The sequence below is a fragment of the Ylistrum balloti genome, unplaced genomic scaffold (assembly GCF_031769215.1).
Source record: "Ylistrum balloti isolate Yb309-2 unplaced genomic scaffold, AGI_CSIRO_Ybal_v1 Utg370364, whole genome shotgun sequence".
Lineage (NCBI taxonomy): Eukaryota > Metazoa > Mollusca > Bivalvia > Pectinida > Pectinidae > Ylistrum > Ylistrum balloti.
In genome coordinates, this window is record NW_026782257.1 from 262605 (window position 1) to 334693 (window position 72089).

General features: G+C 33.4%; 3 protein-coding genes across 3 annotated transcripts; 2 read left to right on the forward strand and 1 right to left on the reverse strand.

Annotated features, from left to right (window-relative positions):
• The first annotated feature begins 5743 nt into the window (after positions 1–5743).
• On the forward strand, positions 5744–14886 carry LOC132553888 (G-patch domain and KOW motifs-containing protein-like). The gene is made up of 11 exons (XM_060218177.1): positions 5744–5893; positions 7104–7252; positions 8285–8424; positions 8819–8919; positions 9274–9469; positions 10505–10637; positions 10884–11229; positions 12382–12523; positions 13869–13938; positions 14228–14313; positions 14657–14886. The coding sequence occupies exons 1-11, from the start codon at positions 5745–5747 to the stop codon at positions 14795–14797; spliced, it is 1653 nt and encodes a 550-aa protein (XP_060074160.1). The 5' UTR covers position 5744; the 3' UTR covers positions 14798–14886.
• Positions 14887–20249: 5363 nt separating this feature from the next.
• LOC132553881 (ninein-like) lies at positions 20250–29082 on the reverse strand. The gene is made up of 12 exons (XM_060218167.1): positions 29033–29082; positions 28511–28637; positions 27686–27867; positions 26851–26899; positions 26291–26378; positions 25718–25821; positions 25088–25359; positions 23265–24650; positions 22967–23000; positions 22179–22272; positions 21621–21721; positions 20250–20366 (listed from the first exon to the last, which is right to left on the reverse strand). The coding sequence occupies exons 1-12, from the start codon at positions 29080–29082 to the stop codon at positions 20250–20252; spliced, it is 2604 nt and encodes an 867-aa protein (XP_060074150.1).
• A 680-nt stretch (positions 29083–29762) lies between these two features.
• LOC132553892 (uncharacterized) lies at positions 29763–46944 on the forward strand. Its single transcript, XM_060218180.1, has 4 exons — positions 29763–29792; positions 30808–30921; positions 43808–43885; positions 46267–46944. The coding sequence occupies exons 1-4, from the start codon at positions 29763–29765 to the stop codon at positions 46942–46944; spliced, it is 900 nt and encodes a 299-aa protein (XP_060074163.1).
• Positions 46945–72089: the final 25145 nt, after the last annotated feature.

The window sequence follows — 72089 nt, forward strand, 5'->3', positions numbered from 1 at the left end:
GAATGTTTCTTGAGCGAGCATCCTATGTGAAATAAGTTGGTTGCCTTTCTTTTAAGGAGACGAACCAGAGCCAGGAACAATGTCAGTGGTATTCGGTTGAAATGGACAGACAATATTTACTTGCATGTTTATTTGAATTTTAATGCAAGATATACTTATCTAATAAATATCATTTTTGTAAAATATATTTTATCATTTTTTATTCTTATTTTGTGAATTTCTAAAGGACTTGACAACCAACTGACACGGGATCAAACAAACTCTGTATTTCAGTATAGAATTATAGATTTTGCAATCACCTTGCTTCCGTCCGTCTTCTGTCCGTGAATAAGCTTCGGTGTTCTCGGGAGAAAATGAGAGCTCATTCTCATATTGTGCTGACAGTCTTCAAATTGGTCTTAGCTGTGAGACCAGTGTTGATTGTGGGTGTATTTTGTAATGTTCAATTCGTAATACCATTGACATATGTTAGTATGCTCCTCTCTTGTCCTGGTCAAAGAGTTGTTAAAAAGGACAGATACAGTGTAAGTGAAATCTACCAAGTGTACTCTTTTTGCATATTCGAAAATCTACACGCATCACTCTATTCTGTACTCATTTCTATGTCCATATGAAAACAACAATGGCATTTTGTACAGTTTAATAACAGGACATATCTAAATATCCTTCAAACTTCACGTGCATTAGTAGTACTCGTCTCCCCTAACGAATTCTGGCCGCCGATATGTAAAATACTAGTTCCGATGAAAAGTTGTAATAAAATCGTGTCTATTTTATTTTTATTTCACCAGACAACAACGCTCTCAATATGAGGGGAATCAGTTGCCAACATACTATACAAACAGTTACTAAAGTGGAAATGTTTGTATTAACGATATATATATTTGTTTGTTTACTAATTCGGCTTATCGCCCCGAGAACAGACATTTGGAGGCGGAGCCGCCTTGTAGTGACTGGTGGTTACCTCACTGATCATCATACGGGACTTGAAGGCCCACCACATGCTATCCATAGCAATTAGGCTAGACACAACCACGTCAGAACAGACGGGTTCATTTCCGAGATATAAATAAATTTGTGCCGCCGCGTGGTTTGCGTAGGTTGGGAGATTACCTCCCTTAGTGGAACTCGTGTGTGTTCATTTAGTTTACGTTTTGCCTGTGTGCGGTTGAGTGATAGGAAATCACAACTTATGCACAACTTGCAGCGACCACGGTGTAAGTACTGTAATTTTCGGAAATAATAATGACTATTAGCCTAGGCTCTATGATCTTATTTAGTTGTATTCTGATCACTGTCATTGAAAATAACTGTTAATTTTCGTTATTGTTTTACCGGAACACGTTGTTGGACAGGATGGATCATAATGACGTTATTATGAACTCTATAGATGGTGAATTCACAGTGAAATGAGTGTACAGACAGTATTTAGAAATAATTAAGGTGTAACTGTGGAGATTTAATTTATTCGGTATTTGCTTATCGGAGACTTTTAAGTTTGCGCGATTTTTCAATGTATGGAAGCCCTTACTTGTGATAGATTACATTGCGAGATACGATAGGGATAAGGTTAAGTTTGGTTTTCCACTAATTCTAATGTCCATTTTGTTTGTTTCTTGTTACAGACTTTTACCACATTGTTACCATATTCCCATGAATCACTGGCATGAAAGGGTTAACTGGCTGAACTTTGTATATATATATATGCAAAAATTTCGTTTGACCAAACATAACTTACAAGAATGCACAAGGAACCTATGGCTTCCATTTCTTATACTGGTTCATATGGCTGTAGCGGAATGGTCATGCCAAAGCCGCTGGGTTCAATGTTAAACATTTATTAGAAGAGAGACATTAACACGTATCGTGCATTAATGTTGCACACGACAGCACAGACGATACTACATGATCTAGTCAAGGAGTTCACATCACAGTAGCAGGTGCAAATGCCAGAAATAAACAGAGACAGTCTTACTGACTAAAGAATCCATCCGTTCACCCGGAGAGATATAATTCAAATTACCGGAGTACTAAGGACAATAAAAGAAATTCACAAGACAGAAACTTCAATCAATCTAACAACTACGTCAAAGTCTGTCAATTGTCACTTAATAAACTTCGGTGTTCTCGGGAGAAAATGAGAGCTCATTCTCATATTGTGCCGACAGTCTTCAAATTGGTCTTAGCTGTGAGACTTCAGTGTTGATTGTGGGTGTATTTTTTAATGTTCAATTCGTAATACTATTGACATATGTTAGTATGCTCCTCTCTTGTCCTGGTCAAAGAGTTGTACAAAGGACAGATAAGTGAAATCTATCTAGAATACTCTTTTCGCATGTTCGAAAATCTACACGCATCACTTTATTCTGTTCTTATCTTTATGTATTTATGAGAACAACAATGGCATTTTGTACAGGTTAATATCAGGACATGTCTTGATATCCTTCAAACTTCACGTATATTAATAGAACTCGTCTCCCCTACCGAATTTTGGCCGCCGATATGTAAAATACTAGTTCCGATGAAAAGTTGTAATAAAATCGTGTCTATTTTATTTTTATTTCACCAGACAACAACGCTCTCAATATGAGGTGAATCAGTTGCCAACATACTATACAAACAGTTACTAACGTGGAAATGTTTGTATTAACGATTTATATTTGTTTACTAATTCAGCTTATCGCCCCGTGAACAGACATTTGGAGGCGGGGGATTCCTTGTAGTGGCTGGTGGTTACCTCAATGATCATCATACGGGACTCGAAGGCCCACCACATGCTAACCATAGCAATAAGGGTAAAGGACACAACCACGTCAAAACAGACTGGTTAGTTTCTGAGATATGAATAAATTATATGTATAATTTTCATTCAAGCAAAATCTAATAGACAAAGAAAAATGGTATTCTTCGGTCTCAAAAATATATACCGTCGTTCTATGAACGGCATGTCTGTTAAAGACGTGTAACAGTATATCATAGCCTTACAACTTTAAGACTTCGAAAAGTGGTGTTTTTCATTTCGTCAAAAGATCAAATCACGTCATGACGAGATCATAATATAGCTTGTGACGTCACAATATATTATGTATCTACGTATGACGTCATAATTGACATCCTGAATATCAACAAACATTGGCACGATTTCTCAAAGACTTCAATAATGGGCTGTTTCGCTTTCCAGAAATGTCTGAAACGTCGTAGGAAACCAAAAATCCATCCTTACATGACCGAAGAAGAAATGGAAGGTATACCACCTCAAGTACCTTGTGGAAAGAAGTACTACCGCCTGAGACTTGCTCCACCGCCACGTGGACTGGAGATCTTATTCACCTTTCCCATCTGCACTAGAGACGTGAGAGGCACTTGCTGCAGCAGGGACATTGACCCAATCTACCCATGTCCACCACCGCCACCTCCAAGTCCTATTCCGGTTAAAGCCGACCCCGAGCAGCCAACTCTTCCGTCACCAGCTGAAGCAGATTCTTCTTCAAACTAAACGATCGCATACTCCGCCCTGGACATTCGACTGCTCTATTTGTACATTATCTGCCTTGAAGCTCAAGCTCTCTTTCTCTCACTGTCTAGCATGAAAATATTTGCTGAACAAAATGACGAAAACACCACAGAATTAATTTAAAACAAAACTTTCATGGACAGTCACTCTGTAAGCAACAAATGGTAAACTGCCAAAGACGAGATAGAGGAATGTTTCTTGAGGAGCATCCTATGTGAAATAGGTTGTCTTCCATTTAAGGAGACGAGCCAGAGCCCGGAGTAATGTCAGCAGTATTCAGTTGAAATGGACAGAGAATATTTATTTACATGCTTATTTGAATTTAAATGTAAGATATACTTATTTAATAAATCTTATTTACGTAAAATATATTTTATCGTTTTTCATTATTTTGTGTATTTCTTAACGACTTTACAACCAACTGACACGGGATCAAACAAACTCTGTATTTCAGTATAGAATTATAGATTTTGCAATCGCCTTTCTTCCTTCCGTCCGTCCTTCTGTCCTGGTATAAACTTCGGTGTTTCCGAGAGGAAAAGGAAAGAACATTTTCGTATTGTGTTGACAGTCTTCAAATTGGTCTTAGCTGTGAGACTTCAGTGATTATCTAAGATACGCTATTGCATGTTCGAAATTCTACACGCATCTCTCTATTCTGTACTCATTTCTCTGCCCATATGAAAACAACAATGGCATTTTGTACAGTTTTATGACAGGACAGATCTAAATATTCTTTAAACTTCACATATATCAGTAGAACTCGTCTCCCCTAACAAATTCTGTCAGGCTATATGTAAAATACAAGTTCCTACTCGAAAGGTTGGCTGGCAATATCTGTAGTTTGTAGGCATTTGTTCAAGCAAAACCTAATAGACAATGAAAAAGCGATTCTTCGGGTTCAGAAATATATATACCGTCGTTCTATGTGTCTATGATATACCATTATGTCTAGCTCATCCCACAACGATACAAACCTGAAAAGCTTTCCTCCAAGCGTTATGATTTCGATTATCCTATTATGGATTTTCCATTTCTTGATAACAGCATTCCTGCTTCTCCAACTTAGGACGAGTCGCAGTTGGTTTGACATCAATTTTCGTGTAAGATATCGATAGCTGACAGATACAATCACCAGGCATGATTTCGCCCTGAGATGCAGGTTGGTGTAGATTACAGAAAAGTTTTATGGTCGTCGCATTCGGACATATTATGACGTTGGACGTAATTGATGCTTTAATGCTGTTTTGTTTTCCAGAGAGTTTCATTGTTGTTTACCTTACTCTCATTTGGCACGTGACATTGGATTGTCCGAGATAAGATGGATGTCGCCTATGATGCAGATTTAGATGTTTGCCCTTCTGAAACACCTCGTAAAGTTTGAGACGTCACCATTGTAAATCTTTCTTTTGTTCAAAGTTTCATCGAATTTGAGATTGAATTAAAATTTCGTTAATATATCCACAATTTTCTTTTGATATAAATAGGTTTGATAAGAAATTGGTAATATCATCATCTGAACAGGCGATATCACTATGACAAAATTATATTTCGTGTATTCATAAAAGCGATCTCAATGGGGCGCCGTTTTTATATCGATCTGCAAAATGTGAAAATGTGATATTTTTGTTTAATGATACCAATATCTCCGTATATTTGGTGACGTCAATAGATTTAATAATTGGATAAATTGTATCGTTAATGTATTTAACGATCGATTTATTAATATCAATAATTCAAATTATGATACTAATGGTTTAAGTGATATCACATCGGTTTGAAGATAAATACTAAAACGGCAGCACATCGATATCACTAATTCATTTCAATAATTAGAATTAGGTAGTAATGTCCATATTTGGAGATAAATACTAAAACAGCGCCCAATAAATACCATCTATTCAACATGGTTGTATAACCTAATCGTTTTAGTGATTACACCATAATGATTTTTGACATCACTACAGTTAATGAATGGCATCACTTAATCACATGGATTTGGCACAAATTCCCGATCCAAGACACGTTTCTGGTACATCTGGCCTTATTTTCCTTGCACTCAAATAAGACTGTGTGTAAATCTTTCTTTTGACAACATCTTGTCATCGAGTTTGAATTAAGATTGCTTTCAATTTCTAGTTTCATTTTCATAGTAATACTACGTCCGGTTCAAAAATACGAAACTATCGTGCGTAAAAGCTGAACCAAAACAAACGTTTTCAGTACGGTCATGGCGGAAAGGAAAGCATTTTCGTTCGGCTTTTCAAAGAAAGTTAACAACCGACCACTGGAAAAATCTAGATTAGAAGAGGACGTCGGGAAGGCTAATGAACAACACACAGATTTTGTCACATCACTTGAAGATCGAGAAGTAAAAGGGTAATGAACCGATGATTACTGACTTATTGAATTGGTCATAGGTTCGTTTACAGGCACCTGTATCAGATGTGAAAAAATCGAGCAAGATGCAGTCCATTATATTATTGTGATTTTTTCGGCAGTTTTAAACAGTCAGTACAGTTGGGAATTGCAAACCTTTTTGGGGAGAAATACAAAGTTAAATACATTTGTAATGGGGGTCATTCATGGCATCTAGTTATACAGGCAGGTAAATCACTGTTAAATAAATAATTGCCCTTTTGTTTTGAATAAATGATTGCAATGTATTTGGGGTTTTGTTTTTAAACATCCTCATAAGATTCAAGAGTGACTTTTAGCAAATAGATTTTTATGCAAAGTAATGTATTTAATCAGTTTCACATGCCTATTATTATTAGCTATAATATCGACAAATCATTATGTGCATGACCTGACCAGAGGCAAACCCCCTTTAAAAGTTTTTTACATGCATATCGATAATAACATTGAAGACAGTTGAAATACACTTCAAAAATAATTTACTTACCATCTAACTGTTGAAGTATAAGGTTCTAACAGTTGATAGATATATGCTTAGTAGAGATGAGAATATACAGTCAATGTTATAAAGGAAAATCAGGGCGCGACTATTTACCTAAATATACCCCAATATACCCAAATCTTTCACAAATATACCCAAATAAAGCCAAGTCTTACCCAAATATACCCCAATATACCCAAATCTTTCACAAATATAGCCAAATCTTACCCAAATATACCCCAATATATCCAAATTAAGCCAAATCTTACCCAAATGTACCCCAATATTCTCAAATAAAGCCAAATTGATTTACAGGAACGTGTCGTAACGGGCTCTGTATTATCAGGGATGTATATCTGTTATATACGTTCCTGGTATTATATTTCATTACTAATAAACGATATACACATGATCAAATAGACTATCTTTGTCTAATTTTAGCTTCCATTTACTAAGGCAATTCATATAAATTGCGTAATATCATATAGGCTAACAGACAAAAATGAAGTGAGAACGAATTTGGGTATATTTTGGTAAGATTTTGGTATATTTGGGTACGATTTGGCTTTATTAAGGTATATTTGGGAAAGATTTGGGTGTATTTGGGTATATTTGGGTAAATTGTCACGCCGGTCACAATCAGGCTGGCAAGGATGAAGAAAAAGGATTGAATATGTCATTCTATTCCAGGTCTTCGAAACCGAAAGAACCAAAAGAGAAAGAGTATGTCATTCCTCTGATATCCAAAAACAAATGGCGGCATCCAGATAAAGAGAAGAGTGGATTAGCTTCAGAAAGGGATGGAATAGACGACCAGGCAGTACAGGAACTCCTACAAGGTCTGTGTAAATGGTGTCAGAATGTGGTAGAAAGTAGTTATACCTACATAGTGTCTACGTTTAGTAGGTATGATATATCAAATAACTGTATAAGCCAGATATTTTGATATCTGGTTTTCTATAAGTTGAATTTGTCAAAAACATTGTCTATCAATTAGAAATGTAATTCATAAAAGAATCAACATGGAGATTGAATTTGTGAAACATTTTCGAGTCGTGCATTGGCGATCTTTGGGGATTACTTTTATTGTCTAGATTACATCATTATGAGGTAATACCTGTACAATCATCATAAAGGGAGACAATAGAATTGATTTGCCATTTGTTAAGGTGTGATGACAATAAAGAATTAAAAAGCAGTGAGGACTGGTTTGAAGAGTTTGAAAAACAGGTACTCTTTGCATAGTCTTTTTGTGGTACTTGCATTACCATGTTATGGAAAGGATACACTCAAATATTCCCTTCACACAACTATCATGATGTGCACTTAACAGAATTTTTTCAGTCTCGGAGATACATATTTGTTACATATGCACCTGAATGTTGTTAGTGGTATGTATTGTTTATAACAAGTAGAACAGATGATGTAGTATCTTAGATTCTTGTGTTTACAAGCAAGGTCACTGTTTAGTTTAATTGTTTCACCACTTTTTAAGATTAAACAATGCCCTTGATACATGTATGCACAGGTTCCACATCTTGTGTCCTCGCATTTTGACTTTTTATAGCAGCATTTATATTTAGCCAGCAATAGAAAAAAAAGACAAAAATTGTTTTCCATTGTCTTGTTCAGCAGTTATTTCCCTTGATACAGTAGAAAACAAATGTTATTGTTTGTTGTTTGATTCAGAAGTTAAATTGTCAACACTATAAACACTGGTCAAATTATCATTGTTACTATATAGCATAGCCAAAACTGAGGAAACAACTTACTATCTTATCAGCAACATTTAAATTTCCCAAGTTGGCCATGGGTTTCAATTTGAAGTACACTCTTGAAATGACTGTAATATGGTATTGTGCCATTTTTAGATGCTGCCAAACAAAATGATGATTGGGAAGACAGAGGAAAGATTGATCCAAACGTGGCCATACCCTTGATAATGAGGAACAAGGTGCCAGAGGGATATGAGACAGACGACAAACTGGATGTAGCCCTGCGACCTGATGAGGTGTGTTTAAAGTCTGAAAGCTACAAACAGATTAGATGTCTTATTTTGAACATTGTACAAATGCCATCTTTTAAACCAGATTATCGTAATGTTTTGATAGAATTTTGAAACTGTTGTCAATGTTCAGAGTAGTAAACCCTTCAAAATATAATATCTTGCTTAAGATGCGAACTGTTTCAAATGCATGCTGATCTTGATTTATCAAGGTAAAGATATTACTCGAAAAAATCAATATGATTTCATATATTGGAGTTTTGTCTAGCCTCACTGATTTGGCAATCAGCAATTGTCATCTGAATATTGGGCAGGCTTGTACAGAAATAGGCGAAGCTGGAGGAGGCCTTCCTCTTTTGCATTAGGTGTGGATAGTTAAAAGTTTGCTCTTTAATTTCAGGTTGATGTTGACTATGAAGAGATTCCCATTGAACACTTTGGGGTTGCTATGTTAAGAGGAATGGGTTGGAAAGATGGTGAAGGTATAGGGAAAAGTAAACAGTAAGTACATTTGTATGGCTGATGTTACCAGTTATAAATTAGTTCTTCAAGATTTTGTTAGAAGTTATCAGTGACAGCTGAAAACATGTTTATTGTAACTATTGGTCAAAATACAATTTTAGCATTTCATTTGTTACTACAGACTATACACTATGTGAATTACATGTACTTAAGTTATCACTCTCTTGAAAGGGTCCTAATTGATGGAACTCTGTTCCTTGCAAAAGATATTTCATTCTTCACATGTATATTCAGATAAAAACATATAACAGGATGTATTCTCTGTCCATTTGAAAACTTCTTTTGAAATAGAATTTATTCTGAAGAAAAGTACTATTATTTGTTTGTGTAAAGGACCATTGTCCCTGTTGAGGCCAAGTTAAGACCAAAAGGCCTTGGCCTGGGAGCAGACAGGAGCAAGGCAGCACAGCTCAACAACGCTAAGGCAGGAGGGGGTGATAGTGGTGACCAGGATGAAGAGCAACTGACATTGAAGATTGGGGCATACTGTATGATACAAAAGGGGCCACACCAAGATCGCTACGGAATAGTAAGTATGCCGTACATATGGGACTTGATGAAGAATATGGCCAAACTATGCTGTTACCATGCTAATTACGATATACATAAATGCATCAAAAAAAGAAAGAAAAATTGGTGACAGCTTATCTGTGGTATTGTTTGTAGTGTTACGGCTGCTCAAGGTGAGGCTTTGTGTTGCAGTACAAGGACTGTATCATATCAAATATCAATATGTATAACTTAAATACAATATATACATAATATTATATACATATATATATTAATTATTGAGATAGTCTTTAAGAAAATACTCTAGCCTTTAGGAATTCTAGTGATTACAAGATGTATTTTAGCTCTGTTGTCTGTTTTATCAGCGCATACCGTCTTAGGAATATTCTAGATGCTGAGGATAATTATTAGTAGCATGGTATTATTAAGGGCTTTGAGATTTGATCAAATTAATGGCCTTGACAAACCCAGTGATAAAAAAAACATGCAAATCCTGAGTCCCTTACTTATAGAATTTTGATGACACTCATAGAATTTCTTGAATTAATTAATTTCTTCATTGTGGAATCCATTGGTTTTAGCAATAGTGTTTTCAGAAAGTGTACAATTGCAATTCTTGACATTGTAACACCTACCACTATAACACTTGATATTATAATGACGACATCTCAGGTGACCTATTGCGATCGCCTTTTGTCCGTCTTTGTGCGTCATAAACAATTTATATTTTTTATTTCTTCCCAGAGTTCATAGGCATCAAATATTTGTATTAATTTTTATTTGGAATTACAAAACAGGTTGGTAGTCAAGGAAGTTCAATGTTTTGAAAACTTCAGTGCAGGGCCCTAAGAGTTGGATTTGTTAAAAATTTCTGCAGATGACCTTAAAGTTCACATTTGCTACAACCAATACTTTACAGGCTTTAATCTTTATGCTAGATTTTGGATAAGGCAGCTTTGTTAGTTTGTGATTGTCAGTTGTTCAAAACAAAAATTCAACTCGGGGGACAGTTAAGGACTATGGGCAATTCACCATTACTGTCTTTGACTTTCAGATACAAGGTTTGGATGAGGACAATGCCCGGTGCATGGTCAAGTTGGCAGTCAGTGGTTTGATGATTACAAACAGCCAGTATTCCCTCAAACTTGTTGGCAAGAAAGAATACTCAAAATATTCCAAATACCTCAGTGAGTGATTTTTGTCTTGGTAACAATTGTTTTGCCTTTACATATCAGCATGATAAATGGCCTCCTTTTAAATCTCAATGCAAGAAAAACTCAATTATTTTGATAAAATTTTTTCTTGAAAACTGTTAATTGTAGAAAGATTTCCACAAAGTAAATTAAAGTAACATTTATTTACTGTTAGCAAATAGTGAAATAGAACAATATCAAGGAAAATTTAACAGAAAAATGAAATGTTTTTTATTACAGACAAAAGTAAAGTAGATAAATATAAGGAAGAAGAGGATAAAAAATTGAAGCGTGAATCAGACAGTCACAGACATAAAAAGAACAAACATGATAAGGAAGACAGACAGGAGAGGAAAGATAGAGAGAGACACCATCATCATGATGACCAAAGGAACAGAGATGATGGACGGAAAGACAGATTGAAGGAAGAAAGGGGATATAGAGACCGTGGATCAGATGTTGAGACAGATAAAGGGAATGAGAGACTACAGGAGGGAAATGATCGTCATGGTGACAGGAAACGAGAAAGAAACAAGGACCATCAGTATACATCGAGTAGCAAAAAGAGAAAACATAATGAAGAGAGGTAGTCTACATTTCCTTGTTAAGTATGAAGTGATAAAATAAGGATTGCAGCTGTATGGTTTATGTGTGGCAAATCTAGCCTCATTCTGCAAATATATAATGAAGATTTTCAAAATACTTTTCTTGAAATATATGAAGACTTTCTAGAATTTACTAACTTCATTACTTTCATTCGTGATGAAAGTTAGCATGAAAGTGTTCTTAGTAAATAAGTTTTAAATAATCAGGCAATAAAAAAGTCCATGACTAGTCATGTGCTAGTCCTTACATGTCTACTACAAGGTCATGATCTACTTGGAATCAGGGCATTTCAATTTGCCTATCTTCAACAAGATTACGTTTTATATTATGAGTCAAATTCATTGAATTCTTTTGTTTTCTCTGTCAGAATTTATGAGTATGTAATGTATATCTGAGGTTGTCACCCATATCTTCCAACAAAAACCATTCCACCACATTGAGAATGAAAGCCTGCTGCCATATAGGTCTTTATTTTGGAAATCTATCATAAACTTGTACAACTAACAAAACACAAAGAAGACTTGGATAATTTTCTTTTTGTTAGGAACATATTTCACCAGTAACAGGTAGTATGCTATAATGACAACAAAAAATTTAGAACAGTATGTTAGATTTTTTCCATTGTTGCTGCACTTTACCATATCTACAGGACATCAAATCTGTCAGTGTCACTAAATATAATTCCTATGATGTCATCACTTACCTGTAACTTTGAAAACCAAGTACTATCCCTCTTGTATTTTTGATTCCGTAGCTCATGGTTGATGTCAAGTGATGTCTGCCCCAATAGCGATTAAAAGAACTTTCATTCATTACATATAATTTACCTCAAACTTTAAGTTGAGTATACTGGTAATCAAAACTTAGTCACTACCTGAATACCTCTTTATTAATGAGAGCAGATTTAAACTACCAGGTTGTCATATGTGATCACTTACGACAAATCTAGATATTGATTTTATTTGAAGTAAGCCTCTATCATTTCAGGGAGGCAATTAATAGACTATTGAAATACCATTGGAATATTTTAATTCAATTATAAAGTCACAATATATTGTTACCCATATGATATATCCTTGTGTCGGAAAAAAATTTAAGATATTTTTTTCAGATAAATTTTCTGTTTTTCAAGTTCTAGGTCCTATCCTCAGGATCACTATGGAAATAGCAATGGCCACAAACAAAATTCCCCAGCCTCACTCTGGATATGTCCACAGCTGAGGGTTAGAGTGGTGGACGACAAATACAAAAAGGGGAAATACTTCAATACAAAGGTACAGTATTTTGGGATATTGATATAGAATTGTAGATATACCTTAGTAAAATTAGTGTAATTAGGTAATCTCATAATCTTTTACACCTTAGTTTGTACAATCACAGAGTATAAAAATATGCTTTTACTGATGACTTCCAAAACTATTGTATATTGGTAGTACTTGTCATATATTTTCTTATTAAAATCCAATTATAACTCTGACACCCAATTTTGACCTTTGTTTTCCAAAGGTCAGTTATTTAGTGGATTGATTATCATGAAATATGTTTTGAGTCAAAATTTGTTAACTTGAATTCTGATAACTCAGAGGCCCTTTTTGACTTGAAGCACTTTTCTGGTCCAAACCAAATCTCTTCTTTATCTTATTGATAAGTAATTTGAAATTGAAAAACACGAAGAACTGATATCTTGAAGTAAAATAAGAGCTCGAATTGCAGAAGCCCTTGGTAAAGGTATCCCATTATTCTTTTTAATCTGAATCCAGTCAACTATAAATGCATCCTATTTATTTATAATACAATTTTCATATTATAAATACCAGCTTCATCAATGTTGATTGGCAGTACATACAGCACTTGCTTGAATCTGATCAACAACATTAGTTTGATAATAACACATAAGTCAATGAATATATGAAGTAAATTAATATGCTCAGCAGTCAAAATTGAAAATAATGACTAGTTTTACTGATTTAGGAGTATTCAACAGTTTCAAATTTATTGAATTCATTTAAATATTATAGCACTGTTTATTGAAAATAAAAAATCGTGCTGGTAGGGAAGCAACACTTTTTATGGGCATGCTCAATATTCCAACTCATAGACTTTGTGGTAGATACTTTCGAAAAAGCACTTTGTCATTTTTGACGTTGACTCTTTGAGTAAAATGAGTCGGAGACCTCCTGGTATATCATAATATCCACATCTGTATAATGTTGGGTTAATCTCATACTGATGAAATAACATGTTAAATTTTACATCAACCATGAGACCACACTGAGCACAATTTTCAGATATGCAATATTTTAAGACCTTAAGCTAACAAAATTCAACTACCGGTATATAAATATGAACAAAGTAGCAAAGAATCTCACACATATAATGGGACATTTTTTTCTGGGATTTTTATGCAAGTGGAAATTAAGTTAAACTGATTAACATATTTCTTTTGTGATTACTGGTATAGTCAGTGATGGATGGTTATGTCCCTTTGACAGTCTTTCAGAACTTCTTCACAAGCATGTTCTTAAAACTGAAATATGTAAAGTTTTGTCAGATAACTTCCAGATTAATGTTTTGTTGCCAAACAATAGATACACTGATAGATGTTATTTATTGTTACAGGTTGAGGTTATTGACGTTCTTAGTCCAGATAATTGTGTATGTAGGACAGACAATGGCCGTGTTCTAGAAGGTATTTACATATCTGTATTTTCTCTATTTCTTTACTAATTTATTGATAATATATACAATTTATGTCTATTTCACAAGTGCAAAGACTGAAAATTTTTGAAATTCTATAAATATATTTCCAGCTGATGAGATATCATGACCTTGACAGTTAATTACAGCCAATGTTAGACATTAATTTTTGACTATCAATAGCCAAAATCTTACTGTATATGAATATTGATTTCTGTATTGATACATGCATATTCCATTCTAGAGTCAGTGATAATGAACTTTTTGTTCTGATGTTGTAGGTCTTTCACAGGAAATGCTAGAAACTGTAATACCCAAATCAGAACCATCATTTGTTCAGTTGGTCACAGGAAAATGGAAAGGACAGGTTGGTTTTAATAGTTACATGAATGGTTTGACAGTCTCTGGCATTTGCATATTTTCTTCAGGATTGTATAGTGATAATTCATATTTAAAAAAAAAAAGTAAATAAATACTTATGATTTGAAATAACAAGCACTTTTACAATTGATCACACTTCATCTTTTTGGGGACTTCCTTAGTCATTCAAATTTGCAATCATACATAGAGAATAAATTTCTGGCATTGGGCTTATTTCAGGGGGCACAATCATTGATAATTATATATATTTGGCATTTAATTCATAGAAACACTTAGATATTGATAGCAGATTGATTTATTTAAGTCTTGCAATTATTGTCTTTTTTCAGTTGGCTGAATTGATGAAACGTGACAAGTCAAACTGTATGGCAGTTGTCCAGCTGCTGCAAAACAGAGATGAAGTCCTGAAGATATCCTATGACAGTATATGTGAATTTGTTGGAGATATAAATGCTGAATTTGACTATTAATGAACATTTGAACAGACCAGAATAGTTTCTCAACACAGGATAAATCAGTGTCAGTTTTTGATTGATAATAAAGGCAGGTGCAAACAAAACCGTGTTTTGTAAACTGTGAAAAGCACTGGAGTTTTAAGATATAGAACAGATTTTGAGCTTTAACTTATTAAATGGTTTTTTTTTTTTTAAGAAATTTATATTTATTATGTGATATCCATGGCAATTCAAAATCAAAATTTTTCAGTTTTGTCTGGTTCATTATGAAATATTTCTGCAGGTCATTAAAGACATTGGGAACCAATTTTACATTTCTATCCCCCACCAGGCAAAGGTTGGAAGGGGTTGTATATGATACTCTAGTGCCTGTTCAGGGGGGAGGGGTCTGGTTTGTATTGGTGTTTTTTAACTGAGCTGTTTACTGTCAATATTTTTATAGCTTTCACGTAAACAATATTCTAATTTCAGTGTTTCCGAAAATGTATCTCACCAAAACCATACAAGATAATTTCATCAAACGTTTAAGACACATTGCTTCAGTGGTCAGTTAGTATGTTTTGCTATTTAGGAGTTTCCAGTTTGGATATTTTGTTGGTTATCACGGGAAGAAGTTATCAAAATCACTGATTTACACTTTTCCAGAGCTTATCTCCGTGACCTTTTTCTTAAAAACTTCCTACACACATCATTTGAGTGGTCTGGTAGCGTCTTCTGCAGAAGATCTAGAGCTTTCAGTTTTGATATTATTTTAGTTACCATGAAAACTGATTCCAGTGTTTCTGGAACATATCTGCAAAACTGTTTAAAATAACTTCATTTATAAGGCTTTATTCCATCCTTCATATTGACCATTACCTGTAAGCATCCTATTAAATGATCTTGGTAAAGTCTCGCATGGCGAGGGGTTCTGAACAATTATTTCTTTCTTTTCATTCTTTAAATTTTCCTTTTGGCAAGTAAAAATTGTTTCACAAACACTTGATGCTGATGGAAATAGATAGAAATAAATGATGTTCAAACTAGATGTCTTGATAATGATATGGCAGGTTATGTATGGTATGGTATATACCTGAACTGAAACTAAAATATTCATTTGAAATAGACATTTTGATGCAGTGCTGTTGTCGTTTTCATAGTATCTTTTTTCCTGATTTGTTTATAAAGTGGCAATGCCTTCCAAATATGCATAAAGATACAGGTATTGGATGAATTTTTCACAAATTTCATTTGTTCGATCCTAATTGTGCCCTTTCAATTTTGGACAGCAAAATAGCTGACGAGTGCCCATTTTTATTTTGACAATGAAAGTTTATCACTACTTTTAGGTTAATCGACCCATTGCTGTTTAACTAAAACAACAGACAGTGTTACGAGTTCAGTTTAATTGAAAATTAAGCTTCAAACTCAGAAACAATCAAAACTTTGTAAGTATGCACACATCAGTTCTGTTCTGTTTGCCCCAATTCTGGGACTGTGAGGACAGGTTCTAAAACTCCCAAGGCCTGAAAACTCTGTTAAGGCCAATGGGCCTCTTGTTTCTATAGTTGTGCTTTTGCGATTTTAGGATTGATTAGAACAAGAGGCCCATGGGCCTTAACGGTCATCTGACAAAAAGCAAGCCAAACCTAGAAAGTGGGTTGAGGTCATTCATTTGAACAAACTTGGTAGCCTCTCCTCCAAGCATCTTACAGGCCCAATATCAGCAATCATGGACTTTTGCTTGTTGAGAAGAAGTCGTTTGTATATTTTAACATATTTGACCCCTGTGACCTTGAAAGTGGGTTGAGGTCATTCATTTGAATAAACTTGGTAGCCTTTCCTCCCAGCATGCTACAGACCCAATATCGGCACTCATAGACTTTTGCTTATTGAGATGAAGTCCTTTGTATATTTTAACATATTTGACCCCTGTGACCTTGAAAGTGGGCCAAGGTCATTCATTTGAACAAACTTTGTAGGGCTCCATGCCAGCATGCTATGGGCCAAGTATTAGCCCCCTAGGCCTTCTAGTATTTGAGAAGAAGTTATTTAAAGATTTTGACATATTTGACCCCTGCGACCTTGAAAGTTGTTCAAGGTCATTCATTTAAATAAACTTGGTAGCCTTTCCTCCCAGCATGCTACAGACCCAATATCGGCACTCATAGACTTTTGCTTATTGAGATGAAGTCCTTTGTATATTTTAACATATTTGACCCCTGTGACCTTGAAAGTGGGCCAAGGTCATTCATTTGAACAAACTTTGTAGGGCTCCATGCCAGCATGCTATGGGCCAAGTATTAGCCCCCTAGGCCTTCTAGTATTTGAGAAGAAGTTATTTAAAGATTTTGACATATTTGACCCCTGTGACCTTGAAAGTTGTTCAAGGTCATTCATTTAAACAAACTTGATAGCCCTTCATCCCAGCATGCCACAGGCACAATATCAGCAATCTGAGCCTTTTGGTTATTGAGAAGAAGTTGTTTAAAGATTTTAACATATTTGACCCCTGTGACCTTTAAAGTGGGTCAAGGTCATTCATTTGAACAAACTTGGTAGTCCTTCATCCCAGCATGCTACAGGGCTTATTTTAGTTGCCTGGGCCTTTTGATTACTGAGAAGAAGTCCTTTGAAGATTTAAAGACATTTGACCCCTGTGACCTTGAATGAAGGTCAAGGTCATTCATTTGAACAAACTTGGTAGGGTTTCATCAAAGCAAGCTACAGGCTAAATATTAGTTGCCTGGGCCCTCCAGTTATTGAGAAGAAGTCGTTTGAAGATTTTAAGACATTTGACCCCTGTGACCTTGAATGAATGTCAAGGTCATTCTTTTTAACAAACTTGGTAGGGCTTCATCAAAGCAAGCTACAGGCCAAATATTAGTTGCCTGGGCCTTCCAATTATTGAGAAGAAGTCGTTTGAATGAAAAGTTTACGGACGGCGCACGGCGGACGGCGCACGGCGGACGACGACGGACGAAGCATGATGACTATAGGTCATCGGACCCTTCGGGTCAGATGACCTAACAACAAAATGGCTGACAGGAAGCCATCTTGGATTATTCTCAATAGTTCACATGGTAAGAGCTTCCCCCTTATTTTGTCGTTTCATTTTGAGGCTGATCAGAAAAGCAAGAAAGCTGACAGGCCGTCTCTGATTTTGACAATGACAGTTTGGGACTGGATTGATCTTTCTCACACAGATGACCATCTTGAATCACATTCATTATTTTTTTGAGAGAGATTTTCAAATTCCAAGTAAATAACAGCAGCGACAGGAAAGGAGAGTTAAGAAAGAAAAAGATGAGAACTTTTAATGAACAAATAAAGATCAAAACAAGGTGGGTGTCAAGGTCCCTTTAGGATCTCTTATTTACTTCTCCATGCACTCTGATAATTAAATAAAGAGGTGTTTCTCACTGTCCCCTGTCTCTTCTGCTATCACACTTCCTTGTTATCATGTCAGAAGCTGACTGTAGGGAGGGACATATTTGTTACTACTTCATGTCTGTCTTTGAGGTCCATACTGTGTATGATTATTTAAGACAGACGTTTTATTTCGTTTAATACACATTAGGTCAAAATTAAAGTCTGAAAGAAAGGCTGGAAGAAACTAAGGTACTATTAAAGGTGATTTGAAAATTCTCAGTAAATATTGGCTTCACCTTTACTGTGATCACTAGGACTATTGACTCTCTGTCTTGGTCGTTTTGGATGGGATCTCCTTGAGAAGCTGAAGGCTACCAATACAACCACTTCAACACAGACCAGTCAGTTTATAGGCAATCTGACCTAAAGGCAAATAATTGTGAAATTCAGAAAGTTGATATGACCACTACAGAGTTAGGGATGGGGCCCTAAATGGGGAAGTTAGTCAAATATTTTGCTCCAAAATGCTACTCTTTCTTAATGCTTGAATAAGTTCAACCAAGTCCAAAACATTAAGTAGGGTGGAGAAATAATAAATTAAAAAAAATGATTCAACCCCTAGGGACTTCAGGACGGGGCCCTAAGTGGGGAAGTTAGACAATAGTGGGACACCTGGACTGGTGTGCTAGATTAAGGAGGTTGTTAGACAAGGAGCTGGTGGTGACTAGATTTTGGGACACCTTGACAGATGTGTAAGATGAATGAGGCTGATAGATGAGGAACTGGTGGCGACTAGATATTGGGGCACTTAGACTGGTGTGTTAGATTAATGAGGTTGTTAGATTTGGAACTGGTGTTGACTAGATATTGAGACATCCTGACTGTTGTGTTAATTTGATCAGGCTGTACATTAGGAAACTGGTGGTGACATGATAGGTGGACATCCAGACTGGTATGTTAGATTAATGAGGCTGTTAGATTGGGAACTAGTGGTGACTAGATATTGGGGCACTTAGACTGGTGTGAAATTAATGAGGTCGTTAGTCAAGGACCTGGTGGCAGCTGGATATTTGCACACCTGGGTGTTTGATAGAAATTAATGAGACATGGTTACATATCATTTCCATATTTATTATGCAATAGACCAATGGCTACCCATTTCCATTGATTTTCACTATAATCTTCCATCAATCTACGATAGAAATGAAGGATTACCTTTTTTAGCCCAAAAAGATTAGTGAACTTAGGCCATACTGTCCATCCATCCATTTTATTAAAGTTTTCTGCATCATTACCAGTCATGAACGACTGAGCAGATTTTGATCAAATTTGGTCAGATGCATCTCTAGGGAAGGCAGAAGATTCTGTCATAAATGATAGGTCTTTGCCCTTTGGGGCCTAAATGGCAGTGCCAAATTGAGGAAACTGAGCAAATTCTTCAAAAACCTACCTTATTATTGGATTTTACCCATATTTGATTTGAAGCATGCTTGGGTGGAGAGGAATGAATTTTGTATAAACATTTAGCGCTCAATAGGAGAAACTGGATAAACCATGAAAAAGAAACTTTAATGAAAAGTGATTCTGATTTCTGTTTGACTGCAAGGCCAAGGCCCAATGGGGAAATTATTTCAGAATTTTTTTGTCATATTTGAAACTCTTTGTAAAATGACTGAATAGCTGAATAAGCCAGGTGAGCAATGCAGAACCTTGGCCTCTTGTTCTGTTATACTTAAAAAGTACAAACAAGTATCAATTGTAATGATCAAATAACTAATTCTATATTTTTAGAGTATCCATTTGCAATGGATCTTTTTCAAATAAATCTGATAAAAGTACAATAAAACCAACAAACAGCTAACATGTAACATCAATACTTAAGTAATTGATAAAAAGGTCTGATGAGATTAATCAAAGGAGCTTATAATTAAGGATTAAGTACATGGTAGCCTCATTACAATGTAATGAAACATATCTTAAGAATTTTCTCTAAGGATTTGATCCAATATCTAAAGAATGTTTATATGTCTCTTATGAACAGATTCTGTTGCTTGAATCAAATCATAACCAAGTATATCTCTGATAATAAATTTTCCCTGAGGATTCTATCCAATATCTAAAGAATGTTTTTGCGTCTCTTATGAATAGATTCTGTAGTTTGAGCATAGGTTTTACCAAAATTGTAGTCAGCTATAGGACGTTTGTTTCCCGTTTGGTGGTGACTTTTCATTGGCTGAAAAAAAAGGTGATCATCATTTGTTTTAAAGTGCAAGACCTAGTCACACTGAAACTGCATGTTACATGTTGTCTAATAGTTTACTCTCTGTATTTCAATACACATACTTTGAACAAAATTGAAAGATGGTTACCAGAAAAGGATTGCAACTCCTCAACAGAATACAAAAATAAATATCAAATACGCAGCTTTCCAAGATAGCAATGTTTGTACCAATTTAGTTTGAGACTGTGAAAGAAACTGTGACAGTACAATGGAACTTGGAAAGAAGAATTACCCAAACTTGAGGAAAATTGTAAACAATTTGCCAAATCTACCCATCAAAAACCACAAATGTTCAAGAGCCTAACGGTCTACTAACTACATCTATAGTTATTCAGAACTGGTCATAGTGGGCAGGTTCAACAAAAACAGGTGGAGGAGGTACAAGCAGTGTGGTTTTCAAATAAATGTTTAGAGTTAAGATTGATTTGATAGCCAAAGTATGTAATTAAAATGTACCTAGGCATTAGTCTTTGACTTGTTCCCAATATGAGAATATGACACTGCTGAATGATATTCACAGTAGAAACCCTTCATCCAGTGACAAGGAGCAAGGCCAAAAATATAGGAAGTTGGCAGCAAGTGACTGGGATTCAAAATTGTATCTCAAATATGGAGTTAACTCCATAGACCAACAAACTGTCCCACACCTTGGAACTTTAGTCTCCAGGTCATATCACAGGTCCCTTCTCTACATATCAATTTGTAGATAGCAAAAGAATACACTAATTCTCAATGACTCTTGTGATGTTACTTTGTTGCTATGCCTTAATTCAAGCATGTTACAGGTCCAGTACCACAACCTCCAGCCCCTTGATTTTTTAAAATAAGTCATTGACAGATTACACCCATTTAATTCCTGTGACCTTGCACGTGGGTCAAGGTCGTTACATGTACATATTTACTAGCCCTTCATCCCTGCATGCTACAGGCTTAATATCACAATTCCAGGCTACTTGGTTATTATCAAAACCAAGCAAGTGAGTTTGTTTTAACAAACTTGATAGTCTATATTTGCTGCTGGTAAATTACCCTAATGCTGAACCCCATGTGCTGCACCTTGGCATAAACTCACATGCCTTTCAGGATGAGATGTCTAATTAATAGAATATGATTAGATCGGATCAGGTAACAAAAGTTACATTTCAGTTACAAAACAATGTTTCTATGTATGTATCAAAATGATCTAGAATTAAGGATCATGCTGACCTTGTCGCTGTATTTTTCTCCCTCTTTGATAGATCCAACAATGCTGAGAAGGTCATCATCATATTCCTTATAATGATGAGTGTTATTCTGGTTCTTTGCAGCTGAAAAAATATTTCAAGATCAGCAACCTTAACTCTTAAAAAACAAAATGGATTGAAATGACTGAAACATTGAGATATCATGAAATGAAGTGCTTTGAAGACAAACTACTTCCAAGTCACAGCTTGTAAAAAAATAATTATATGGAAATTCTTGGTTGGAAACAAAAACACTGAATAGCAAATTGCTCATCTCGGACTTTGTGCCAGGCAGGTTAAAAATGAGAGGAGCTGATTTGGAGAATGAACGAAATGCTACCACTACAAAACAAAACAAAGTATTTTGGGTTTCCTGCCAAAATTGCCATTGTAAGTGACATTAGTGAAATGGTCTAACGTATTGTATAACAAATACTTGATGTCTACAATCTACAGTTTCATTCTTAGCATAGGAAGGCATGAAAGCAGATCATATCCAATATATGGTCTAGAATGTCACACACTGTCAACGAATACATACCTGAATTGAATATCCCATTTCTGTCTCGTTTTACTTTCCGCTGAATAACAATTTTTGTAACAGAGAGTGACGGGGAGGACTCTCTACTGCTTGACTGAAATGTGATTTGTTGAAATAAATATTTATTTGTGTATCAGTGTATCATTACAGCTGTTTCAATATTATTTCATTGTTTTGGTTATTTTTGAAAATCAAAGACAATTGTCAATAACTCAAGATTTTAAATTCCATTTTACTTATAACAAACAAGTGAGATCTTTTGATCTTTAATATTTACATGACTCATTAATATGTCTACTCTTGAAGATACTGTGAAGTAATTTTACTTAATCTTTATGTTTGGATTGTATGGAATAACTGGTGAAATAAGTTTTTTTTTTAATTCTAACACACAACTTGTTAATGAGTAGTACAATGGTATGGAATATGTCTAAGTTAACAGTTGCTTATCATTGCTTTATTGGGCTTATAAAACCTTATAAATGTTGATATTTTGTAAAAGTAGGTCTTGTTCAGTGTTGTACAAGAAACCACATGAAAAAGGTCACTAGGTTAAATGTCAAGGCTGCAGAGATCAACTTTTGTTTTTCTTAGCAGAAAGATATTTTGCAATGACATTTGGAAGCAAAATAGTCCAAACTATTCCATATAATACATTCTGTACCTGAATTTTATCAAAAAGCAAGATGTTTCTCCTTATTTCACAAAAAAAAACAAAAAAAAAACACCCTATTTGGTTCTCCTCAAAAAAGATATGTAGACAAATCATGGTAAGGATGACAACTTACCGTATTTTGACTGTTGCTTTGTCCATATAACTCTCTGTGACAGAGGTGAAAATAAAAAAAGTTAAAATATCACATGGTGTTAATCAGAATATCTTTCATACCATTACCATGAATGGCAGGACTACAGATACATAAACCTACCAGTTCATCACATTATAGATCACAGCTATAGATTTTGTTTTAAAAGATAGAGTTTTCACCAATGACCTTTTTCTGATGTTGATGTTTTGCTTAAAAGTCCAATGTTTAATATCAAACTAAGTAGCATTGGCAAGAAGATTGAAAACATGAGTATTACCGTGAACTGATATAGCTGCTTGATCTAGTAGTTGAGTAGGTTGAATGTGGCTTCTGATGACATCTTTCAACTGAGACTTTATCACTGAAATCATACACTGAAGCTTTTTGAGATACAGTTGGATGAGAATAGGGCTGTGGATCTAATGCTCTACTCACTGGAGCATTTGGTCTTGGAGATCTGTTGAATTTGTTTGTCTTTAGAAGGTTGCTAGTGTTTTTTCTGTTGTAGCTTTGTCCAGGGTTACATTGCCAAACAAAAGGCTTGTTAGACATAGCCTCATTGCATTCTTGCTGAGGTTCCTGTCTCATGTCATGTCTCGGATCTTGTCTATTTTCTGGTGTTGCTTCTGTCTGTGGTGTCTGCCTTGCCTGCTGCAGAGGTATCCTTGGTGGATTATTTTGTCTTCTTTGTTGGTAGGACATGCTGTTGCTGAAACTAACATTCCCTTGTCTTCCATCTTCTTGGGAATCATTCTGCGTTGATGAAATTCTCTGGGATTTTTTATGTTCATTGTTGTTATTGGGAGGATTCTGTACTGTTTCTTCAATAGAATTTCCCCTGGTTTCCATTAGCCGTTGTGACCTTCTTTGTGGCTGAGCACTTCCTCTTGGTTTGGGCTTTGCTACTTGCTTCTGTTCATCAGATGAGAGAGTTTGTTTGTCATTAACAAACACTTTATGAGATAAATCCTGATCTTTTTGCTGTGGATAAACCGTAGCAACTGGAGAAGGGTTTGATTTACTGAACAGCTGCTTTGCTGTCCAATTTGATAGTCTAATATTACCAGGTGATATTAATGGATGTTTAAATTCTACAGAATTGACATCTTTGTCTTGCTTACTATTCTCCTTTTCTTGAGACTCTAAGAATTGAGAGTGCAACATATTGGATCTTCTGATTGGCATTTCACAATTTTTCTTATTCTGACACTCTTCGTTTCTTTGGTTTATTTCCTTTCTGATTCTTTCAATTTCTTTAATATGGTTGATATGCATCTTATCCAACTGATCCTGAAATTTTTTTGGTACAGATTCATGATAGTCAGAAAATCTCCTTTTCCCAATCCATAAAGGTTCATCATGCCCAGAATTTAACGACGCAACATTTTCAGAAGACTTTTCCTCAAACTTCTGATCAATAAAGCCCTTTAAGTTGTCCTGTTGTATGTTGATATTCTCTTTCATTTGCTGGCAATGGTTGTCATATAGTTTTTTAGAATAATTGATAGACTCCTGTACGTTATCCTCCAAACCAGCTTGAATAAATTTCTTCAAGTCCTCAGTTTGTCTCTGTGTTGTGCAAACCTTGTCCTTAAAGATATTCTCTAGTTCATACTTTTGATTTTCTAAGTCCTGACGTAGCATCATCAACTCATCTAAAATGCTGAAGAAATGTTAAAAAGAAAGTTGACTGGTACTTGATAAAACAATGTGCTTCAATGAAAGCTTACTTTTAAGAAATTCAATCAAAACCAACATAAAGGTATCACTATCATTTTTTCTTTTTTGGAAGTTTGAATGTTCCTTATAAATTGCAACACAGAATTTTTCCTCATGCAAAAAGATTAAAATATATCTCTTTTGTCTTTGCTATCACTATTTACTGTCATAAAAAGAAAACAGGTCTAGGCAATCCATTAACTTAACTTAAAACATTTTGAAATTGTTTCTTCTATTTCTAAAATACCTTCATTTTACAATTTGTTTTCATTCACATATAGGCTGCGCTGGTATATAAGCCGCACGACCAATTCATGAGGAAAAAAGTTGCGGCTTATTATCAGGAGAATATGGTAGTAAAATTGTGTCATCAATATTTACCATTTATCGTTAGTGCCTGTTTGTGCTCTTACAGCATCTTGAACATCTAGGAGCAGTCGGTGCTGCTGATCCTGGCCGTTTCTCTGCTGGTAAATCGCCTCCTTCTGATGATCCAGTAACTCAGTAGTGATGGCTGAAAGCCTTTCAAGCTTCTCTTTTGTCACTGCCTGATGTTGGTCTACAACTTCCTTCACTGACTGAACAACACTCCTAAATCCTCTTTCATGTGCATCCTTTAATTGCTGTTCCAGTTCTTGGATTCTTTCTTCTTTCTAAAAAAATATTCAACAACTGGGAGTGGTATCATTATGCTTATAAGGATCTTGTTGACAAGCATTACATAAGAATATTATATATCAATGGTAAAACTGGCAAAAAGATATAAAATATTGCAAAGTGCCAAACTATAAAATTTTCAAGCTGTATTGCAGGTATTCTTGATTCAAATCTACTCTGTTGTTTTAATTTAAACACTCCTATATGGAATTAGTTTCTTCTATGCGAATTATTCTGAATTCTGTGAATTTTAGCCTTTGATTAGATAGTAAAACTTCAGTACATGTAATAGCAATTGAATATTTACAAATATGAATTATCTTTCAAACTTACCAAACAAATGAAAGAACCTACCTGTTTTATTTCTTGTTCCAAGATGTTTTGTTGATTCCTTTTCTGATCTCGTTCCTGTACAGCGGCAATCATTTTCTCATAGTTCTTTTGTATGTTTTGAGAAACTGTAAGACATACTTTTTTGAATATAAAACGAAATATTTTGACTATATTTTTACATGTGGTGCTGTTAGTTAAACCATGAGTAGTTTAAATTGTGTATTCCTCAAAACTATTTTATTCCATAGTAAACAGAGAAGTGGTTGACACATACAAAACCTGAGTTATGACTATCTGGTAAATGTTATAAGTTCATGATATTAATAATGATAACATATCTCCACTTAGAGTGATAAACTTCAAGTTACTTTACATTCATATGAATACTGCTGTGACACAATTTATGACATATAAATATGTTGTTTTTTTTTTTACAAACATGGCAAAAAATTAATTGACAAGAATAATAAATTCATCATAGCTGAGAATTTCAAATTCCCCAAGAGGTACCCAGCCAAATCTAAGTTTTCAATGAGAGGCAATGTCATGCCAAAGTTAGAACTGTATACAGTGATTATGGAGTTTCCAGCTTACTTGAGGACATAATATCAGACAGTTTGTCATCTGTGGTGTCAGCAGTTCTGCCTAGAATATCTTGCAGGTCAACTATACCATACTTTACCTGTAAAATACAAAAAATGTTTAACTGAATTAACAATGACATGGTCAAAGATCAACTATAATATGAAGACATTATTAAAGAAAAATACACTGTATCCATAGTCACGACAGCAAAGGCATTGCCCTTTTATGTTTGTTTGCTATGTTTTTACATGTACTAAATAACAGCCAGTGTAACTTTGTATTGGAATCTCTTTGTGCTTGTATATAATGGCTATTGGCTCTCTCATTATATATCATGAAAGTAAGCAAAATGTTTTGCCAAAGGTCACAACCAAGACTTCTTCAGCTTCTTAAGAAACATAACTACTTTCAAAGTTGCATGATTTTATGTTCTAGTGACCAAGATACCATGACAAATCATAATTATTCCAAATTATATACCTGTTCATTATATCAAGCTGAATTTTAGAATAATACAACAAATGTGAATCAACACATACATTTTTTCTTACAAAAATTGAATTGCTTACTTCTTCTGAACATTCTTTTACAGTCTTTAAAATCACATTCAATAGGTCTCTGCAAATGAAATAAAAAAATTTCAAACATTTTTATAATAAGTCCAACATTACATTTCATTTTAAACTATCTATTGGGAGCTTTTATAAATCTATTCCATAACTACATTAATTTCTTTCTTTTTCATACTTTAGATATCATTACCTGAGATACTTATGCTAACGGTTAAATTTAGAATCTCCTTTGATCCTCTGGCAACATGAAAATGTTTCCATATTAAAAGTAAAAATAAACTTTATGCTGATGATTTATCCTAACCTTATAATTAGGAGAAGATAGATATATACTAGTTTTTAATTTCTAATAATCAGCATGAATAAAAAGACATTCAATATCACAATGCTATCATAATAATCCCCAAAAAGATGTGAAGTTTAGTTTTCTTCCATATGCAAAATTCAAGTACATGTATTTCAAAGCAAATGCTTTTCCTTCTTAATTCAATTTTATAACCATTACCTGCGGGGAAATAATATGACTCCTATGAAGCTCCCCTACATCTGTCTCTTCAATGGGCCCGTTTTTAAAAGTGTACCAAATAGGTGATTGAATTATGATACTTAAAATGTATCAAGTAGCTCTGCTTGAGGACTTTTTTCAACAGATTCATATTTGCTAAATTAGACCATGCAGAACAGAGAGTGACCCATTATGGCAGAAACTCATTTATTATTTCACTAAACAAACAGATAATGAAAGGTCTTTATGTTCCATTTCTGTTATTTTGTCATTTAATATTTGTCTTTCAATTTTTAAAATATGAAATTGTCTTTCAGGTATATGTACCTCTCATCTCGTTCTTTGGCTCTGGCTTTGTTAAGCTGGAGCTGCTGTTGGAAATTAGACTTTGTTGGAACAGTGGAACGGAGGTGATCATTTTTCAAAGTTTTTGGGTGGATATTTCCTCTTGACTGCTGGTTTCCATTCCCAGACATGTAATTATCTAGAAATCTTCTGCGACCTTGTGACTGTAAAATAAATTGAAATTTCTTTCTTTTTAACACTTCAATTTCTCCTTTACATAACAATTTTAGTTCCAATTCAGTCAAAGTGGCATCTATCACCGAGATGAAACCATCCTTTACTATACAAAACTTTTTCACCCTATACATTTGGGTCCAATTCCAAACAGTTTACATGTATATTGTTAAGTTTCCATAAAGAAATCTGGAAGAAGTTCAAAATTTTAAATCTTGATTCTTTTTTTTTGCGTGAGGACACTGAACCAGCAATTTATGTCACTTTACAGTTTTCCATTTCCTTTCCTTAATTCTTCCGGAATGTGACAATTTCCCAAATGAACCGGAAAATACATGTTGCTTATCATTACTTGTTCCAAATGGTTGTGACTATTCATTTGGTATTTTATTTTCTCTTGGTTGTGGTCTTCCATGACAAAGACAAAAAATAAAATGGCTGCTGGCAATAGTCAAAACCTTTTGGACTAATTTAAACTGTGCTAGTCATCACATGATCAGACTATTTATAAGATGACAATGAATTACAAAACATTAGTTACCACAACATGAAAGTACAGACTTTATCATATAATCATTTAATGAAGTTTCACATATTTGACTTTAATGATATCAGAGTTTTCATAAACTGTACTTCTGATCCACTGGAAAACTGTTGAGAATTGACTGCTTCCTGGGAATTTTGGGTCATCATATCATTGTATTGGGAGCTTTGTAGTTGAGAAAAACTTTCATTATCGTCAGGATATTCATGTCTTTCACTGAAATATACATACAAATCCAGAGTATAATTCAATGTGATCATTGATGGGCTAGTTAGTAGACCAATATCATTATATCTTTAGATTACTTAATTCTTGGACCTGATGTTGATTATAATGGTTATTTACTTATTTAAATGAAACTTCAAAACTTGGAAATACACACAAAAATGAATAAAACAAAACAAAAACTGAAAAAAAACCCTGATTGTTCGGACCTTTGTACATTCTGACAGCTATGGCATCTGTTATCTAAGCATATTTACCAAGATTCCATCTTTTCGGTTACTTCAAGATGTATAAAAACCAAACATTGGAAGTTCAGACTTTTTTGTCTGCAATAATTCATCCAGATAAAATTCAATTACCTGGGATTTTTGTTACCAAAACCTTACCTTGGATTAGTTGAAAAGAGCTCCCTTGTTGTAAGCTGATTCATATACATGGCAGCATCTCCTAAAATATAACTCATGAGAACATCGATTTTTAAAGAATATATATACATATAATTCAATAAGATTTACATTAATTCTAAACATGATATAAGAAAGCAGTTCCCCTACCTCCCCTCTTCCCACCAAAAAAAAATCCAGCAGACGTTACCTATATGATTGCTCCAAACACAAAAATTAGTTACTGTTTGTGTGCTAAACGTGATGTTTCTTTTGAGAAACAATATTTAAACATAATCACTTTCAAAACCGATAAGAAAATATGGTCATAGCAGTAGTAGCATTTGTTGAAATACCGAAGAAATATTTTTTGAATTATTCTTTGCAAACCTGCGAGAGCAGACGACAACAGGAAGTTTTCCTTTTGACTTTATATACTAACCGTCGTAAAAATCAGAAACCTTCCGATGGAGTTCCGCGCACCTTGCTCAGATAAGACAGTGTTGTTGATTGGCTTAGCGTAATCATCACTAGCTACGATTTGTTTACACCGCCATTAACACTCGCATTGAAACCGGGCTTCTTGGTAACTCGAGTTCAGACCGACACGAGATCATCTGATAACACTATAAGTCAAAAGCCCGGATGCTTTTATTCATATACACCAATATTAACTGAGTTTTATTGGTGTGACAAACAGGATTTTAATTGCCTGTCCTCGGAGGCTGGCAAAATGAAGACGGACCAAATCGTAGGAACATGGGTGAGCTAACAGTAGATTTCTGAAGTTATCTGTTCTGCTACTGTTCGCCAATTTGGAACTTAAAATCGTGGTTATTTGTTATCAAAGTTAAGGAGAGAAATTATGAATTAATTTTATTATCATCATATGCATACATGGCTGTTGTCAACAATTATATTTTGAACACAATAAGCAATAAGCACATCAATATGAAAATTGTTGAATTAATTTTGAACTTCCGGCGAAGGTCTGCCATACTTTCTCTCCTTTCTTACTGTCTTTCATATACCAGTCCTTTAAGTACCATATATACATATTTCGCAGACTTAGACAAATAAATTTATTATTTATCACGGCTTTATGATATACAGTGCAGGAGTTAAATAGCATCTGCAAATAAAATTTAAGAAGTAATTCAATAATTTGCTTGTGCTTTCAAACACATGATCAACACCTATACATGTATAGTATGTATCATATACATGGTACTTAGCATACTAGTACGAAGGGTACTGACTATCTATATTTTTGTCTTTTTCATAGTTGATATGGATCACGAACAAGACAAAAATAAAATCATGGATAGATAGTCAGAACTTTATGGACAACTAACATACATAGGCATCTGCCTGGATGATAACAGAGAATACATATATCATATATGAATAATCACATATCACATCAAATTTGCAGATATATGTTCTTGGTTTTCATCAAAAGGGATGTTCATGCATTATACATGTATGTGTTTTTGTTTGTTGTATACAAGTATAAAGATGTGTACAGATGGAAGTAGTATAATCCAAGTTTTACTTTACTTTACACTGCAAGATACCATCTCAGCAAGTGGGAATTTCCTTTTAGCCTTGTACATTACTCTAGCTTCATTGAGGGCAGGACATTTTTCATTATCCCTTCCAATTACAGATTTGCTTCTTTTAAATATCTCTCAATATTCAAGTCCTTCATCATATTTCAGCAGTATATTGTATAAAGTTCACTAATAATTTTGTTATGTATCTCTTAATGGTTTCAGTTTCCATCTGGATACTATGGTCATTTCCGAAGCAAATCAAGGAATGATTTTTGCAATGAATATCGCAACCTTGCAAGACCTCAGCCACCCAAGAAATTTTTCAACAGGTCAAAGGTAAACTACAGCTTAATATTTTTTATCAGAACAATTCTTTTAATGTTGGTATTGTTTTAATGAAATGTGTTGATGAATAACTATCCCATAAAAAAATCCCTATAATAAATTGTTTTCTTGGACTTTGTCTGAGAGTGTTAAAACATCTTCTAAGAGTTGTTACGTTTTTTGTTTGAAACCTACTGGGGTGCAGGTCTTGTTGCATGTTTTCTCTTCCATTTACATTAACCTTTGTTTTAGCACAGTATATGCTATCAGAAAGTTGATATTCAAATATAAATATAAAGGCAACTGCAATTGTGCCTATCTGTTTTTAAAATGCTTATTAAATATTAATATTTTAGAAATTGATCCTAAAAACATTTCGCATTTAGGTATGTTTTATTAACTGATAATAGAAATATAAGAACTCCTTAAAAAATGTCAGAGAAGAAAAAAACAATTTTCCTGTTTATTGGCACGTAACAAAATATGCTTCATTGAATGTATTTTACGATTTTATATATACTGCTATCATAATTAGAAAACAAATGATAGTTACAAAATATATGTAACCAAACCCTAGCTTATGGTAATAGAATACTTGTGAATTGTATTTTTCTTGTGACCACCTTGTTTCAAAATTGTCTTGTTTAGATGTGTGTTATTGTATATATATATATGTCACAGGGTACATGTTCGATCAAAACACAAAATATTTTGCGATAAAAGACACTCATTTTATTGAATCATTGTGAACATCGATATGAATCTTACAGAAAGGGCCAATGGTCCACGGCTAATATTTCTTTAAATACAAAATGGTGATTTAGCCTTTATGGTATCAAGCCTTATAATCTGATCTTGATCCATATAGTGTGTACATAAATGATAAAATTGGAATATATTAATATCAAACAATACTTCTGGGATTTTCAAAAAATGTTTTTAGTTATCCTATGATAACAAAAAGAAAAAAGTCCGACAATTTTAAAATTAAACATGAAACAGATATTTTATTTTCATATTTTCATAAATACTGTTATTGATGAAATTTTTATTTGGTTTGGTATGAAAAAAACAATTAAGCTTGATATAATTCTTATTAAAAGAATGTCATAAAAAAAGTAAACTACATCAAGCTGACTAATCGTAAATATTGGACATCTTGTTGTTGAGATAGATAAGTTATTGTATTCTGAGTGTTAGAGTGGATTCTATAGATACACATCATTTTAACAATACCTTAGAAGTGGATTGTTTACAATTCAGTCTTACCTGTACAGGTAATAAAACACAGGTAAGATTTACAGATGTTGGTATTTGTGTATCACAGGTTAAATGGCTCTTGTATCAGACCAGTATATAAGGACAACAGTAAACAATCTCATCAGTGAATAGTAACGCCTTCAATGTTAATGTATAGTCATTCAATCAAAGGGATTATTGTATTGCATTGCAGGTGCTTTAAATCTTAATATTTTCCCAAATAAAGATTTAAATGGGTTTTTTAACGAGATAACAAAACATAATGGTTCAACATGGAGGGGTATGACTAGTACTTTATACAGTATTAACAATATGTCTTCTTTATGAAGGTGTCATATTTAAAAAAAAAAGAATGTCTATTTTATGGATATTCTGTAAAATACTAATTCTGTATAGAGAAATATATAGGTAATCAATGTTCAATATAGAAAGGTTTAAACAAATGAAACATGTCCATGTTTATGTCACTATTCTTTATTATGAAGCTGCAGGATTTCTAGAAGATCATTGTTAAAAAAAACAATATAATGCTTAAAATTACAAACAATTATTTTCTGAGAGTACTACTGGTACTCATCATATTTATTAAAATCGGAGAAATTTTCTTACACATGGACAATATAAGAGAAATTAGTGAGAATACTGGATGTAGAATGATGTTTGTCAGGTTTCCCTAGTTTAAAACACTGACATCAGTAGTATACATTGACTTTAGCTTTGAATTCCTGCTTCACCACTCTGTGTTACTGTTGGTTTTAGTTCTGTTATATCTACAAAGTTAGGATGTAGAATACTGACAAATCTGTTATAGATGAGGTTTTTGTCAGCGATTCTTTACAAAATGATGATAGTAGTTCCCACAAAAGCAGTAGTAAATCATTTGGACTGTTGTCCGTAAACACACATAGTTCATTATCTATTGACCTAGTGGTAGTTGTCAGAGTTTTATTGGTGGGACTTGTGTGTTCACTATGTCAATGCTAGCCCTGGCAACAACACAAAGAATGACTATACTCTCAAACCCTTCTGTGTAAACTGTGTTTACCAAAACAGAAAGCAAATTTGTATTTTAAAACCATTAATTGTCGTTCTTTAGTTGGATTTCCTGACGAAGTAAATAAGGCCATTGAAATGCTGATCAAAGGTGCTATAATCTATGCACATATCTTGAGTGTATCGAGCCCTATTAATGGCATTGACAATTAAGTCACATCATGTATTCCTGTAAACTTTAAATCAGCAAATTTTTCATGAGTATGAAACAAAAAAATAAAAATATACATCCTTGGATTTCAAATTAAATCATAAAAATATATAAAAAAAAGAATCGTCTTCCTGCTGACAACGTAAATGTCTCTGATGTATGGCCATTTTTAATTTGAAATATAAACAGATTGTAGCTCTTTATTCAGTCATATACAAAATACATGAATCATTCACTATAAACGATCTTCTCTGTCAGATTCTGTGTTAATTCCCTACTTTTTAAAAATTTAAATATACTTTCTTAACTTCTTTTGATTACAATTTCATGTTATTTGCTAACAAAAGACTTCTCCAGTTCACACCTATATATATTATTTTAATACGTACCTTCTGATAAGAAATTGAGATATCATTTCTCTTCTGCTGAAAATAGAAGAATAATCATCATGGAACAGGATGATTAACTTTGATGTCAGATTGTTTTTCATGATCTACATGCATTCATCGTATTTAAAAATCAGAAAGAAATGCGAGCACTGGATAAATTATAAAGTTGTTTTGTTATTATTCATCAAAATGAGACAAAAATCAAACCAGATAAACATCATTTAAAATCAGGACATTTTCAAGAAAGTTCAAGGTGCTTATGACATAGACTAGAAATGTTCACAGTGGGGATTTTGTTGTAGAATATGTTTTGTTTATACGGGTCTCTGGATTATATACAGCTTCAAAGAAACATTTACAGCAGACAAGACTTGATAGTTGAATGTTTTGTTTATACAAGGGTCCAGATAATACAGTGTTTCAGAGAAATTTGTTTACAGTGGTACCTTGTTGAATGTCTGGTTTAAACAGGTGTCCAGATTATGCAGTGTTTCAGAGAAATTTGTTTACAGTGGGACCTTGTTGAATGTCTGGTTTAAACAGGAGTCCAGATTATACAGTGTTTCAGAGAAATTTGTTTACAGTGGTACCTTGTTGAATGTCTGGTTTAAACAGGAGTCCAGATTATACAGTGTTTCAGAGAAATTTGTTTACAGTGGTACCTTGTTGAATGTCTGGTTTAAACAGGAGTCCAGATTATGCAGTGTTATATGTAGATATATACAGCAGGACCTTATTATAAGTCTGGTTTCTACAGGTGTACATATTACACAGGGTTATATAGAAATGTATAAAGTAGGACCTAGTTATACCTCTAGCTTATACAGATGTCCATATTATACAGGGTTATATAGAAATTATTACAGCAGAACCTCATTATAGATCTGGTTTATACAAGTGTCTAGATTATACAGTGTTATATGTAGATGTATACAGCAGGACCTCATTATAGATCTGGTTTATACAAGTGTCTAGATTATACAGTGTTATATGTAGATGTATACAGCAGGACCTCATTATAGATCTGGTTTATACAAGTGTCTAGATTATACAGTGTTATATGTAGATGTATACAGCAGGACCTCATTATAGATCTGGTTTATACAAGTGTCTAGATTATACAGTGTTATATGTAGATGTATACAGCAGGACCTCATTATAGATCTGGTTTATACAAGTGTCTAGATTATACAGTGTTATATGTAGATGTATACAAGTGTCTAGATTATACAGTGTTATATGTAGATATATACAGCAGGACCTCATTATAAATCTGGTTTATACAAGTGTCTAGATTATACAGTGTTATATGTAGATATATACAGCAGGACCTCATTATAAATCTGGTTTATACAAGTGTCCAGATTATACAAAATTTCAACTTTGATTGGTTGCTGAAGCATTTGAAATAATTCTCAGTTTAATTTTTGTTTCCAAAAACTTATATACTCCACTAAAACAAATATTGTTCTGAAAACCTTTTAGGGATACATGTATTTTAAATAATTGTTCAGGATAAATACGGTATGCATACATAATGAGTTGACAAGTACCCTTCCTTTTAGAAAATATAAACTTATTAAGCAATCAGCATGTAGCTTTGAACCTTAAATGCTCGAGCAGTCAGAATAATGGTGATTGAAATGGAAAGAGTAGATAATTATTTGAGTTTGAACACCATTAGAATTTTACAAAGGCATAATTGTAATGTAATTCTACTGACACTGGAGAGTAATTCTGATAATTGACTACCAACATGCTATTAGGTGCTTATGATATGAAACTCCCTGGGCAAACAATGCCTTTTCATGAAATTTGAACTTTGTAGGTCTAGTTTACATATCTGTCATTTTTCACTGACAAACATAATGTGCAATTTTTTTAAAGTATTTATTGTGTAATTCTCTGGATTTTTTCATCGGTTTCTCTTTTTGTCAGATTGGCTATATCACAATAGTGAATGGTGAAAACAGCTGTACATTCCTTCCTATGGAACAGTCATTTGTACTGTGTACTGTTGTCATGACAACATTGTATACATACTCTACTTATAAGTCTAATAAGAAGTCCACCCTTATATATTGCTGTATGTCTGGTAATAAGCCCACTCTCTGTCTTGGAGTAAGGTTTAATGTGTTGGCTTCCTGAGGTCCTGTTATGAGCACATCCCCTGACTTGAAGTAAGTGATAATGTGTTAGCTTCCTGAGGTCTTGTAATAAGCCCACCGCTGACTTGGAATAAGAGTTAATATGTTGGCTACATAAGAACCAGTAATAAGCCCACCCCCTGACTTGGAGTGAGAGTTAATGTATTGGCTACATAAGAACCAGTAATAAGCCCACCCCCTGACTTGGAGTGAGAGTTAATATGTTGGCTACTTGAGGTCCTGTAATATGCCCATGCCCTGACTTTGAGTCAGAAATAAGTTTCCTTGGCTTATTGTAAGATAAATAATACCTATAATGTATTTATCATCATTTCTAAAATTTTTAATTTTGAATTCACATTATAACATACAAAACAATTCAATTCACTGTACCAGCCATTTGGTGATTTATAGCTGTATAGTGGTTCACATACTAACACAACAAACACATTCAATACCAACATGCCCACATAAATACTCATACAGATACATACTTACACACAGTAAACATATTCAATATATTGAATAATGCAAAAACATGCTTCATTTACGTACTTGTATATCACTGAATTTAATATGTAGAAAAATGAAAGTAAAGACATATATTTATATCTATTACAACAATTGTGCGACAAGTTCAATTCCAACATTATACTAATCACACTTGTTGGCCTAGATTGAAGTGTGAGAGGTGACTTTCTTTGGGAGAAAACCAGAGCATTCTTGGAAAACTAATATGGTCAGGCAGGTGACCCGTTACTTTTTCCTCTCTGGGAATGGACCCCCAGATGTCTTGGTGAGAGGAGACTGTGTTACCACTGCACCACCTGACCACCTAATGATGATACAGCAATGTACTTATAAATATGAAAACTTAGCCTCACTAAATATTTTACAAAAATGCAGAAAACGCTATTTTTTGTCAAAAGAGAGACCATCTGTTCTCCAAAGACCAAAATTATTATTCACCAAAAAAGAAACATTATATTGTTGATTTCTTTAATGAATTCTAGTCATATTTCTTTTGTAGATTGAATTATTTTCATATCTGTTCACTGAGTTTTATGGACAGGTGTAAATTCAAAACAATTTTCTCACTCATTGTACACTTGTATCTCAAAATTACAGAAACATGAGTATTTAAACAAGTGTTTTATTGTAACGTATGAAAAATAACTGACAAAAGAGGGAGACACACAATACATGTGTTTGCTTAACCTGTTTCTACCGTATAACAAACAGCTATTCTGTTGATGAATTGATTCATTATGTAATGATATACCACACATGTAAACTGATATGCAAAACTGACAATTTCAGAATTGAATCTGTATGTGGTACAAATGTTAAAAAAAGTTGTGATGATTAAGTACTGCCTTAAGAAATGAAGATAACTCTTAAGGTATTACTCAATCATCCCATGCAGATTAAACTGTGAAAATGTGTGATTGGCTGGTACAGTGAACTTTGACTGTGAGGAAGTATGACTCAAACACTTGGGAAATTCAAATTGTGCAATAGGTTTATATTGCTTAGTGATCACTATATTCCAAGTGTATTCATTAATCATGACATGTATTTATATATATAGATATAGATATGTAGTGAAAAATCATTCAGTCACGTTTAGTGGGTGTGATATAGAAAATATAACTTACTTTGATGACTAAGTTGCTAGAATTTGCGAGTTTCTTTGAAAAGTTTAAAACCTGTAACTTCTACCTATGTTAATTTGAAATTCAACAATGAACACTTAAATGCTCTTATCTATATAACTATCTTTAAGTACACGTAACACTTGATCAGATCTCATAAACTTGTCATTATGACGTTTTAATGGGGAAATTGAATTACGACCTAAAAACGCCAGACAGCTATATTAAGAAGTTTTGACAAAAGGTAATATGATGAACTGTCTGCTTTTGCTTTCTACACTTTTTGCCATCTTCTGAAAGAATGACATGGTTTTATAACCCACGAGCCAAGTCCTTTGCAAAAACTCTCATATTCAGCAATTTCCATACGTATTTATTGCTGCAGTTTGATTGGATAATTCTTGACATGCAATATTATTGCTGGAGTTGTCTGGTTTCAACAAAGCTTGCTCAGTTATAACCAAAATACCCCATAACTTTATGGAATTTGTCAAACATACAGTCATTGGTAAGGATCACGCATTCTGCAAGTTTCATCCTTATGTAATGAATTGCTTCCATCTGATTGGATGATTTCTTACCACAAACCGTCCATTTGAAGGAAATATGATCTAATTTTATCCAGAAAGTTTGTTGATATCTACAGTTTTATGTTATTCGAGTTCTGTTTTAATCTGATAATTTAATTCCACTCAATATCTTTTAAATGAATGATCCAATTTTCATAAAACATTTGCTTTATCTTATCTTTAAATGATTTGTATGGCGTATATATGTCTTGATGGCTCTGACTGCTTCTTGTACGCTAATGTATTTCTGTTTTTTCATGGAAATTGTTAAGCTCTAGACTATGTACTCATTACCAAAATGTCTTGTACTTGTTCTTTTGGAATTCAATAGAAATGTGTTTCAGTTGATTATAGTAAGGTGGCTGATATCAGCCTTTTCTAAATTCATCAAGGCAAATTGTTTTTGTCATTGATTTATGTGCATAGTGTTGCCAACAAGTAGAAAAGCAGCTGGATTTTGGTCAAGTGTGTGACAAATTTTATGCTCCCTGAAGGCAGAGCATATAGTTGTCCCTTTGTCTGTCCTTTTGTTAGCTTGGTTGTCCATCCGTCTGTCTGGCTGTCTGTCTATCAGTCATAATTTTGTCCAGACTATATCACAAAAACTATAAGAGGTATCAATATGTAACTTTATAGGTAGATAGATCTCGATAAGTGTAGTGTACAAGAACCATAACTCTCTATTGTGTAATTTTGGAGTTATTGAAACTTTGTGTATACATTGGTCATACCAAGAGAATGTGCAATGTACCAGATTCAGGGCCTGCAACTTCTTAATACAGAGTTGTTACCCTTTGATTAAATTCTGTGACAAAGTTGTTTTTGGGAAGCATTTATCAATTTCATTAATACTCTTGTTTAATCTTTCCTGAAAAATCTTTGACTGGTATTGACCTTGATACTTTTCAAATTTTTAACATAAGTAGTTAATACTTGTTTTGATAAAGACTTACAGGACCACATTCATTATGGGAAGCTCACCTTCCCTTTAACTATCACAGAATTAATTATTACACATATGTGTATGGATGGTCACGATACAATCAATATTTCCAGTAAAGAAAACCTTGATGTCTTTGTGTCTAATACAAATAGATCGCAGAAATAATATACTGACATTTTGAATGCTGGTCACATGCACTTTCTAAGTGCCTTCAGTATAGTAATGAAATGCCATTAAGTATTCATAAGTATATACAAGTCTAAGTATTTGATCACCTCTATTCCACCAGGCAGCCCAGAATGGCTGATATGGACCAACACTGCATTGTCAATAAACAACTGAAGTAAAGCAGAATATGATAAAAAAGAATCGCAATACACCTGACAAAATCAAACTGCTTTTGTTTAATGTTGAATCCTTGATCGACCCATCCCTAGTTATATTGGTATTTAGCATACATTTTAAAAGCTACAACAGTAAGAGTTGTTTCCCTTGATTACCAGCTTTGATACAATACTGACCATACTTACATTATATGTATATTTACATCAAATGCATGAATGAGGATTTGTGATTTTTTCACTTTTTTTGCACGATTATTGATGAAACTCGTAAGTAAAGTGTTTTTTACTGCAGTAGATGGGTGTTATTCAACTTTCAATCCATAAATTAATCATTACAATATCGATTAGAAAACACAAATAAACTACATTTGGATTAAACTCTAAAGACATTTTGATTGGCTGCCATGTTGAACTTTGACCTTTGTGGAGGGTGAATATCTGATACTTAAGGAAATCAGAATGCACAAATTAGTATAAGTTGATAACAGTTTTTGTAAGAACTAAATTTTATATTGATTTCTTTCAATTTATTGCTATGGAGATAATGAGATTGTCTTACTTTGTAAGAAATTATAATATTTCAGTTTTGTATGATACTCAGCAGCTCTGCAGTTCATTTATTTTTTGCTGTCAATGATATCATAAACATATAACACATGTGGTATTGGGACAGGTCATTGCCAGAATACAATAAAAGTTTGGTCAGTTTGAACAAAATCGATTCAATATTGTTGAACCTGTTCGAATTATATGAAATCTTACTTGTGAAAATAAATAAGAGTTTGAACCAGCAGGGTCGACATTATCCAACATCATGACAAAGTGTCTGAAAGCATCATAGGAAGACAGGAAACTGTCAGTCGGTCATGGCATTTAAAAAAAATTAAGTTAAACAGGTTGTACACGCTTGTGGGTGTTATGTATGATGCTTCTTTCATCATGTCAATTATTTTTATATATTTAAAAAAAACAGCCAGTTCATGTGACAGAAATACATTATATAACAAACACATATATTGTTAAACTTCCAAATTATTAATTTGTTGTTTGCTAATCATAATACCTGACCATGCATTTATGATATTGAAATACCATGAATGTTTGAAAAGCTTCTGATGTAGCAGTAAAGTCATGTCTTATTGGTAGATAAATATTGCTGTTAAAAATTCTAACCTAGTGAATTTATTAACAATATTTGACTCATGCCTCTTACCCATAAGCATTTTGTTACGTAACAGACATGTAGGAGTAACCTCCCTTGATATACACACGGCCCTATTTCTGTAGGGTGATTGACAGATTTGGGTTTTACTAGGTTGCAAATTTTTACAGCTCTTTAAATATGCATTAAAAATATTACACCAGCTTATTCATTTCAAAATTTATTTTGAAGTTGTTGATGTCATTTAGATAATTTAAATTCAAATCTTAACAAATTATGCCGATGGTTGAGTAGATCTGAAAGGGTTCATATAAAGGCTTCTCCAGGAGGCCATCTATGTCAAGAAAATTTCCTTTTTCTGTCAAATAATGTATTACAAAATATGTAATATTGTTTATATATCTGATATGAAATGTCAACTCTTTCTCTTACATTAGGCAAACAAACATACATATAAATTTTATGCATGTTTTACGACATTATACATCAAGTTAAATGGGGAAAATGGACTGACAAACATGACATAAATCAAAGTAAATGGGACATTACATAAACCAAAAAAGCAAATGGATATTCAAGGTTTCAACATGTAAAAGCAATATCATTATTTTTTGAAAGTTTTTTAGATGCTAAATATTTATCTCTTTCTCTCTTAAGTTTGTGTTCGAGTTTCTGACAAACCTCAACTCAAAATATTTTATTTATGGAAGAATATTTTTTCATGGAATATCCAATGCTTAGAACAAGATATAAACCTCATTCAGCTTCAGGAAACATGTCAGTTTTGATGGTTCTATAAGTACTTGTTTTATGACTTTTATCTAACATTTCATTGGTGTGATATTTTGCGATGATTTTATAAGTTCTTGCTGTTAAAAACTTTGCAAAACAACTTTAATTCATTTGTCCTAGAACATTTGACCCTTTGAAAGATAAGATTTGACTTCAACACATTATGGAAAAAAAACCTTTTAATGCAGGTACATATGTAAAAAATATTGAAAGATTTTGTCAATTTAGAGATACACATGAAAAAAAAATCTAAATTTATGACCATAATTTGACATTTTTAGATCACCTGACCCAAAAACAAATTCTTTAAAATCTTCCTTTTGTCAGAATGCTAGATACTGACTTAATTTCATCTGAAAAGATTCCTTGTGAGAGAAGGAATTAATTTTGTATAAACAGTGGCTATTGGCCCCTGAGAGTGGGCGGGGCAGGAAGGGAGGGCCCAGAAGGGTAAATAAAGCAAATACTTCAAAAATTCTTCTGTAGGAATGTTTGGATTTAGTCCCAATTTGGTCATAAGCATTCTTTGGTGACCAGGAAATTCATCTTGTGAAAACAGTGCATCTCACCGCCAGGGGTAAAAAGGGCAAGGTCCATTAGAGGAAAAAGAGTAAATTCTTCTTCTTCTATAAATGCCTGGCCTGCATTATCCTTGTGGAGAAAGGAAATCATTTTTGTATAAATGGTGGACCTCTGCCTCCTTGAATGGGAGGGGAAAAGGCCCAGAAGGGGAAATAAAACAAATTCTTTGAAATCCCTCTTCTATTCAGACAAAGGTACTGTAATGGGATGAAGGTGAAGATATTTTATCCATATTTGGTCTGAAGCATTCTAGGGTAAGGGAGAATCTAGAGGAGGGGGTGTGGTATGGATGGGGTCTTGGCCCCCAGAAGACTTGTTGGGGACCTGAATTGAATTTTGTCTACATTTGATCTGAAACATCCTTGGAATCATAGTTTTGTATAAACAGTGCTGCAAAGAGGAAGGGCCTGATAGAGAAAATAGATATAAAATTTTAAAACAACTTTCCTTTAGCATAAATATAGCAGCTTCAGCTTAACTCAATCAGGTGAATTATATAAGCCCATTGGGCATCTTTTTTTCAACTGTTGATATTCAACATACAATTAAACATTTTCACATTATCAGGATCCAAAAGGTGTATGTCTAAAACTAACCGGAAAACAGTTTGATAGGGCTCCTGACTTGAAATTTCAATTCTAAATAGTCGTTAGGATAACTATACAGATAAAATATGAAAACATAAATGGTAATGGCTGTGGTGTCACATCGTATTTGTATCCTCTATTATAAAAGTACATTTTTGCCCATCATAAAATATCTCCCTTTCAGTATTGGTATACCCACTGACATGGTATTGTTTTTTTTACAAAATTTGCTGTCCTATATGATTAGTATCCGGTTAGCAACATGTCACTTAGCCATAGGTGGTTGGTTGGTTTTTCGTCTCCGCAACTCCTTCCTTGTTCAGGTATCGTCTAACCGACGAATGTCACCGTTCTGGCGATGTGAGGCAATAGATTCACCTGGGGTACTTTTTATACATGTCAAGGTAACTAATTACACCTGGTCAGGTAGGATTGCATAAAACCTACAATCAGTGTTGGTGGAGCAGGCTCAGGTGTCAGTATAGGTGTATGTAGCCAGTAGGTACGAGGCAATTAGCTGATGATTGGAAACTGTCATTTGTATGAAAATTCCTGTAGTTATAGACATTACCTACTGTAACAAAATGTCCCCAGAACGCTGACGTTCATCGGTGAGATGATACCTGGCAATGGGACGAGTCAAGGAGAGGGAAAACCTGTTATTATTTAACTAACTGTAATAATTGATTATAAATTGGTATTTGCACATATAAAGTTCTCTTAATAAATATCTATATTGTTTCAGAACTTATTTATAGTAAACAGTATATCAAAATAAATTTTCGAATGTCACAATGTGGATTTCAAACACCAGTATATCCATATCCATATACAATATTGTTTATGATATTGAAAAAGGCTGTTGATTATAAACACAACAATATGTTTTAATTATAACTCAACTGTCAAGTCTGAAAGAGTAATATAAAAGTTGCTTTTTTTTTCATTAATGAAGTTTAATCATAGAAATTCTACACTGTATCTTATACAGAGATAAACAATATGAAATATATTGTAGGTACTAATTCATTCTGTAATATATATGAGAGTTATTTCCCTTATTTATTATAAGTGTTAGTGGTTCATATAAAATATTATCTGCAAGAATTTATAACTATTCAGATCACCATCAGAAAAATTAAGGAAGCCTTTTGAAAAAGAAAGTGTTAAAGGTGAGGTGGGTTCCCATACATTTAAACTTGTAGCTTTCTAATAACTACTTGAATCATAGAAAAAAAATTCATAATTTTTTTTTGCTTTTCAGCAACCAACACCAAGACATGTGTTCTCTCACCATGATAACAGGGAATCCTTCTTGAATGATGCTCTTTACTTTGAGCAGGTAAAAATTTCATTCTCTTCCTTATCTTTCATAGTATTAATCAGAGCATATATAAGAAACTTCCTTCCCATTCATTTGCAAAATATTATCGATTAAGTATATAGGGAAAGCATATTGTCACTGCTTTGTCCATCTGTCCGTCAGTCCATCATATTTTAAGATACTAGCCCTTTTGGAAGTCGTTTTTATTCAGAGAGCATCCATTGTTCCACCAATTTTTTTGTTTTGTTATTTATGTTTTAAAAAGAATTAACTAAGGTAACTTAAAAAGTTTTTTGATGCAAAACAGTGTAATTAGTTAGTGAAACACTTAACTTTACCACCCTAAACTTCCCCACTGTTGTCATACTTTTGATTATTTATATGTTTACCTGTATGAATCAGGATGATTTAAAAAAAAAAAAGGGAAGAAAAACAGTCAAGTACTACATAGTAAGGAAATAGTGAAATAATTCACTGTATCATAATGGTAAAGTAAAGCCCCTGCTCCATCCTGAATTTCTCCACCCTAGACATATTTTGGGATTATTTTTGTGTTTAAATGAATATATCAGGAAAATTAGAGATTAGAATTATGAAAAAAGTTAATCCGTTAGAAAATGAAGAAAGGCTTCACTTTACTGGGCACTGCCCCACCCTAAATTTCTCTATCCTTGTTAAGTTTTTAGCTCACCTGATGTGAAGGACCAAGTGAGCTAATGCCACCATGCAGTGGCCATTGTCCGTCTGTCATCTGTCATCCATCTGGTATCAATTTTTCTTTTAAACAGCTTCTTCTCACAAGGTCACAGAGGTTAAATTTGTGAAAACTTATGAAAGACTTCTTCTTCTTAACAAAAAGGCCAAGAGTCATGATATTTGGCTGATAAGTTGCTAGAGTTGAAGCCCAACAAAAATGTGAAAAAGAAATGACCTTGACCCATATTCAAAGTCACAGAGATCAAATTTGTTAAAACATTCAAACAACTTCTAATTAATTGAAAGGTATAGATGCATGATATTTGACTGGTAGGTTCCTTGGAGGAAGCCCAGCATAGCTTGCATAAACAAATGACCTTGACCCATATTCAAAGACACATGGGTCAAATTTTTAAAAACAATTAGACTTATCCTGACTTACTAAATGCCATAGAAGCAAGGTAATTAGTGGATAGGTTCCAAGGATTAAGACAACAAAGTTTGCAAAAAGAAATGACTTTGAACCTTATTTAAGGATACAAGGGTAAAACTTTATAACATTTCAATGGCTTTCTCTGACTAACCAGAAGCAATGTATTTAGGTAGTAGGTTCCTAGAATGAATCAGGACAAAATTTGTGAAAAGAAATTACCTTGACCCTTAGTCAGGATTACGGGAGTCAAACTTGTTAAAATCATATAACGGCTTCTTCTGACTAACTTTAAGGTGTAGAAGTATGAAATTTGACTGTTAGGTTTCTAGAATGAAGCCCATATAAATTTGTTAAAAGAAGTGACCTTGACCCTTATTCAAAGTCACAGGAGTCGATTTTGTTAAATCATTTAAACAACTTTTTCTGACAAAGCAAAATATGTAGATATATGGTATTTGACTAACAGGTTCCTATGGTGATAAGTAATGTTTGCAAGAGAGGAAAATTACTTTGACCCATATTGAAGGTGTCAGGGATCACATTTCTTAAAAAAAATCTGTAAAAGATTTCTTTTGGTAAAACTAGAAGTCTCAAAACCATGATATTTTTTTGAAAGGTGTTTCTAGGTCAAAGGTCGAATTCTGAGGAAAATGCTGGCATTTACTTAAAATCAAGGTCACAACTGTCATTGTTAGAAGCTCTTTGTTGTGAAAATTGGTTAAAATCAATTAGATGTGTCTACCTTGAATGCTAATGGTGTTTATGCCAATATATCTGTGATATTAACAAGATTAGCTCTGATGATCATTGAATACCAAGTGAGGGATGCAGGCCCATTGCCTCTTGTCTTTGTTTTTATCATATGTGAAGGAAAAAACTGATAAAGAAATAAATCAGAGGAAAACTTATTGAAAACAAAATCTAAGGTAGTTTCACTTTACCATGGAGTGTTAATTTCACCATAATAGTGAGTTGAAATGTGATCCACTTCATCATTTGGTATTTTGACTCCAGTTCATTTTGCCATGATTCACAATATTATGTCATATTATGTTTTTGTGTTAGGTATGAATATATAATATATTATATATAAATAATATATATAAACTTTCAAATGACTTTTGATATTTTTATCATTGACAAGGACATATTCAAATTCAAAATTTTGATTTTCATTGTGGAACTCTTTAGGATGGAGGTGGTAATGTCATGAAAATGCAGCATAACACTTCAGAATTAAGAATTGTTCATTTCTGTATACATACTGCAGGGCTTGGGAAGGAAAAGAGTACCAAATGAGACATACAATTTCAAACGGGATTTCATCACATGGATGCCAGAAAAGGAATACATCGAAAGGTCACGACCTCTAGTTTCAACCTACAAAGTTGACTTTAAGAACAAGAGGACAGAAATCACCAAATGTTCGTCAACAATTTCAGTAGAGCATAAGGAACATCACAATATACCACAGATAATGGTAAAACGACCAAAGACTTCATTTGATGGCGTCCCAACAACATCGTACAGGTATTCTCATGGTGATTATAAGAGCAACCCTAACAAGGAACTCATCACATCAGTGAACAATGAAGCCTTACAGTTAAGTTTGCTAAACAGAAAAAACAGAGCTATGTCAGCAAAATCAAGTGGCAGAGAATCTGTTGCATCATGCATGATTTGGAACAGCGCGAAAACTGAAGCACCAAGCTCTAATGGAAAGTCTAGAATTCCTGAGGCTACAGCAACCACGATGTTTGTTCCACATCCCCCGCCACCACGGGAAACTGCGCAACCCGAAAAACAGGTCACTGTTACATCTCCACCCACTCAGATGGAGCAGACGGTCTCTTCATCTTCAATGCCTGCTCCAGTGGTTGCCCCACTGACCAACATACCACAACCAACGATAGTGTGGACACCACCACAAGCAGAAGTAGCTTGCTAATCATTCAAGAAGGAAAAATGCACATAAAGAATAGTTATCTCAATGTTTTAAAGTTTTATGCATATAATGTAGCTGTAAAAATCACAATGGAAAAATATCTTTTTTTTTTACTATTATGCAGATGAAGATATAGACTGAATATTTATCAAAGTCATGTTGAAGTATTTATAATAAATCATGATTTATTTACATAGAAATGTATCAAGTCAGATCTTCCCATCTGAACAGTGGATTTAGTTTTAAAGATATTTAAGGTTTATGTATGCCTGCTAGGTTCAGTGAAACCATTTATCATTGTGATCTTTGAGATAAAAAAGAATTCAGTCATTTAGATGGATTGATAATGATAGATAATGCAGTCAAGTTGTTGTGCTTGGGTAGTGGTGCAAACATAGTGGGATAAAATTCTAAAGAATGGAGCAAGATTTATACACCATGGTTCATTATTTTATGAATCATTGTATTTTTTTCCGTAACAGCAGCATCTCATTTTCTTAATTCTTGGAGATGGTTCATATTTTTGTTCATTTAATTTTATTTATCTCTGAAGTTGTATCAAAGGCACATATATCAACTGTTTTAAATAACTTTAATATGATGATGTATCTGTGGTTAAAAATTCAAAATTTCGTAATGATCCCGCTTGTTGTTTGATCTTCAGGCCTTGTTTAATTATGGTCTCGCTAGATTAAAACTTCAATTTTCAGATTTATTTCTGAAGTCTAATTATCATGGTGATTTATAGATTGGAATTTAAGATATACATAAAACAAATTGCTCATTATTTTTACTGCAAAGATGTGAAATATTTTTTTCTAGAAACTTATTTCATCTGAATAAACACAAAGTAGAGTAATAGCAATATAGATAAGGAATATACAGTAATTTTTGTTGTTGTACATATGTATAAAAGTCTTGCTTATCAAATCAGATTTCACGATGTACGGTGAGCATAGTTATAGATCTTTTTATTCAGTATTTTGAATAAGTACCAGTTTTATTGACTATCTATAAAAGGCATTGCCAGAAAAAATGTGTACTTTAGAATTTGCTTTTGAGGATGTCCAGGTAGCTACAGAGTCACTTACTCAACTTGCATTTAGGAAAATATATACCTGCTTATTTTGTAGGCTGTGTTGAAATTTCTTATCTTGGTAGTTTTCTTTCGTTTTTCGTACTGCCATTTGATAAGAAAGAAAAAATTTCTAATTCTGCAGGCTAGTGCAGAGAATACTTCTTTGTGAATTTTATAATTTTTTTTTTCAATGGGACAAGAATCTAATTTGAACTGCTCAAAATACACATTCCAGATGCAAATTTCGAAATTTTCGGTAAAGGGAAACAATCAAGACGTAAATCCCAACTACGTTTAATGAAAATATTTAAAGGATTGAAACAGATATATCTTGATATCAAATATGTGATCAAAGTTTATCATCAATGATTCAGTATATTTTCAATCAAAATCTTATGCTTGGTCAATGACAGTGGATATGTATGAGGGTAGTCTTTGATTTACAATTCCAATAATTTATTTGGGGAATGTGGTATCGTAGTGGTCAATTATTTTCATTGGTCCCATATTTTTGAGGATGTGAAGAAATGATAAAGGTAGATGCCTTCAAATGCATTTTGTAGGGAAATAGTCTTTGGGTAGAGAAATCAGTCTGATACTTTGGGTAGAGAAATCATTGTCTGATACTCTGGGTAGAGAAATCATAGTCTGATACTTTGGGTAGAGAAATCAGTCTGATACTTTGGGTAGAGAAATCATTGTCTGATACTCTGGGTAGAGAAATCATAGTCTGATACTTTGGGTAGAGAAATCAGTCTGATACTTTGGGTAGAGAAATCATTGTCTGATACTCTGGGTAGAGAAATCATAGTCTGATACTTTTGGTAGTATCACAAAAGTGGTTGGGGAAATAAACATTCTAGTTTTGATTAATAGGTAGCTGAATTTGTCAGGAATCTTCAACGGTATACCATTAGGTATTAACTAGAGTTCCATTTAAACAGATAAACAATTTTGATATTTCTTATTTAGTTTATTTAGAACAATATAGACAGTTTATATCACCTGTATTTTGTACAGCTAATTGAGCTAATGGCCCATAATGAGCCCACCTGTATATCAGTATATTAAAAAGAAAACCAATGCGATCTTCATGTTATCAGCTCACTCCTTAATTTTCAGTATGAAGTCATTTTATCAGCCTCTAGGATTTATTGTAGGAAAAATACAGTAATTGACTGTGATTAATAGTGAAGGAAATGAAAACACATTAACCGAGAGAAATAAACATCATTTTGTGACACCAGATTAATGTATCAATTTTTATTGTGCACATATAAATTTTATATATATATTGCTGAAACCAGGATTGTGTTTTATTATTTTTGTTGTAAATCAAAATTATATAAATGGAGGTGTCACTTAAGATCGATTATGATGTGATAATATATTTGAATTGGCGACCTCTTGTGTGGGTTTAGAATATTTTATTTTCTCACACAGGAAATACGTAACACGACACCAGTATTAAAGGGAAATGATTGTTAATTGAATACATACAAAACACTTTCAGTTTTTTTTTTAAAATATTTTTTTTGACACCATCAGATATAGCTTGTATGTTATATATTAAAACTTAAATGAAACATCCCTTTCTATGTGTCAGGTTTGTATTTGGTCACTTAGCGGAATCAATTACGCAGCATAGACTTTCTACTCGCCACTAAAAATCATTTAAAACGTCATCAAGGCTATATAAATGTCAGATATCTATAACACAAATTTTTTATCTTTCTGTGTTTGTACAATATATCTTATAAAGTAGAGACATTGAGATCATTTCATTGACAGGTTCATTCGTGAGAGGTTTGTTCAAAAGATGCACATTAGAAATAAATTTAATTTACAGGTAATGTTCATTCTGATAAAATGCCAATATTTCGTCGTGTTACATGACAAGAAATATTGATATTTTTTTCTGTATTTCTCCCTTTAATTGACCAAGATTTACAGGACAGTTGTGGACACTGAAGCAGAAGATGCTGACCCTTCCCAAACATGTGGTCTTCTTCTCTATGTACTTTTTCAGGAGTCTCTGTTAGATTTAAGAAAAAATCTTAGTTTGGTTTAAGATCCTATTGACATGTCCATAATGACTTGTGTTATTAAGGTATGAATGTGTATACATGTACTTTTAGAAGTAGTGAAAACATGATAGCCATGAGTTTCATTTCAGGTCAGACTGGCAGATTGTATAGTTAAGCAGAATTTATGCTAAATTTAAACATCCAATGTCAAATATGACAGTGGATGATTTTGTTGTGTTGGTGATGGTTACTTTCTTTAGATTCTTAAAAATGACATGATAAAAGTATTTCTAAATACAATCTATTGTTGATTTGATGTATTCATTTGACACTTCCTTCCTGTGATATTTGTGTGGGGTAATATGATAGCTTTTAATAACAATATGTAGCCACTTAGTAAAACAGCAACTAATGCTCAGCTCTGTAAAAATTTAGACTTGCAAATGACCATTCAATTCATACTCTGAGTGGAAACAAAATTATGGAAATTCGCTCCAGTGAATATGGTTTTAAGTTTTAAATAGAAAGTTTCTGTTAGATAAAGTATGTTTAAAAAAGAAATCTTCATTTCATAGTCTAAAATGTAAGATTAGTTATATGCCCATAATAATGTACACAAATATATATTCATTGATATTTTACAAATAATCTTACTTCAAAATTCAAGGGTTTTGTGGCAGCAATGAATATGGTGTATGTAATTTTCCATCTTTAAATTAAGCTTATCAACCCAGCGATTGGGCTTTTTTGTGCTTAGCTCCAGTAAAATAATTGAGCCTTTAGTTTTGACCATGAGGTATTCCAAAGATGAAACAATGTTATGTAGAATAGAACCCTTGGATTTTGATAATTAGTTAATGTTATTAAACCGCTGTTCACACAAACAATTATTGACACTGTTAACAATATATGTCATTTTTATTGAAAAATAAATATCTGAATAGTCAATCAGTATTTTATGCCATACTGAATTTCACATTAAAAAAAAAACGAAAAAAAAAATAAAAAAAAAAAAAAACGTATTTAAATGTTTTAATGTTACAAAAGATTGTCTGTGATACACAGTTTAGAATTTCAGTTAATGTGATAGTGTTTTTGTTTTGTTTCACATATTGGATGTACGCATTATTAATTTAATAGATATATTTGTCAAAATGTTGTTTTTATTCTTAAGTGTGTGTTTCTCTATTAATTAAAAGATCTTCCTGTTGATGTTTGTTGACCAATAAGAGTTTTTATCATCTCCTTTCTGTTTCCAAATATGGCTAGCAATCTATAAATTTGTATACCTCATATATGTTTGTTAGTACATGTATGTTTTCTTATTATTATTATTATTATTCTTTATCATTATGTTATTGATATAACATTCATTACACTACAAACATCTGAAATTTATTTAATATTTAAATTACAAAACTGTCAAAATTAAAATATTTTGGTTGTTTTGATTAATAAATTGTCATTACTTTTTAAAATGTAACTGTGTACATTTGAACTATGTTGTGGTATGTTCTAACAAAGGGATGATTTTTTTTTAATGTGGAAATATCTTTTGAAGATTTAAATGATTAATGAAGATTTTTCTTGTTTTTTTTTTTTTATTTTTCCCATGAAACAACTAGACAGTTTTAGTTTTTGTTCATTACTTCTCTTTTTTTTCAGGTTATTATTTCCTTTGGCAAAAAATAAAAAAAATGGAGTTCAGTATTTGGTCAATGAAAAGTTGAATAGAGAAAGTAAATAAAGAAAGTAATTAGTGCTTATTATAAAGACTTTGCTTCATACATTTTGGTTTTCTGTAAAGAATCACACATTCTAAATATTTGTTTAATTTACATACAAAAGTAAATTCATGTTTTCAAATATCAACACACACTTCAAAAGTGAATAAATACGAATTTTTGCATGGTAAATTAAAAAAAAATTGTGAATGTTAGAAATCAATTAAAAGATCATTAATAAGGAATTCTGACAGGATTTAAGGAAATGAAGTTTCATCAGCTTGGTGTAATGAATTTGTTGATAACAGTGTGTATATTTACTTAATGTTTCTGTGTTTTCTGACATTTTGTTTTAAAGAGTGCTGTTATTTGGTAATCTGTGATAATTTAAATTGGTAAAGTAGAAGAATTATACTGCCAAAAAGAAGTATATCTACATACATATATTGTTAAGTAATCAGATAGACCATCTCATTAAGTTTATATATATTTTCTGTATAGATCTTTGTTTATTTTCTTTTTCATTAATAAATAGTACATGGGCTAAAACATATTGTGATTCTTTGTGGAGCAATTTCATTAATATCACATGCAACGTTTGAGAGAAATGTAGGATATCCTTTGCCATAAGCTACTGCAGTACGCAGGGCCAAGACTTCCGTCTGTTAGTCAACTTTTTTCTACAAATCGCTATTTGTGGTGAATGACAGAGTGGATTTTGACCAAATTTTGTCAGACATTTGTTGGGGAAGGCAAACAAATTTTGTATAAGCTGTGGGCCTTGGCCCCCAGGGCCTGGGATGCAAGGCCCAAAAGGGGAAAGTGTTTTTTAGATACTTCTCCTGAAGAAATGGTTGCATTTTGCCCATTTTGTCAGAAGTATCCTTGGTGAAGGAGCATCAATTTTGCATTGGCATTGCCCCCAAGGACAGGATCAGTGAGGCCTGGTATAGGAAAATAGGAAAAATTCTTTAAAAGCTTTCTTCTTCTGTAGGGAAACCTGGATGTTGTTCCAATTTAGTCCGTAGCATGCTTGGGTGAAGAGAATCAATTTTGTATAAACAGTTGGTCTCTGCTAATGGTCGCTGCGGTGTATACAGGTGGGCTTGTTCTCCCTGTCATCTTTTTTTTTTTTAGAATTTATTGTTAACTTCAGTGTATCCATAGGTTTTCATTGCGATATGGATGTGATGATTTTGTTCTTGCTTCTTGTCTTGTTCTTCTGTGAAACTAATTTCACATCTGTTGAGCAAGGTACAACTCCCAACTTCTGCAGGAAGGGGTGGTGCGATCGAAACATGAGAAATTGGTCCATGTGCGGATTTTTCCTTTAGATCAATACTTTGATAACACCGTCATCTTTCTTTACTAGGAGGATGTCAAGTCATGGCATGGCGTTATCGATTTCTTCCCCACAGGTGAATTTGATGCTGTTGGTGGTATCTACGGTATTGATATGCTCAGTCAAATCTTTCTGTGGCCATTTTTGACTATTCCAATATGTCATTGACATACCGCTTCCACAGATTGCATTCTGCAGGGGCCGTGGCTGTAGCCTCTTTCTCCAAGTGCTTCGTGAATAAGTTGGCCATAATTGGAGACACTGGGCTACCCATAGCTGTGCTAAACCGTTGAGATAAATGGTATCTCCGAAGCTCAAATTCCAGTAAATCCATGATGTCTTGGATACGGAGATTGGTGTTCTTTCGCCATGACCAGCCTAGCTTTACGCAGTTCCGAATGCTACCAAGTGCTTTGTAAGTGGGTGTGTTGCTAAAAGACACGCCTCGTCGTGTGAAATGAATTCCTGGTCGTTTTGGATTGATAACTTGGAATACTTTCTGCAATTCCGAAATGACTACAGCACATTGTCACCATCTTGTATATTTTTGGTTTATAACTGTTTACCATTTCGTCACACTATTTTCGACCTTAGTGCACAAGCGTAAAATGTTAGTCAATTCCGCACCATCTCATACACTATGTACGTCAGTGCTTAACGCTCCACACTGGACACCTGTCTGATGATGGTGACTCAAAAGTAGGTGGCTATTCACTTCGGAACTCACTACTCATCGGTTAGATTTATGTCGTCACGGGAAGAGTTGATGAACCTATACAGTGGTAACATCAATATAATTCTGTGATCTTTGACAATATCCAGATAAACACATTGCTTGCCCAAGTATTTAGGCATTGTTATCACACATTTCAGTTGTTTGTCATCTAGAAACTTAAAACATTGCGTTTAAAAGGAATCAACGTTTCTTGAAGAAAATGAAATATAGGGATGGGGATATTGAGCGATGAAGATTTGATTAATATTTTGTTTAAGTTTTCAATAAAGATATACAAATATTAATGTTTTATATTTTGACAGAAATAACTATGTTTACCAACGATACGAAAAGGGACTTGATGAAACAATAACTTGAGGTTTTCACGACAAATAAGTTAATTTTGCTTCTTCAGGCAACCAGGTACGCTTTTTAAATAAAGCCTGTTGGTCTTATGAAATGGTTTATTAACCTACAATATTAAATGATAAAAAGTTATATTTTTACTTTCAAGTACGTTTGTACCCGTATTAAATTGAACGTGCAGTTTCTGATCGCTGACTAGCTATCATGACAATCTATAGGCTAGACGTTATTACCCATTTACACATCAAAGGTCTGTATTTCAATTGACCTTATTTTAGTAGTGGTGGTGCAATGTTATCATATAACTAGTGAAAACTCGAATGAAAGGATATAGAAAGTTTGCAAAATATGAGATAAAAAATGAGTAACGTTTCAATAGAATGCACACATCATTATATGCCTGATATGTTAATAGGAAGACATGCTCATTTCTGTACATGCTTACACACCTTTCTTGCCCAACGAGGGTGACTACCTGGACATAGGTGGTGTTAGGACCAGACACTGACCATGTTATTTTGTTGCACATTTTCTCACAAGCTAAGCAGACTGAGATAGTGGGTGATATGCTAATATTATGAACTCTCATGTTACTATAATTTATATAAAAAAAATATGATAACTATGTTTATTTTATCCAAAAATTCAAACAAATTAGTTAAATATCGATCCTTCTTAATACACATTTATCGTTTTTCATTTTAACTACACCGTCAAAAGCTCTCTCATTGGTTGTATTTTAAAATATCTAATGCTATTTGTATAAGAAGTGTTAATAGTCAGGACATCGTAGAAAACAACGAATGCGTTTTTGTGCAATTTTCCAAGCTGATTAAGCAATAAAAATCTGGACTAGGAGTTTTGAAATGAAGTTATCTCTTATGTCGGAATATAGTTTGTCATAGCTGAAATATAATGAACATTATCGACTTTCAATTATTCATTTAGATCACAATTGCAAGCCTATTAAGGTATATCCCTTCTTGTTCATCCCCAAAACAAAAACAACAAAAAAAACAGGAAACAAAGATGATAAATGAGAATAGCGAATAAAGGACAGGAAAGACATTCATTATTGAATATATTAACAATTTTTTCAAATGCCAGCTCATCAAATTAGGATATCGGAATGCGTACCTATACCGCTCATAGCATGTAACGGCTAATAAAGACGATATTTCGGGACAAGAACAACGAGAATGTACCAATATAGGAACAAAGTCATAATCTAACTTCAAATTCAATAAAACTAGCGCGAAATATGAACTAAAGAAAGTTTACAGGGAGACTCCTATCTCAGGTGTTCTGGAAGAGTGAACATATTTTCCTTCATCAACGTGATGTCCTCATATGAAGACAAGATCACGGGAAGTGTGTCTCTGTGCCACATTTGGGAGTGTGCTGGTCCGACGACGTGAAGGTCGTCTAGATCCGTATTTCTTTATTAGTCTGTAGAAATGCTTTACGAGATGGAAAGCATGTTTATAATTCTTAATGTAAAACCTAATATCTTATCAGTGTCTTTCATCGCTAACAAGATCTTCTAATTTTCACATTTACATGCAGCTTGAAACCGCCAACCTTATTCAAGGACAACTGCACATATTATATCATACTGCCAATCTGTTTACTCAACACACAGGACGCTGACCAGACGGTGTCAATAGATTTTCTTTATTTTTTTTTCGTTTGTTTGTTTGTTGTTATAAATTGTTCTGTGAACATTGAGGTTGTTTTATAGGGTCTCCAGTAATAACACTTGTTTATGTCATTTATGTGTCCAATATTTAGGTATCTTTGATATAGATTGAAGGACCAAAGTAGTTGATACTGAAAACACTTAAAGCGTACTGTTTATTGCATCTTAATTGTCATCGGTGAACTTAAAAACAAAATATGTTCTGTTTTCATTGACGGGATTTTCAAAATTATAATTCACCAGCGAAAATGAAATAAATAGGCTTATTTCATGACGTATTCATATATTAAAACGCTCATATTTTTCTTTCGAAAAAGGGAAAGACGAGCCTATTTAAATAATAATTTCTCGTTGTTCACCAACAAGGAAGATTTAGGACGTCTTCATTGCCCCCAAGAAGTCCAAACATTATTTGCTACCCGATTAAAGTGGGTTATAAGAGAGGATATCATCTTTACTTCCCTGCACGTGTAAGATGATACCCTGAGGACGACTTTTGACACTTTTAAATTCATTTCACTTCTTGTATATAATTAATATTGTGATAAATATTCTTTCAAGTGAACTACTAAATCTTATGTGAGCAACCAATGTTTAATCTACACTAGTATTTCGGATACAAAAGTTCGCCAGTAATTTAATATCTCTTGCATTACTATTGCAACTTTCAGTTTTTGACACAAAATTTATTTGAACAAGTTGTTAGTTTAAAAAAAAAGATACGATACCTGTTTTATCGTCACAAAGCAAGTTCAACGTGAACGTGTTGCTTTTAGATAGGAAAAAATAGTAAAACCCATGAAGAGGAAAGTTGTGTACTTTTGACCTCTGTCTACACTTCTGAACATATCTCAGGAGTTCATGCATTTGAATATACAATCCGACGATCATAATACTAATGACTAATAAAGAGAAGCCCAGTTGTCACAGAAGCTGTAAGCGTCTTCTTCCTCATCGGCAACACCCGCCATGTACATCTTGACCAATCCGAGTAAGTGATGTCAACTTCCTTAATGAAAAAAGGTAAATGACAACGGTATCACCGGACATACGAAAGAGTATCAAACACATGCAATTTCTTAACCCACAAGGAAATAAGGAGATCCTCAACGACTGGAAAACCTTACCAATACTCTCTATCAGTTAGTATCTCTGGAAACGGTTTGTTGTGCATTATTTTAAAAGTTTTTTTTTACAACAATTGATCAATAAAGACTATGAGTTTATTCGTCAGTTGTCGACATCTTACACGAAAATCGTGAAGGGAATAAACATTTGTAGATTGCATCAGTCTCGACAAGTAAAACACGGAGGATGGGTTATGCAGGGCTGTTGCTGTCCATAAATTAGAACATTCGCAATGGGGAAATTGATTTACGATGGAACCGTTGTAGGCCTCAATCCATGGGCACCCAACCTTAAATTTCTGGGGAGATTCCTGTTGTCTGTCGTGTCCTTGATTTCAAATAACTAACAATGCAGCATTTTATCTTTTCAATCATTCTCTGGCATATTTTCCCACAGAATCCAGAAGTATAATGAAATTCACATTCCAATTAATTTGAATAATTTATGTCATCTATAAAAAGCCCTCACCACTAAACATTTTTAATGGTGTTTCAATAAGAGTCATTATAATGGATTTGGATATCATGTTTGCTTGTTTGTTGGGTAGACGCTTCATTTAGGACCATTTTCAGGCGGGGTCTCTTTATAATTGTTGTTGCCTATCTCGAGAAAAACCATGTAGTAGAACCGTCGCATGCTATCAAGATCGACAAGGGAAAAGTGTCTTGGTCAGTACACAGTATACAAGAAACTATCAAAAAATCAATAGAATCATAATCTAAATTCTAATGCAATAAAACTTGAGCAAAATATGGGGGAAAATGACAAGTAAACTCTAGAAACAGTTCAAGAAGAATGATACCACGCGTTCCCGAAGAATAAGCTTCTTCTGCTTCATCGACGACATATTGGTCAACTCAAGTTACTCCACGTTAACAAATTAGAACCTTGTTAACAACAAGCGAATCAACATGTATACTATCGAGTATCATATATGTCCATCTTTATATCGCTGAAGGAAGTAAAATGTTTCCAGTTAAGATTACTTTGACTTCCTTAGACTTTCCCTTTCATTTACATTAACCTTCATCTCTCGAAATCAGGGACACTCGATCATTCCTTCAAGGATTTGGACGAATTTTTCACAAAATGCGCTGCAGTATCGTTTAGATCCATTTGTTTGTTGCGCCGTTCAGTCACATTATTATCTTATTACCAGAGTCCGAATACGTTTCTTCAGTTTGGAATGGTTTGTTGAAGATACAAGTGTAGTATCACAGAGCGGTCCGTGTTTAGTGTCGTATTTCTGACTTTGGGACAGTTAAGTTAGACGTACAGGGTATACATCAGCACAGCTCCCTTGAAACACACAAACCAGAGACAAAACAGAAATACAAATTAATTAACACATCACCCAGGTAGACGAAGATGTCGTGTGTAGATGCAATCCGGGGTTCGACCATGTAGTCACCAAATCATATAATGGTATGACTCGTGCTGGCCCATAATAAGCCTCTTCTGAAAATGGTACTCATTATACCAAAATGACCCAAGCTTATATTAAATCATTCTGGCGATTTAGAAGTCACCAATTTATCACAATGATGTAATCACAAAAGAATGAAAGGATAAAAGTGATAATAAAAAATGCCACATAACCAAAATGCCTTATAGTGAAAATTCAAAATACAGAGGAATGAAAAGAACCTGAAATGAATATAATGTTTAACAGGTGCTCCGTATCCATTTCTACCCTTTCATTGACTTCCATTGAACAAATGGTGGAGATGAAGGGAATTCAAATGATGACAGACATTGTTCACTAAGTTACCTTTAAGACCTACCCTCCTAGCTTAATAGCGTACATGAACATGTACTCTTACATTCTATGACAACTACCATACTGGCCTTCTTCCCTTGTAACAATACTCTTGTTGAAGTCGTATTGTATGTATTAATTACTGAAAAAGGAAGTGATATAATATCTTGATTTTTCTTTAGAAGGGGAAGCGAAAACATTCATAAATTTATTTCGAAAGACAGTATGTATTTTATGAAGATCTTTTATGTTGTGATGTAAAACAATGCTTTATCTTACTAAGCGGGCCATGCTTTAATTGACTTTATGTATTTTTTTTTTTTTAAATTTTATACCATTTTTAGATTATATACATATATATCACGCAAATTGAAATGCGGTGGGCGTGTTCATCCAACCATCATCATGCACATTATTATCGACATCCAATAAGACTGTACCTTGATACAGTGCGTTTGGCAAGTCACACACGTGATTTCGATCGCCAGATATTTTTGACATTCTAAAATTTAAACATAATCTTTTCTTGGCTAGTGGGACTTGTGTCCACAAGTCATTTACACAGACTGAAAAATAACTAGGTGTGAATTATCCCTGTGAAATTATAGAAAATATGATTTTGAGGCGTAATATTTCTTATTATTTTCGAAGATAAAATAAATTAACAGAAAAAAAATGCAATTAATACAGACAACCCTAGATCATTTTATAACATAAAAAACAAACAAACAAACAAAACAAAACATAAACACGGCTCTGTTGCTTCATGCATTTGGCAAAACCGCGATAAAAAAAAGAATTATATCGGTGTAGTTTTGACCAGGACAGTTTTTGCTCCAGGGATTTGATTTTCTCTACTGATCTTCTCTGTAACCTAGGGTTGTATATCTACTTTAACGTATTGTCTACTCTGAACCTTTTATCTTATATAGTGATCTTATATATTATCAAAGAGATCACAGATGTGCAAAAAGTAACATTTTGCATATAAATTAAATCTTATGACTTGCCAGGTGACGAGTACAAATCCTTTATTGTTTTTCACGACATACTTTCTATCAAAACAGATCACTGAGGTTTATTCAGTAGTATAGAGAAAGCATATATTGGTGTTGAATTGAGGTATTGAAATTAGCTGTACCATGAGGAATGCTATAACAGTATAATGTCATTGCTCTCCCTTGTCATATTTAAACATTGTTCTTCACAAACTCTCTGGCTTCTTGTGAAGAAACTGAACACTTTGTGAACAGTATCGTTTTTGTCTTTTTTTTCGTGTTTGCTGTCCACTCTATGTAATTTCAAATGGAATTGAGTCAATATAGGAACGCAATATAGAGATAGTACGGGAAATTCACTATCTGAGAGAGTTCGCGTCTACAAACAGCATATAGGTAATCCCCAGACACGATAAATTCCAGTAATTGCACATTTTGATATTTGAGGTAAAGGATCATTCTTGGTAAACCCCTTCCATCGGAGTCAATCTTTTGAAGATTGTATGAAGTCTTGAAAACAGCAATAGCTTATTCGCTGTGTTCATTCTATTTTTACATAAATAGTTATGTTAGAAAATAGTATAATTTGTTTAAGCCAAATTATCTCATGACAGAAAAATAATTATTGCTCTATATATAAAAAAGGGTACGATGTTTAAAACGATTTTCACTCCATAGAATGAGTTACAGATAATTTATAGATTGAAGATCTACTGGTGTGGATGTTGGGGTCGGAGGTTGAAGTAACCATAACTTATTAGGTTAAATTTATCGAAGAGCTTATCACAACAGGTCACAAAGACCTCGCAAAGTTTTCATTTCCACTTTCAGATATGTCAATGTCTTCATGTCCTTCAATTTTAAGAAATTTATTTGACAATGTCCATCGTATTCGGGAATAAGGAAGGGACAAATCTTTTTTGTACATCAGCTGCTTATCTCAATCTTTTCATACAATTAAATCACCATTACAGTTTTTCAACAAGTTGTATAAAAAGCGTGATGCTTTAATTTTCCTATTTAAAAAATCCATTTTTTATTAGCATAATCCCTGCATCCCCAATCTATAGTGTTTACATATTGCAGTCGTAACACAGGGTTTAAAAAGATGCAGGTTCATGAAAATTTGGGAAAGTTTGACAGTTGTCACATCGAGAAATATTCTATTTCTTTGTGCAATATGAAGATGTACGTGTTTGCTGCTCGTTAGTAAGCCTTTTGGCTCCTTTGTTGTATACATTGTTCTCGTTTTATAACGTGACATTGCTACTTGGATTGACTCTTTTTCAGGAGTATTCATGTTAATCTTTCTTTTTTGGATATTTGCCCTAGTTTTATTGAATTTGAGTTTGAATTATGACTCTGTTGACATGTTGGTATTTCCTTGTTTTTGTGCATATTATCGCTATGTCGGAGATGATTTTGACACATATCACAGAGTTGAAGGTGAAAGTTTAATATAAATATTTCTAGCTCTATGTTAATCTCAACTCGGAATCAGTTGCACCCTTTTTAGGATTTGTAAACACTAAAGTACATATGACAGATCCAACAGAAGAAAAAAATCAGAGTTATGATTTTAGAATTTTGTTTGAATTTTAAGCTATATGAAACGTTTCACATCGTTTATATAAAACAACTTTTTTAAGATTCATAAATTTCTATGCTTCAATTTGAAATTCAAATTCCATTATATACACTGTCCTTTAATTCATTTTGAACACATCGTTTATCCTTCGTTGTGTAATAAGATAATATTGTTGATATATATTTCTTAAAAGTATTTCTTTTATCACTCAGATAGAAATGAAAACACTTTCGAAATAATTTGCCTTCTTGAAATAACAGGTTAAAGGTCAAGGGAAGGTCCTGTTTTCTAAAAAAATTCACATGTGCATAAAAATACATATTTCAAGTTCTCTGATTTCACAAAGATAAAAAAATATCATTCAATAGAATATTTTCTACGGTGAAAAATATGTTTTTAATTTCAAAACTTCAGAAAGACCATAGAACAATGCAAACATGTGGCATTTGAATGCAGAATTCAAATTTGAAAAGAGTTTCCTTGAATTAAAAATATATGCGGTTTGAAAAGGTGTCAAGCTATTTGCGGGTGGTAGCAAGTGTATTTGATTTAAAAAGCAACTGTAACTTTACCAAAATTCACAAGAAAATACCTACATGTAACAGGATATTAACTGAAACTCAACATCGATGACGTGAGGGCAATGTCCTTGAAAACATTAGCAACGGTAACTGGATCACACTTCAAAATATGGTTGATGTAAACAGCGTCTTGTGACCGAAAGTAGTAACCCTCATTTGTGTGTATCTTTGACAGTCAACTGACCTGGAAACTGTTTTCATATGACGCCCTGTTGTATCGGGTGCTTGTATATAGTTCTATCACCGCACTCGAATGTATCTTGATTTGTGTCCTTTATACATGCTCTAGACAATTGCTGTTAATAGACACACAAAGAAATAACAGATGATATTGATAGGTTCATCTGATTCCAAATGAAAGACTTTAGAACTAGGATTGACAAGGAAAATCAAGAAAATAAACTTCATCCAACGAATTAATGATACTAATACAAAAATACTATGCGACTGGTCTAAATTAATCATTCAGGCCTATTAGATGCTGTTACCTAAGTGTCTTGTTTTAACGAGCTTTTTTCTTTCTATTTTCCCCTATTAACAAAGTGCTTTATTTTTCCCATTATAGAGGAGGAATGAAATTATGAAAATATTATGAGAAGAGGAAAACAGCGGATCACTTCCGTGAAAATCACGCCCCTTTATTTACATAATATTTTTTTAAACAATGAAAAAAATCAGTGATTTTTTTTCTCAAAATATCAGATCGTGCAAAATAAATATAATCAATAGATAGCAAGGAGAATTACTAATATTATAATGATTGCATTATATTTTGCAAAACATGTAACTTAATGTAAATAAAACGAATTTATGATTCATCACACCAAATTATAACCAAAAATAAACTTTAAATTATGAAATAAAACCACAAAGCGCATAGATTGCTCTCTCAGGTAGCTACTGTAAGGAATTTGTTGGGAATAAATCATGTAAATATTCCTGATTTTCAATTTCATTTTTTCTGAAACTACAGACAAAGTAAAACTAGGTTTTGCAGGTGAAAAACATAAACTAAGATTATGGTTAGAAGATAAACAATATGCCTATTGGAGACTTCCCTGTTGTTAACCTTTGTTCACTGGAGTCATCAAAATCCAATCCCTGTTCTTATCGTATCTTAACTACCCATACCGCAGTTACATATATTTACTGTGGATGTACCACTTACAGACCTGAGCAAAGCCATTGTTTTGGTCAGTGAGTAGTAAATTTTATTTCCGCAACAAATTACCAATAATAAATCGAAGTGTCGTACATAGGCCAACAATGATATTTTACTTTATAATTGTATTTCTGGCTGAAAGTGGTAAACAGTATTAGGTGGTATTTAATTTGTAAATACTTGTAACATGCATTTTGTTTTTATAAATATCAATATTAAATTAACAATTATTATTATTATTATCATCATTATTATTAACAAGTATTTGTAGGTGGCAAAATAAATTTGGAAATAATTAAGCTTTCTAGTACTGTTTATTTGTTAGAGAATAATTTTAAACTTTGGAGAAAGATGGTGAACACAGTCAGGCTATCTATCGAACTCGAATGTTTTCACCACAGCGTTACGAGGAGATATAGCGGGAAGTTTCTGATAGAAAACTAGGTGAGTTGAAACATATAACAAAAATATATGATAATTTAATCTTGCTAATGTAACACTGAATGAGCTTCGAAGAAATTGGAAAACATTAAAAAGTAGTGTGTAAACAGATTCTAATGATGGAAGGTAAAAAACACTTCTTCTCCAAATTGTCAGTTAAAATTTGCCATTACACAAGAGCTCATACATATCATTTTTAGCACAATGAGATAGAATCATGAAGATTAAGCTAGCATCTCCTAAAATTGACAACACGGTATCTATTTTCACATTTCTTTATAGCTAGTGAATGATAAATATTTCCTGAAATATCATATACGTATTTATCCAGTATATCTAGTATATGTAGCATGTAAAGTTTCACATAGCTAGATAAGTTTAACCTAGCCATAATTATCGAATAAGTGAAAGTTTTAATCGAAACATTTGATATTTGTTAGTTCAGTTTAACAGGGAAAAAAAGGGGAAAAAAGAAAGAAAAGTCTAGTCAATTAAGGTTTAACTAATTAGTTAGGTCTACCTAAAGAGTTCAGTTTTACCAAACCAGTTACGTTTAACACAACCGGTGAAGTTTTCTACACATCCAGATAAGTTCTATTAAACCAGTCACATTTTAAACAACCAGTGAAATTTTACCTTAACATTCATGTTTTACACAGCCAGTTATGATTTACACAATTAGTTAAGCTTCACCAGACTAGTTAATCTTACCTTACCTTTTATGTTTTACCTAACCAGTTATGTTTTACCTAACAAGTTACGTTTTACACAACCTGTTAGGTTTTAATCAATCAGTTATGTTTTATATAATCAGTTACGTTTCACCTATGCTATAAATGCTTACCTTACCTTAAGTTTTATCTCAATAAATTATTTTACGCATTGCCATCTAAGTTTTATGTTACCAGTTCAGGTTAACATGATTACTTTGAAAATTATTGTAGTTGCTAAAGACTGACTACTTTCCACTTAATCCAATTTATCGTTTAAGGTCTGCATCAAATTTATCGTTTAAGGTCTGCATTAAATTTATCGTTTAAGGTCTGCATTAAATTTATCGTTTAAGGGCTGCATTAAATTTATCGTTTAAGGTCTGCATGAAATTTATCGTTTAAGGTCTGCATGAAATTTATCGTTTAAGGTCTGCATGAAAGTTATCGTTTTAGGTATGTATGAACTTTATCGTTTAAGGTCTGCATGAACTTTATCGTTTAAGGTCTGCATTAAATTTATCGTTTAAGGTCTGCATTAAATTTATCGTTTAAGGTCTGCATCAAATTTATCGTTTTAGGTCTGCATTAAATTTATCGTTTTATGTCTCCATCGAATTTATCGTTTTAGGTCTGCATGAAATTTATCGTTTAAGGTCTGCATGAAATTTATCGTTTAAGGTCAGCATCAAATAAGGTCTGCATCAAATTTATAGTTTAATGTCTGCATTAAATTTATCGTTTTAAGTCTGCATTGAAATTATCGTTTAAGGTCTGCATTAAATTTATCGTTTAAGGTCTGCATCAAATTTATCGTTTAAAGTCTGCATAAAATTATCGTTTAGGTCTTCATCCCATTCATCTTATTTATGATTATATGTCTACATCCAGATTATCTTTAGCTTTTAGCTTTGCGTCTAATTCATCTAATTTATTTTTAAGTCTGCAGTCAATTTATCTTTTAAAGTTCGTATTTACTTTGTGATACAGGTGTGTCCAGTTTAACTATTAGGTCTGCATCAAATTTATCTGTTAATGCATGCATTATATTTATCGTTTTTTGTCCGTATCCTGTGTATCCTTTTGAATCTTCATTTTTTCAAATTTAAAGAATCTCGATACGTGCTAATATCGTTGATAAAATAAACCACGTGATCGCGGCCTAAACTAAAAAAAAAAGAAACTTTATTTAAAAGAATCTTTTCTCACCTGTTATAACGTCTAGACACTTTCAAAAAATTTAAATAAGAAAATTAAGCACGATTTTGAGATGACCCAACCAACAGTAACATACAATGTTCGGTCTAATGTGCATCTATAAGCACTTTAACCCCTATATCGTAGACGAGCGAATTCTTACCCAACACTGACTCACTGTTTCCTCCCACACACTTTATCTTGAATTATCAAGCAGGAATATGTCAATACAAACAGCACACATGCATATGTATCTGTACACGTGGCTGTTTCCGCACGTGTACAGTATAAGTATCTTATCCACTTGCACTGAATGACTGTGCCAAATTTACAAACTTAAATATCAAAATATTCATATGATTATTCAGTATCAGATATCTTTTTCTTGGGAGTTACAAATTAGATCTATAAATTGACGTTTAACATTCTTATAACATAAGTTAAAATTTCAGAGCATGGCGGATTTCACGAAAAGTACAAGTGTGAATAACACGTCTTTATAGAAAAGAAACGAACGTAATACACTGTACTATACAGTTGCTTCCTCGTCCGTTTAGAGTTCGTCGGGAATGTTAATGCCTGAATTTTGAAAACCAAAGAAGCACATGGGAAAAATCTAAAAGCAAGTCGAAAGAAACGCGAGAATTTAAATGATTCAATGAAATTCGTAATTTTCATAAACCTAATATATATATACATATATATTTATTTAAATCAATATCAGTGATAATAATTTTGGCATATACGAGTTAGGTTAGGGATTATCAAAGTTTAAAATTTCACACTAGCCACAATACAAAGTCCATACTCAGTGTTATCATTAATATAACATTTAGGTCAGTACGAAGTAGATATACGTATTCGATCTCTGTAAATATTAACGGTCAAAGTATACATTATTACAAAAACACTTCATATGCAGTGTCATATCTTGTATATTTAATTATACAATGATATGTAAAGCAGATATGAAAAGTAAAGCACGTTCGATAGATATAACGGGATTTCCCCGTATCGTTAACGTTAGAATGGCCTTGAGAAATTCATGAGAGGATTAAATCAATAGTATTATGAGTTAATGTTTCACAGAAATATTTTGCTGGTTCTTTTCACCACAGATTGACATTACAACTGACTGAATAATACAGTCGTTTGTCCCTACACCGTTATTAACCCTTGGTGTTTACATTTGAGTACATAGTACTTAACTGTATTAGGGGGCGGTGCCGTTAGCAGTAGTATTACGTGGTCAGCATAGTACTAGCTACGGTCAACGCACAATAATACCTTCGGGCCCCAGACTGACCACCAAGACTTCAAACTGGACCTTACTACAAAGAGCAGAGAAATGGTCATACGGATGTCTTCTGTTGAATCGACTGGTGTAAAATCGCCGTCATCGATTTCGGACGATGAGGAGGACATCGATGAGTACGGCAATGACCCATTACAGGAAGATGGAGGATCGCTGGAGGGGCGTTACACAGACAAGACTGTTATACTAGTGACTAAATGTGAAGAAACCAACAAAAATGTTGTACTTAGGAGTTTAGTGGGCAACACGAATGATTGTATCACCCGGAAAATTCGCCATGGAAAGGTAGAAAAGGTGAAAAGGTAGGTTGTTTACCTGGTTAAAACTACCTGGTTGTAAACTTGACCGGTTCATGTGGACTGTAATATTACCTCATATCCAACGTAGTTTTGTAGCATTGAAAACTAATTAATTATTTTTCTGTCCCTTTTTCATCCCCCCCCCCTTCTTCTTTTTTTTTTTTTTTTACTCCATTTCATGTTTTTTCTACCTCGGAACCAATATTTAACCACTACCTTAGACTTGAGGGTAATTACATGTTTGACACGATAAAAAATATTTGAAGTACCGCGTGTCAACAACTAGGTCGAGAGGTACATTAACACCGACTTAACACTAATTTTTAATTACATTAAAACGACCTTAGGGTGAGAAGTTTATCAAACAAACTCGTCCCCATTACTGCCATTATGAACTGAACAGATAGAAATCGACAACCGGTCGTATTATGATCGCAGTATAATGATATTTCTCCTTGTCTTGTTTCACAAGAACTTACGGACTCGATTTCAATAGCATTTGTTATTTTAAAAAAAATTAGGGGCAATTGTGTGGTTTGTTATTACAAAACCTCATAAGACTATTTTGTGGTTTGTTATTTAGAAAAACACACCATGAGGCTATTGTGTGGTTTAGTAATTTCAAATGCTATTGAAATTGAGTCCACAATAAACGTGATCTAATTATAGAAACTGACTTCCTAGAAATACATCCGCTGTACAGTTAATCGCACTTTGTCTTTGTAAGAAATCCAGGTCGCACCAATACATTTCATACACTCGTGTGTTTGATATGTTCATACAGACTGAAAACTAATATAGATTTTATTGGCATAGTATTTGATATAACCAGTGTTTGTCTTAGAGATATTTTCAGACGATCTTAACGAAAGCATATAGCCTAATTACTGCAATGTTCGTTCTCTTCGTACAATCCAATTCTCGAGGTTTGACAAGATTCAAAAGCTTGAAGCAACATTTTTTTTTTACAAAAAGTTTTACGAAAAAACTGGAACCTTCGAAAAAAAACACATTATAGTATAAAGAGCCACCACATGTAGCATGTATACTGGTATTGCGTTCCCCGAACAGTACAGATTATGCATCACGGAGACTCGATATATGGAATTTTTCATGAGATGATAGAGTATCCTGCGTGTAAATATTCATGAGTAGCCACGTCACCTGTTCGATTGTAAGTCACTGACGCATAGAGAGGATTATTGGACAAAAATCCGGAGTAAGCATTAAAATCGGATTAAAGAAACCTCACTGTACTTTTAGTATCTGTGTTAGAAATTATTATATATACATCTTTACTGATATACTCCTTTTTAAAATCATACCTGTGATTTGTGCGAGTGTTAAGGCTGTATGCTACCTAATATTTCATACTACAATGTACTTCATATACTACACATATTATCTTTGTTTCTGTCATCTCCCTTGAATGCGTTTATTCTGTGATTTAAAAACATGGCGCGTTGGTATACCAAATGGTTCTGTTGTTGGCCACCATTTTCTCACATGGCAACGTGACACGGCTTAATTCGATTGACCAATGTATACAAGGCCTTCGATGAAGAAGTAGACTTTCTTTTGCTCTGATTTTGCCCTAGTTTCTTTGAATTGGAACCTGCTTTAATTATTTCGGTAATAAATCGGTATTCGTGTTTATTTTCTTTTTTTTTTCCTACTGTGACTTTGTTGTTCGAAACTGTCTCCCCAATGAATATGAATTCTGCCTATTGATGTACACACTGGTATTTCAGAAGGTCTATGTGTACACGAAATAGTTTTTAATTGAACATGAGATCAATGAAACATGTATAGTGTTCCTTTCGGCCAGTGGCTCCGTAAAACGAGGTTTCATCAACATCAATTACATAAGACCACAAACGCATATTACCTGGTCATTCTAGAAGTCTATTTAGGTCTTCATTGTCCTGTAGTAACTTGCTAAGGAGAAATGACATGATGACTTTATAAAAGGCTATTTTATAAAATTGAATACAGAGAAAATAATATTTATTTTATAAGTTTTTTCAAAAGTTGATATGACGATCTTGCAGTAATTATCAAGCACTTATGGAAATGAATTCTGAAACATATTCTTTATGATTGCACTTACTAAGCCACAAAAATGTCCATGTACTTTTCTTATATTGTTACGCTCACAAAGGCAATAACTTTACGCAATGCAAAACTTCACCATGCAAATAAAGTGGAACCAAGCACATGACCGATTTCTAGGGAAAAAAAACTTCTTGTCTGGCCGTTGCGTAAATAGGAAAACGATATTTTTTTCTTGAAATTTAAATAGGCAGACATTTTAAGTAAAATCATTATGATTTAAGTCTTTTTTTTTTAAATTGCAGGCCATATATTTCATTTATGCAAGTTGATGAAGATTTTTGGGGAAGTTTTATGGGTGTCACTAAGATCTCAATGGGAAATGTGAAGCTAGATATAATTTATGCTTGATAGTACACCTTGTGGATCTGGCGCTGTTTAACAAAGCATAAGCAAAAGACAGACCCCTGAAAAACAACAAGGAATATGAGACCTGGGCTCTTCTGCGATAACGGCAATTTCAATCGTGTTTTCAAATGAGAACAATGTTGATAACAGCGGAACCAGCAGACATATAAAAAAAATCGAAAACATCTAACTTCATATTGAAGATATCATGTTTCCCAACTCGATAATGTTGTAAAACTTTCCTATAGTCTTCACCAGCAGGTATCTCTCGAATCCTAGTGACGCAATGTGTCTTCAAGCTGTTGACATCTTTTACATAAATCATGATGCATGGAGCAAATCCTTGATTATCGAATATTATCTACAACTTGTAAACACTATAGGTTGTGAAGGCAGGAACAAAACTATCTTGAAATGAAGTGACACTCAAAAGTCACTCTTATAACTCCAACAAAAAAATAAGCGTAATTATAACTTGAAAAGCAGGGTCAAAATTTGCGTTTAGGTTGTTTTTTCAAAATTTTTAAAAAATCTTAATTTTTAGTTCGAAACGCGGTTATAAAAAACATTCTGTAACTCACATATTAATTATTGACATTATAAATCAACACAAGAGTTTAGATTGTAACCGGTGATATTTTTATTCGTTAAACCACTAGAATATGTTAATAAGGCATTCTTATGTTCTTAAATATCCATTTGGATTTGGTATTATCACTTTCTATCTATACTGCATCTCTAACTTCGCCTTACTGTGCAGACAAAATAATGTTACGCTGTCCTCATTTTAACACCATATATATGCATACAGTGTACTTGAAATGAAAGCATTTGTAATGGAGATTTTTTTTTCTAATTGGTATGTTTTGCTTGTTAAAAAGAAGTAATGCATGAAGTTCATTCACATATACCACTTGAATGACGTTGGAATCCAACGCTATATATTAAAAAATATGACGTAAATAATGATTAATAGATTGTCAAATGACACTTCAACTTTTCTGTATTCAATGTTTTTCTGAAATCACTAGATATATATGTATATAATCACGAATTAGATTTATTTATTGGGTTACTGCAGTTCCCTATCCAGCTTTTATCATTTCTTTCGACCACTTTGGATTTTTCTCAGTTGCCTCCTGGGTTTCTAGGCTCTTAGAATCACCGACGAGTCCTCTGTAAAGTGCAGCTTAATTCATTGTTTTGCTCTTTCTTTCTAGTTTTACATTCGCAATAAAAGGTGTTATTTACTTCAGTATCATTTGTACCATCTTGTCTACTTGTATCCTTCATATATGTTATCAAATGGGTCTTGCTTGCCTTTTATTCTTAATTTGTCATATTGTTCTGACTGTAACGTTCCTGTCTATGGTCCCTTTCACCTTCTCAGGGACGTTCTATGTGCATTCAACTTTTTAACATCGTGTTTTTTATTTGCATTCCCAAATATTTGCAGACAAAGCGCTGCTCTGTAGATTTACCACTTCGAATTTAGATTATGTTGGAAAGTAAAGACATGCTCCTTCTCGTCCTTTTGACTTGACCGATTCTGAGGCCTGTACGATTGTATAAAAGACACACAAGTGAATAGCACCTTTTAATAATTTAGAGTTAGATACAGCAGGACCAAACAATTAATTAAGCGCCATCGTACAGCTGTAGATATACCCACAGTGAACATGTATAGTTGTTTGAATAATTACAGACATAAAACGTGATCAATTGCAAGACTGTGTGGTGTTTGAATCTCGATATTGAGATCCAGGGTATATTTCTGATGTATTGATTAATCTTTGAAATACTGTGAACCTAAACATAAAAAAGATATATAAGTTATATGTTCTTTCGAGATTCTTTAATTCCACATACCCATTTATACACTTTTTTTCTTTTAAATGCATCTTAATATGGCAAAACAAACCTACATTCATTCATATGGGTTATCAGCTGTTTTCCTATACTTATCAGCGATACTTATCAAATTAGAACACGTTTGAGATAATATCTGTACCTATCGAAATCATATCACTGATTGATAATAGCACTATATGGTCGCCAAAGTGATATTATATTTCTTTGCGTGACATGAAGCTGGGCGTATTTGACGTTGTTGTATACCTTGTTCTCATTTAAGAACGTGACACTACTTACTTGGATTAACCGAGGTGACGTCGATGAAGCAGAAGACACGTACTCTTTTGGAACATCTGGTCTTATACTTTTTCAGGAGTCTCCGTGTTGTTTATAATTTGCCCCAGATTTTTGGAATTTGAGTTTGAATTATGACTTTGTTGCCATGTTGGTATTTTGTAGATGTGTTTTGATCATATGATCCTATAAAAAGGAAAAGAGACATTTTGTCTCTGTTTTGCAGTACAATATACTTCTACCTACCTAAATTTTGGTGTTATGACTTCATTTGTTTTCGATGCGAATCATTTTGATATGAAACACTAGCTTTTATTGATATTTCTTTGTACTTAAATAAAAAAGCAGGGTAACATTCACGTTGAAATTTCCATGTCACAGGACATTGCCTCCTCATCAACACTGATTTCA

What these genes read in the sequence shown, in the direction of transcription:
- LOC132553888 (XM_060218177.1), top strand. Translation starts at nt 5,745, where the DNA reads ATGGCGGAAAGGAAAGCATTTTCGTTCGGCTTTTCAAAGAAAGTTAAC. An exon ending in TAGCCCTGCGACCTGATGAG is followed by an intron (nt 8,425 to 8,818) that starts GTGTGTTTAAAG and finishes CTTTAATTTCAG; the next exon opens with GTTGATGTTGACTATGAAGA. An exon ending in CAGGAAAATGGAAAGGACAG is followed by an intron (nt 14,314 to 14,656) that starts GTTGGTTTTAAT and finishes GTCTTTTTTCAG; the next exon opens with TTGGCTGAATTGATGAAACG.
- LOC132553892 (XM_060218180.1), top strand. Translation starts at nt 29,763, where the DNA reads ATGAAGACGGACCAAATCGTAGGAACATGG. An exon ending in ACCAAATCGTAGGAACATGG is followed by an intron (nt 29,793 to 30,807) that starts GTGAGCTAACAG and finishes TAATGGTTTCAG; the next exon opens with TTTCCATCTGGATACTATGG. An exon ending in ATGCTCTTTACTTTGAGCAG is followed by an intron (nt 43,886 to 46,266) that starts GTAAAAATTTCA and finishes TACATACTGCAG; the next exon opens with GGCTTGGGAAGGAAAAGAGT.
- LOC132553881 (XM_060218167.1), bottom strand. Translation starts at nt 29,082, where the DNA reads ATGTATATGAATCAGCTTACAACAAGGGAGCTCTTTTCAACTAATCCA. An exon ending in AGTTTTCCAGTGGATCAGAA is followed by an intron (nt 27,868 to 28,510) that starts GTACAGTTTATG and finishes TTTATTTTACAG; the next exon opens with TCACAAGGTCGCAGAAGATT. An exon ending in AGCAGCTATATCAGTTCACG is followed by an intron (nt 23,001 to 23,264) that starts GTAATACTCATG and finishes CCTCTGTCACAG; the next exon opens with AGAGTTATATGGACAAAGCA.